The sequence below is a fragment of the Danio aesculapii genome, chromosome 15, assembly GCF_903798145.1.
Source record: "Danio aesculapii chromosome 15, fDanAes4.1, whole genome shotgun sequence".
Taxonomy (NCBI): Eukaryota; Metazoa; Chordata; class Actinopteri; order Cypriniformes; family Danionidae; genus Danio; species Danio aesculapii.
The window spans coordinates 30,639,745-30,711,833 of NC_079449.1; the positions used below are offsets into that span (position 1 = coordinate 30,639,745).

At 36.0% G+C, this 72,089-nt stretch overlaps 2 protein-coding genes across 4 annotated transcripts; both read right to left on the minus strand.

Moving 5' to 3' along the window:
- Positions 1–19,504: 19,504 nt before the first annotated feature.
- On the minus strand, positions 19,505–23,541 carry linc.pou2af1 (lnc RNA pou2af1). 3 transcript variants are annotated; one of them, XM_056474201.1, is made up of 5 exons: positions 23,389–23,541; positions 21,237–21,334; positions 20,906–20,954; positions 20,166–20,392; positions 19,505–20,062 (listed from the first exon to the last, which is right to left on the minus strand). In XM_056474201.1, the coding sequence occupies exons 1-5, from the start codon at positions 23,393–23,395 to the stop codon at positions 19,736–19,738; spliced, it is 708 nt and encodes a 235-aa protein (XP_056330176.1). In that variant the 5' UTR covers positions 23,396–23,541; the 3' UTR covers positions 19,505–19,735. The 3 variants fall into 3 exon arrangements, with proteins under 3 accessions (XP_056330176.1, XP_056330177.1, XP_056330175.1); XM_056474202.1 differs by having other exon boundaries at positions 21,237–21,331; positions 23,389–23,410; XM_056474200.1 differs by lacking the exon at positions 23,389–23,541 and having other exon boundaries at positions 21,237–21,425.
- Positions 23,542–29,874: 6,333 nt separating this feature from the next.
- Positions 29,875–53,585, minus strand: si:ch211-213d14.1 (POU class 2 homeobox associating-factor 2). The gene is made up of 5 exons (XM_056474198.1): positions 53,478–53,585; positions 51,026–51,126; positions 32,606–32,645; positions 32,202–32,503; positions 29,875–30,440 (listed from the first exon to the last, which is right to left on the minus strand). The coding sequence occupies exons 1-5, from the start codon at positions 53,485–53,487 to the stop codon at positions 30,045–30,047; spliced, it is 849 nt and encodes a 282-aa protein (XP_056330173.1). The 5' UTR covers positions 53,488–53,585; the 3' UTR covers positions 29,875–30,044.
- Positions 53,586–72,089: the final 18,504 nt, after the last annotated feature.

Below are 72,089 nucleotides of genomic sequence, written 5' to 3' on the forward strand. Positions count from 1 at the left end.
AGCCTTATAGTGATAACGATGACCGCTGTGCGTATTGTCATATGAAGGGTCATTGTGAAAAAGATTGTCTTGTACTGAAAGGGAAACTGTCACGTGTAAAATCTGAGCAAAAAGCCATCTTGACTGTATCTTCATTTCAGACTCATGAAAATGCTAATGATTAACCTGTTGTGTTGCTGAAGCCAGTGATGATGGTAAGAGCAGCTAATGAAAGTTATTCTCCTTTCATTACAGATGGCTATGTGTCACTGAAGGAAAACGCCTGTAAAAATTCTTTGTGATACAGGTGCATCTGAATCATTTATTTTAGAATCTGTTCTACCTTTTTCACAGGAAACATCAATCGGGAGTAATGTGTTAATACAAGGAATTGGTTTGAATACATTGTCTGTTCCTTTGCATAGGTTGTTTCTTCAATCTGAATTGATGAGTGGGCCAGTGGTGTTAGGAATTCGTCCTTTACCAGTAGAGGGAGTGTCAGTTATTTTGGGGAATAATCTGGCAGGTGATCGTGTATGGCCTGATGTTCCACCACCTCCAGTGGTGACAACCACTCCTGCTTTGGGTGAGACTGATATTTCTACAGATTTTCCTGAGACATTTGTGTCATTTGCATTTACACATGCTATGTGAAAACAAGGGATTGATAAACCAGATTTATTGGAGAGGGAAATTCCTGTGACTTCTAATAAATCTGTTCCAGGTTTTATTGCGGTACCCTCAATTACTCGTCTTGATTGGGAAGTTACTCAGTGTAAAGATGTTTCTCTGAAACCCTTGTTTGATGTGGCTTTGTCCCAGGATGCAGCTGAAAGCTTTAGTGCATGTTGTTTTGTTTATAACAAAGTGCTGCTACGAAAATGGTCTCCGAACAGAGAGGAAGATTTGGGTGGAGCTGTGATACAGGTTGTAGTTCCTGTTTCTTTGCGTGATGCCGTATTAGCAGCTGCTCATGGAGGTATGTCTGGTCATTTGGGTGTAAACAAAACTAACCAACACTTGCTGCAGTATTTCTATTGGCCTCGTATAAAATCTGAAATAAGACGATACATTAAAATATATCAGAAGACCGGGAAACCAAATCAAACTTTGAAACCCGCTCCTTTGTATTCTATACCCATTTTGGAACCAACTTTCCAACATCTGATAGTGGACTGTGTAGGGCCGTTACCACCTTCTAAGTCAGGAAGTAAATATTTGCTAACAGTGATGTCTCAGAGCACTCGATATCCTGCAGCATACCCTTTAAGTTCTATTACAACTAGATCTGTAGTGAAAGCGTTGTCACAGTTTATTTCAATCTTTGGAATTCCGAAAATTGTTCAGAGTGACCAAGGGACAAATTTCACATCAAAAAAATTTTCTGAGGTGTTGCAGCAATTAGGAATACGTCATAAGTCCAGCGCTTATCAGCCTGAGAGCCAAGGTGCTCTAAAACGCTTTCACCGGACACTGAAATCTTTATTAAAAGCCTATTGCACAGGAGATTGGAGAGCTAAAAGGAGATTGGGAGCTGGGTTTGCCATGGTTGCTATTAGCAGCCAGGGAATTTGTTCAAGAAAAAGTTTGCTCAATGTTTTAGGTTTTCGAAGACGTTTGCTGTTGGCTGGGGAACTAGCCAAGGAAAAGCTGGAAAAAGCCTAGAAGAAAATGAAGGGTTGGTTTGACAGGAAGTCGGCTGTTCGTAAGTTTAGTTCAGGAGATCAGGTTTTGGCTTTGCTTACCCTGCCTGAGTCGCCTTTTTGTGCACAATTTTCAGGACCCTATACAGTGTTGCGATCAGTGTCTGATCAAAATTATGTATTGTCTACTCCTGAGTGTAGGAAGCCAACTCGGTTGTGTCATGTGAATCTATTAAAGCTTTATTATAGTAGAAATGGAATTCAGAATAGTAAATCACCAGTGATGTTGGCTGACACGACTTTGAGCTAGTCTGAAACTGATGTTAAAGTTCCAGATGATGCTATTTTACATCCCCGGCTTAACAATTCAGAGTCTTTGAAACATTTACATAAGTTGCTGAAACATCTGCCTAAGAAACATTGCGCTGAACTGATTTCACTGTTACATGCATTTTCTAATCTCTTTTTCAGATCCGCCTACGCGCACTGGTGTAATTGAACATGACATTGATGTAGAGGGATCAAAACCTGTTAGACCGCAATTAAGCCTGATGGCTCACAACGATTTTGTACCGATTATAGGAAGGTAAATGCAATAACCAGACCAGATTCATTTCCTTTACCTAGGATTGAAGATTGTGTTGATCAGGTGGGTTCTGCCTCCTATGTGAGCAAATTTGATTTGCTCAAGGGATAGTGGCAGGTACCACTGACTCCACATGCCCAGGAAATCTTTTCAATTATTACACCTTTTGCCCAATTTTCGTATTCTGTTATGAGTTTTGGTTTGCGAAACGCTCCTGATACATTTTGGCGGATTAATGAACAAGGTGACATCAGGATTGGAAGGGTGCGCTGTTTATCTAGATGACATTGTCATCTATAGTGACACATGGAATCAGCATCTAACTCGCATTCGTGACTTATTTACCTGTCTGACCGCTGCAAATCTCACCGTTAATCTAGCAAAGTGTGAGTTTTGGGGGGCGGGGGGGGGGGGGGGGGGGGGGGGGGGGGGGGTTGATGGGGGTGTTGGATCCGACCTGTTCGAGCAAAGATTTTGGCCATTGATAATTTTCCACCTCCCCAGACAAAGAGAGATTTGATGCGATTTTTAGGTAGGGTAGGGTTTTATCGAAGCTTTTGTTCAAATTTTTCTTCTGTGGTGGCTCCCCTCAGAGATTTGCTGAAGTCAAAAGTAAAATTTGATTGGACCAAAAAGTGTGAAGATGGGTTTGAAAACGTAAAAAGAATGCTAACTTCATCTCCTGTTTTGGCAGCTCCGCGACTGGCTGATCCATTTAAACTTCAGGTGGATGCAAGCCACATCGGGGCTGGTTCGGTTTTGTTACAGGCTGATGAAAATGGTATCGATCGACCTGTTAGCTATTTTTCATGAAAGTTTAACTCGTACCAACTAAATTATTCTATTATCGAGAAAGCTTTAGCATTGATTTGGGCACTTCAACATTTTGAGGTTTACTTGACTTCTGGTATCACGCCAATTGTTATATATACTGATCACAATCCCCTTCCCTTCTTGCATTTTCTACAAAACCCAAATCCACGTCTGATTTGATGGTCTCTCTTCTTACAACCATTAGCTCTCGATATTTGTCACATAAAGGGCGTAGACAACACGTTGGCTGACACCTTGTCTAGGGCCCCTTATGAGTAGTGGTTTGAATGTGTGTTCCTGTTCTTTTAGTTTTAGGATGTTTGGCTTTGCCTTAAATTGCTGCTTCCAGATGCGGGGAGATTGCTGGTGATTGCTTAACATTTTTCTACAATAAAGCGAAGTTTCATTTTTTTATTTGTTTTTGTTTAAATTTATTTGGGGATTTTTTAATTTATTGGGGAAAAAAATTAAGGATAGAGATTGTTCTAATCTCTTTCTTTTAAGGGGAAGGTGTTATGGGTTTGTGATTGGTTCGATCTGTTTCCTGGTTTTTGCTTTCTGATTCTAAATAGGTGACTCGTTATGGTGCAGCAGGTGCGGCTAATCTTCAGGCTTATAAAAGGAGCTTCCAAATTGTGTTTGGAGACTGCTTTGGAGGATTGTTTTTTCCTTTGGCTTACCCACCACTTGTGTTATTTTTTTTTTGTTTATTTGAACTTCACTCCCATGTAATTTGTTGTTTTGAATGTTATGTTAGACATTTAATTTGGTTACTTTGATACCCCTTTGCACATTATTTTTTAATTATTTTTGTCTTTTTGAAACCTTTTAAATATCTTTTTTGCATAATTATATTCAACTTGGTTTGGGTTCCCTTCATTTTGTTTCGTGCTTGAGCCTGCACATAATATCTGTAATTAAACATTTTAAGTTAATTCAGTGAAGAGACCACATTTGGTCAACTCAATTAAGTCATCGATTTATTTATTTTTTTTTCTTCCCATTACTCAAACGAACTGAGGGAATAATTTTCCTCAAATTATTTTAGTAGTCTCAACTTATTAGGGTTTACAATGTGCTTGGTCAGTGGTTGTAATACACTGTAAAAGCTGCTGGGTTCAACACAATCAATTTGTGTTGGGGCAACATGAAGGAATTAAGTTAACTTATTCGTTTTTACAAATTGAAGTGGATTGAACATAAAATAATTAAGTTGTCCTCAAACATTAAGAATTGTGTTTTTTTTAGCTCAGTTTAAGTTTGAACAAACAGCAAATGTCGTTTTTTGTTTGTAAAAATCAAAAACAAGACAGCAGATGAAATAATTTTGGGGTCATGTCCCTCACTGGGCATTAAGAAACCATAAGTGACTAAAACCAAGAAGCTGACACCTGTTCACTTGCTTTTTTATATATATAAACATAACCTTTGTGCACCATTTTTTTTTCTCAGAACACACAGTGCGCACAAGATGCCTTTGGGTGACTTAAGGTGCTGCTGAATTCACCCAACCAGATTCAGGGACATGTCTGCACAAAAAAATGGTAGAGTACAAGGTGTGACTGTCAATGGGAAGCAAAAGTGTGTGCTGGAGGGGGACAATATTTGGCACTTAGCTGTGCAGGATGTGAAAGCCAAGAAACATGTCAAAGTTAAATACCTGCCTCAGATTACACTCTGCATTAAACAATGCAAAGGAGACTCATTACAAAGTTACATGTGCACTGTTTATTGTAAGCAAAAACTGTCACAGCAACAAAAAATGTCATGTTTTCAACTATAAACGGTTTGTAGTTCTTTGAAGATTACTTGATAAACCATTGGCAAACATTTATTTTTGTCTTCATGTGCCAGTTTATTAATCATTTTCAGACACAGTCTTGATATGTCAGCAGGGATCCTGGTGATGGAGTATTATGCCTAAAGTAAAAAAACAGCTCTTCCAAGCTCCTCCTATCAAAGAAGCCGTTACACAATTCACAGATCTCACACTCCTGCTATTTCCTTGGGAAAACCTCAGAAAACCCAACTTTCTGGTTTTAAAGGGTGATGGGTACATTTACAGATGTATTCTTTTATTCTCAGGCCATGAGAAACTCACAAGCACTTTATTATAATGATTGCCTTGAGATATTCTGCTGACTGGCAACTATAAAATGTTTTGTTTAAACTACTTAGTTAAAATGAGTTAAAACAACACAATTCTTAAGTTTTAACTTAACTTAATTCTTTTGTGTTCAATCAACTTAAATTTGTAAAAATGATAAAGTTAATTTAATCAGTTTGTGTTTGGACAACATGAAGAATACGTGTGGAACCCAGCATTTTTTTACAATGTATATTTACTTTAAACGTACAAGCCAAGTTGTCCAATAGAAAATATTTTCTTAAACCACTTTCTATAATAAAGTCACCATAAAATCTAAATTGACAGAATTTATCTTGTTAGTTCACGTTGCTATTTATGAAGTAAACTATTAAAACATGCAAATGTGATGGGCCGTCATTCATGTTGGTCATTAAAACATCTCATGGAAAACAAATTGCAAGTTTTTGGTGAATTAGTGTCTAATTTTTATAAATTTGCATGATTTTGTGTAAATTGTATGATTCTCAGAAAAGTGTGACAATTACAGTTTTTTTTTCAGTCGCTAACAAGCGTTTGTCCAACCAGTTTTCACATTTTCAAAACTCTAAACACAATTAGCACAGCATCTGTCTTTTGTGGCCATACCATTCACACACTTCATGTCATTTTCACCCAATATGAAATCAGTGAACACACTTCCACAATGCTTATATTTTCTTAACAAACAAGCTATACCATCCAACAAAATAATGGATTTTTTTTATTGCATTTACGAATGTTAACATCTCACGATAGCAAAAACAATATTCCAAACCTTGCAGTATGCATATGCAGTATAAAAACCCCTGCTTCTGCAATGATATTAGGTTAAAAACAATAAAAATATTTCTCAGCTGATAATAAACAAACAATTGAAGAATTGACACAGCTGATTTATGTTGGGTAAACTTGGCCAACCACTGATTTCAGTATGGCTTAGACCCAGTGGGAGGGGTTATTTTCTATTACATTTACACTTATACAGTAAAAGGAGGACTTTGAGGAGTGATGTTGGTGAAGCATGTGGCGTAACCCTGAAGATCGCAGAGATTAGAAACATTAGTTTTGTGGCTTTTTTTTAGATCCCCCTTTTTATCTGGACTTTTTCTGTTGTTTATTTGTTCAGAATGCTCTTGTGTGTTTTATGGATATTTTGTTCAGTGTAAACAATATTGTAAAACTTTTTCTGTTATATCCTTCCATGTTTCTACTGTATATCCTGTATTACAGTTTTTCTTAATTGCTAAAACACTAAACTCTATTGTTTGAACCAAATGCTCAGTTACCTGAACCCACTGATTGAATCAATCACCCTTTTAGCAAAACCATAAACACTTTTCAGCTGTTTAGACACAACTTGCCAACACATTTTCATTGTGATGCACCAGTCGTGCAGAACGGTGAGCACAGGTGACAAAAGTCAAACACAATTAAAGCACAGTTGTCACCACTTGAACACAACAACTCAAAACTGATCACATGTGCCTAATAATGTGAGGGAATATATACAGTAAGCCAGTTCAGAGAGCACTGGTTTGTGAGGCCCTACAATGGATAGAAATCTGAGAGAATGAGTTTGTGTGAGAGGAGGTCGAGGTGGTCAGCGAAGACAAAGAACAGTAATATCTGATGAAATCAGAGCTACTGTGATTGACAATGTTCTTGTCCATGGTATTAGAATGAGGGAGGCTGGACAAAGGGTACAACCAAACATCAGTAGATTCACTGCCTAGCATAATCCGAAGATTTAGAGAAGAAAACAGATAATTACCTTTTTTTGACATTATAGTACAGTATGTAAATGTTGACAGCAATTACTGCATGACATACTATAGAGCTGGTAAGTCTCGCTCATCCGTAAAACCCCACTGGACCTCTAGATTGAAAAACCTTCAATGCAAGTGAATGTGAGAAAATAATTATTTTCTCACAATAAAATGAACAATAAACTTTTATTTCTCTGGCTTCATGTCTTGAGCATTTGTGTTTTCTATTTCTCTACGTAGTGTTTAGTGACTGTTCAGTAGTGTTTTTAACTTTGATTGACTCGGGGCATGGTTTGATAACATAGTTCAGTTTTGAGCATAGATGGAACTGTTTTGAGGTGAAAGTTTAGTTTTGCAAAAAGAGTCTGAGGTTTTGTGAATGTAGCTTGAAAATTGGGTTTCGTGTTCACAATTTAGAGAAAATGAGAGCAGCTTTCAAGAAATGTGCCTTAGCAATCGAGAAAAACTAAACAGTAAAAGAAAAAAAAACGTATTTGCTTTTCACTGGAATTCTTTTAAATGTGAACATTACTGTACATGTTGACATACCGTTCCCAACCAAGAAATTTATTGTCAAATTGGTGGATTACATGTTTTGCATGCAAAAACCTGTGAAACTGAAACATGAAAGTCTGCAGTTTTTGTAATGTCAACAATAGCCAGTATTTTGAAGCCTGGTGTACTTTGATTGACTGTATGTACCTTGTGAAGTGAAAACAAGTGTTATTCTTTGACAGAACCATTTCATTTAGAGTCAGATTTCCAGTGTTTTGGAAAAGTTAGTGTGTGCTAAGAAAGATGTGCTCTATTTTGAAATGAAGAGTTAGTATATATTTACCAAAATATATTTTTGAGAGGAAAATTATTCATTTGGCCAATTGTGGTTTGCAGGTGTGAGTCTGTGTTAAGAGTTTAGAAAATGTATCTGAAGTATGGATAAGAGCTACAATACGAATAAGATTGTTCAAACTAGTTTATAATTTGCCAAAATGTAAAATAGTAACTGTAATGAGATTCATTAGGCTATTTCTATTTACTAGGGGCATGTTGCAGATTTAAATATAGCAGAATTTTTATCAAAAACTAATGTACTTTAATCTTGACCACTAAATAACTAATAGCCAGTTTTAAAATATGTGTCAGGAAGGATATCCTTAAAAATAAACATATGCTTGAGTATTTGGCGGTTCATTCTGACGTGGTGACCCCCTTATAAATCAGGGAATAAACTGAAGAAAAGTGAGTGAGAGAGTTTTAAAATATGAAAATTCATGTCTTTGCTCTTTGTTCTAAGCACAGGTGTTGGATAGGTCACATGATACCAGTAATCTTTCAGCACTGACCTTGTCATACACGATATGTGCTGCTGCAATTTATTGTCCATTTGGAAACTTCGTCATTCATGCAGCTGGCTTTAACATAAGGAACCAAATACTACAGCAAAGAACACAAACTTACATTTGAGAGAAATGAAGTGGAAAATAAACACAAACAGGTCTAGACCAATCCAAGTTGGCAAAGAGTCCATGAGAAACATTTAACACCAACTCTTGAGAAATGTATTGGGAGAAAGCTGAGAGGGGCATGAAGCAACTTGCCCTTCATTTCTCTAGGAAGAGTTGAAAAATGATATGACAACGTCAGGACAACACATGTTTTTTTGTCATTTTAACTTTTAATAAGTTAATCAGGATTCAGTTGAATTTCATATGAAGTTTAACATAATATTTTAGTCAGTTTTATTGATGAGATGACTAGTAAAGTTAATATTGATTCAGCTAAAAAAAATAAGCAGCAAGATTGTTTTACAGTGCACAAGTTAAAAACAACTTGCCACATGTTAATTTATTAGTAATTATAAGTTTAACCATCTTATTTACAAACTGCATTTCTATTTCTAATTATGTTGTCATTTATTTGTTATAATGTGTTTCTCGTGTTAACTAAAATTATGTTAAGGAATAGTTGCTGTTTAAGTGAATATGTCTTTTCTTTGCCGATATGCTGAATATATCCCCTCAAAGTAAAATATTCTTATAGCTTTTTATCTTTTTTCCTGTTCGTCTATGTAAGGCTATGACATAATCTGCACTTTATAAAAGTCCTGTAGAAATGAAGACGACTTGACTGTGGACAAAAATCTGCGGATCTTTTCTTGTCCTCTTACTAATGAGAAAGAAATTTACGACAGTGTCATTCAGGAATGAACAATACTGATATGTTAAAGTAGGTGTCTCCTGCCTGATTTATGCTCAATGCATGTTTTTTATGTAAAAGAGGAATTAAAGGAGTCAGTTTTGTCTATGTTATGCAGTGGACTTAAATACGTTTTTTTTTTTTTTTCATTTTATGATTAACATGTTAATTTCTTTCGGTTGTGAATTGCATTATGGGATGTTGATCTCTGCTCTGTCGACATTTGATGATGAAAATTCAACTCAAAAGTTACTTTTAGTGACATTTTAGCAGTTTACAACAATATAACGCATAATAAATATGCGCATGCTCGAGTGACGTCACTGTCACTGTCACCGGACGGTAGCTTCGCTGCGTTTGTTTGGAGTTTAGATTCGCAATTTACATTTTTATCATAAAATACCTCCTCATTCACTAAATATTTATCTCTCCTACTTGGGGTGAACAATCCCTTAACACACTCATACAAACAAATCTACTTTTAAACGTTCTGTCTCTCGAGCATCCGCTTGGTGTTTGTAGCTTTAGCCTGCTAGCACCGCTGGTCAGCTAAAGCTACCAACCTCTTTCACTCACTTATTTTCTCACTTTCTGGCTTTGCTCTTCACCTTGTACAATGTCGCTTGCTTGTCTGTCCTTGAGTGCAGGAGAGGCATCGATGGAGCCGCTGGAGCTGGAAGCGGTGAAGTCCCAGATTCGCTCGCTGGAGACGAAGCGAGAGGGCATCAGGGCTAAGCTCTTAACCCGTACTCGCTCGTCTGAGGTAAGTGTTCGATACAACGACAATCCCCCTGCTTCCTCAACCCTGTGTGCTTCTCTGTCCAGGCCCAGCGCACCGAGGACGTGGTTCGCCCAGGCGTCGTTCACGCCGACTCCCGGCTACCACGGCCCCTGGGTGCAGCCACGTAAGGTGCTTACCAGGTCCTGGGGCAGAACGTCTCCTCCTCCGGTGTTCGAGATCCCCACGGAGAACCGCTTCGCCCCTCTCCGCGAGACGGGTCGCGATGTTGCCATCATTGGCGACTCAATCGTGCGCCACGTCCGCTCCACTTCCTCCAAAGGTAACAAAGTACGCACTTTCTGCTTCCCTGGTGCCCGAGTTAAGAATATTTCTGCACAGATACCTACTATCCTGAGCGCTGCCGAGAGCCTCGGTGCCGTCGTCCTCCTTGTGGGGACGAACGACACCGGGCTCCGGCAGATGGAGATCCTGAAGAAGGACTTCAGGAGCCTGATCGAGACGGTTCGACGCACCTCGCCCGCCACGCAGATCATCGTTTCTGGACCGCTTCCTACCTACCGCTGAGGAAATGAAAGGTTCAGTAGACTTTTTGCTCTGAATGAATGGCTATTAACATGGTGTGAAGAACAGAAATTGCTCTTTGCCAATAACTGGAATCTTTTCTGGGAGCGTCCTAGGCTTTTCCGCGCTGACGGGCTGCACCCCAGTCGAGCTGGAGCTGAACTCCTGTCGGACAACATCTCCAGAATACTTCGCTCTATCTGACTAGTAAGTAAAAATTCACAAAATTCACAATTTAGCCACACAGACCCCTATTCGTCCCACATAAATAACAGTAATGCATAATAGATCAAGAAATAAACGTACTGTGTGCTCCAGAAATAATCTATTAAGAATTAAACCAGAAAAAAACACTAAAAAGTGAAAATACAAATTTCATGAAGCTTGGTCTCCTAAACATCAGGTCACTAGCACATAAAGCATTTATCATAAATGAAATAATAACAGATAACAATCTTAATGCACTCTGTTTCACTGAAACCTGGCTGAAACAAAATGACTATATTAGTTTAAATGAAGCAACTCCTCCAGGATTCTTATATAAACATGAGGCTCGTCAAACTGGTCGTGGTGGTGGAGTCGCGTCAATCTTTAGTGATATTCTTAATGTTAATCAGAGAAACGGACTTATGTTTAGCTCCTTTGAAGTACTAGCGCTTAATGTTGTCCTTCCAAACACTAAGCAAAAACCTATGTTATCTCTCGCTCTAATCACCATATATAGACCCCCAGGACCCTATGTCAATTTTCTAAAAGAGTTTTCTGATTTTATCTCTGACTTACTAGTTAAAACTGATAAAATATTAATTGTAGGAGACTTTAACATCCACATAGATGACGCTAACGACACATTAGGGCTCGCGTTTATGGACTTGCTGGTCTCACTAGGAATAAAGCAAAATGTTATGGGGTCAAGAGCACTCTGAAGCAAGTTTTCATTCAGGATGTCTCTGTACATTGCTGCATTTATCTTTCCCTCTATCCTGACTAGTCTTCCAGTTCCTGCTGCTGAAAAACATCCCCACAGCATGATGCTGCCACCACAATGCTTCACTGTAGGGATGCTATTATCCTGGTGATAAGCGGTGCCTGGTTTTCTCCAAACGTAACGACTGACATTCACTCCAAAGAGTTCAATTTTATTCTTATCATACCAGAGTATGTTCTGAGAGTTCTTCAGATGCCTTTTGGCAAATTTCAGGTGCGGAGTGGCTTCCGTCTAGCCACTCTACCATACAGACATTCCCCAGCCTTATGCCTTAAGACAATCATGTCTCGGAGGTCTACAGACAATTCCTTTGTCTTTATGCCTGGTATGTGCTTTGACATGAACTGTCAACCCTGGGATCTTATATAGACAGGCGTATGCCTTTTCAAATCATGTCCAATCAACTGAATTTACCACAAGTGAACTCCAATTAAGCTGCTGAAACATCTCAAGAATGATCAGTGGAAACAGAATGTACCTGAGCTCGATTTAGAGCTTCACGGCAAAAGCTGTGAATACTTATGTGATTTACGTGATTTTTCAGGTTTTTTATTTTTAATAAATTTGCAACAATTTCAAAAAACTCTTTGTTTTCACATTGTCATTATGGGGAATTGTGTGTAGAAATTTAAGGAAATAAATGAATTTAATCAATTTTGGAAAAAGACTAACATAGAAAAATGGAAAAAAGAGAACCGCTGTGAATACTTTCTGCACTGTATGTTTAGCTTTATTTCTGCAGTAAAAAGGAAACTAAAGTTTGTTAATACACAAAAACAGTAAATGTGGATAAACACATTTCAAATCAAAGTTGGCTAATAAATTTATATTAATGTTTGCCCATATTTAAAGGTGTTGCTTCTCATGATTTGTTAATTTCCTTTGAGCTAATTTCTTAAGCTTCAAAATTTAAGGCAAAGTTTGAAAAGTACTGTGCATGTTTTCATGACAAATACAAAAAAGGTCTTTATGAGAGATTATGTGACACCAGGTTAGAGAGTTACAGGCCTAATATAATTAAATTGAATTAGTTGGCAGAGTTCATTTCTGGCATAAAATTTAAGCATTTGCATGTTTGATCTCTTGACCCAACTCATTGTTTCTGTCAAGAGAACTTTCACTTGAGATTTCGACATCTCTCAGCTTTGGTAGTTATAAAAGGTTTGGCCTAATTTATGTTTTTTTTCCAGAGAAAATACTGATTGCTCAATGTCTACTTAGATGTCATAGGTCTTGAAGTGTACACTTTCATGCTTTATAAACTCTGTCAATGTTACTAAAGACTCCAAAAATGTGACATAGATACATTTTGAGTCCAATGAGATACTTTTGAGTATATGTGAGATTAAAATATGCAAAAAGAACAATTGCTCAATACCTCATACTTTTTTAGACCTTCCTTTCAGTCTGTATTCCTGATTATATTCTCCTGGCACACACAAAAAAAGTGTTCTCTATATTTTTTATTTATTTATTTTTATAGTAAATGTAGCCCTATTATTTACACTCACCGGGCACTTTATTAGGTAGACCTGTCCAACTGCTTGGTAATACAAATTTCTAATTAGCCAATCACATGGCATCATCTTAATGCATTTCAGGATGTAGACATGGTCAAGTCGATCTGCTGCAGCATCAGAATGGGGTTGAAAGGTGATTTATGTGACTTTGAACGTGGCATGGTTGTTGGTGCCAGACGGGCTGGTCTGAGTATTTCATAAACTGCTGATCTACTGGGATTTTCACGCACAACCATCTCTAGGGTTTACAGAGAATGGTCCAAAAAAGAGAAAATGTCCAGTGAGCGGCAGTTCTGTGGGTGCAAATGCCTTGTAGATGTCAGAGGTCAGAGGAGAATGGCCAGACTGGTTCTAGCTGATAGAGCAGAAGAGCATCTCTGAACACACAACACGTCCAACCTTGAGGAGAATGGGCTACAGCAGCAGAAGACCACACCGGGTGTCACTCCTATCAGTTAAGAACAGGAAACTAAGGCTACAATTCGCACAGGCTCACCAAAATTGGACAATGGAAGATTGGACAAACGTTGCCTGGTCTGATGAGTCTCGATTTCTGCTGCGACATTCGGATAGTAGGGTCCGAATTTGATGCCAACAACATGAAAGCATGGATCCATCCTGCCTTGTATCAATGGTTCAGGCTTGTGGTGGTGTATTGGTGTGAGGGATATTTTCTTGGCACACTTTGGGGACCATTAGTACCAATTGAGCATCGTGTCATCACCACAGCCTACCTGAGTATTGTGTATCCATAATCTGATGGCTACTTACAGCAGGATAATGCACCATGTCATACAGCGCCAATCATCTAAGACTGGTTTCTTGAACATGACAATGAGTTCACTGTACTCAAATGGCCTCCACAGTCACCAGATCTCAATCCAATAGAGCACCTTTAAGATGTGGTGGAACGGTGTCATGCATGTCCAGCCAACAAATCAGCAGCAACTGCATGATGCTATGATATGAATATGGACCAAAATCTAAGGGATATTTCCAGTACCATGTTGAATCTGTGCCATGAAGGATTAAGGAAGTTCTAAAGGCAAAAGTGGTTCCAACCCGGTACTAGTAAGGTGTCCCTAATAAAATGGTCGGTGAGTGTATTTCTTAACAGACTTATCAGATCCAAATTGCATTTCCAAAACGAAAAATCTGACTACTACATCAGAACAAAAACTACAACAAATTTTGACACAACTAAAGTTAAATTACAGAGCTAGAAACAGAGATACAGTGATACCTGAAGCATACTGTGAGCATAAAACAGTTTTTAAAATTGTTACTTCAGCGAATTGCAGTTGTAACAGACAAATTTGAGTGTTTATCTTTTTTTAAGGTGCAAAACTGTTGAATTCAAATTCCTAATGTCAGTGCTGAAATATCTTTGGCATCTCTTCCCCCAACTGAGACATCAGTGTGTCTGATAGTGGTGTTATCTGTCATCACTACCGAGTACAATACCTTTTTCTACCTCAGGCCACACTCAGGTTAACCTCTGAGAACATGACTGGCCTATTTAAAACAATTAGTCCTCATCATGTTTCACAGCAGTCCAAATGTTGTTGTGTAAACTAATGAATCAGTGGTATCAGTGATGGTAGTGTCATCAGAAAGGATCAATATGCTACTTAAAAAAACATTTATTCACTGTACTTAGCAGGTCAGTTTGAATATCACTCAAAGGCAAGGTCGAATGTGTTCCCTTCATCCTCTCAATATATATATATATATATATATATATATATATATATATATATATATATATATATATAGGTATGTGGCCCAGGTAAGTGCAAACATAATCTCTAAAAACGGTTTTATATGCTTATTTATAACCACAGGAATTGCCCCTAGATTAACTATACATGGAACTTTCATTAGACATCTGTTTGTTCATTTATTTACAAACATTAACTCATTATGAATAATTTTGTAAAGTATTTATTAATCAAAGTTCAACATTAACTAAAGTCACAGCCAGGCCAGGTTCTTCCCACTCCCAAGCACATAAACCACCCCGCTCCCAGTCACCCTAATCAGCAAGATCTCCTCACCTGTACTCTGATCACTCACGCACCTGCACGTCATCCCCCGTCATCACTTCAAACCCTGCACCCCGCTTTACTCAGTGTCCGACCTCGTCGCATCGTGAAGGACGAACATTAGCGGTCAGTGATATCTTGAATGAATAGTTATAATTACCTGTCTGATCCTGTTTATCTCCGATGTCTGCGTCTCTCCATCTTCCTATAGTGTGATTCCCTCCTGGTTGTGTGTGTGCTGATATTTTCCGTGCTCAGATCCACCAACAGCCTCCGATTGCATTCATCTGGTCCACTGCTCATTCTATGCAAGATAAAGACTTTACCAGTTTGCCATATGTCCTACTGCACCCAACCTGGTCTGAGCTGGGATCGAAGCGACATTTTTTGCATGAGAGTCAGTTGCTCGACCAAGGAGCCTAAAGATCATGACCTCTAGTGTCTGTCGCTAGAGCACCTTTTATGGTCAGAGGAGTGAGATTTACCTGCATAGCACTTCGCTATAGCTGGCCTCCGTTACACTTCCTGTTGTCTTCTTTCAATAAACTGTCATTCACACTCACAGCTCTGGTCTCAGTCCCCCTTCTGTGACAACGCATTATTAAAATCCAAGATTGTGCTTGTTGACATTAGTTAATGCACTGTGAGTTAACGACTTAACATTATTTAACTTGAATAACATTAACTATCATTAACATAGATGAATAAATACTATAATAAATGTATTACTAATTGTTTATGTTAGTAAATACATTAACCGACATTATCTAATGGACCATTATTTTGAAGTGTTACCGTTGTAGAGAGTTTATTCTAGCTAGAAGAAGTGAGTGAATGAAATTCAATGAAATGAAAGATTGCTCCTGAGTTCTGTTGGGGATGAAATATAGGCAAAATTAGAATTATGTTCGACAAAAGGGACAGACAGATGTATTTAAAATTGTATTTTGTGGTTTTAACATATATGAAAACACAGGCAGCAAATAATATCAATCAATCTTCACATAAACATATGAGTTTATTGGCATCCTTTTCCTCTAAAAAAATAAGCAAATGTTTTATTTTCAAGTTTTCAAACCTGTTAATCGCATTCGTAGGCTAACATCTCACAATCAGAGGTGATGCAAGAATGTGCACTGAATCTAACTCACTTACTTAATCACTGGCTTATCCCCTGTTTTGTCAGGGCTCACACACCACAGCCCTTCTCAGTGTTTCTCACCAAGTAATTTGGCAGATGCTATACAGACTGTAATGCTAAACAGATGCTAATTTGACTGTGCTAGCTGTATTGCACAATCCAGCCCTAATGGGCTGACCAATTTAAATTACAGAAATAACAATAAAGGCATTGACAACTTTGCAATGTAATTGACAGGCCCGTGTTCCAATGGATCTTGTTTCCCCCTCACAGTGCATGTGGAAATTGCCCCATTTTAAACTTTTGTTGAGAAAATATCAGTGCACTGTACTTTTTTCTGTTGCATGGCAACCAATGTGTCAACAGTGTTGGTGATAGAGCACATGACCTTGGGCATTTTTTCCATACAAAGTTGACTTTTTTTCAGCTGTAGGTGCACAGAGTCACCGTCAAAAATGTGTGGCCCAGCAGGTGGTTAAAATTCGAGGCATTGCAGGTGAACGAAACACTTTTTAAAAAGGTGCTTCTAACCGCAGAAAAAACATGTTTGTGTGATTGGGTACTAAGGTATGGAAAGATGTATCAGTCTGTGGTGGTTTTGTTATTTTTTGGCAACCCCAAGTTTAATTTTATCATGTTCGTTTGATTATTTGTAATGAAACACACCTATTAATATATGTAAATAACATCCTGTTCAATATCTACAACAAGTCATATTTCTTTCGGCTGTATATGGAGTAGGCTATAATGTAATTACAATTACACAGTAAATAAAATGTCCTCATCAGTTACATATTTGGACACCAATTTCCATTTTATTGTTTTGTGTGTGCGCGTGTGCCTGTATTAAGCAACTTACAGTCTGTGTGAATGTCCTATTTTGCTATCGCACACGGTTATTCTTTAGGTGACAAATAATCTGCAAGTCAATATTTCAATAATATACTTCTGTGAGGTGTCCGTATTTGTGTGTAACTGGAAGACGTCATACTGTTGAATTTATTTGGTTTTGTGAAAAATGAATATGAAAATGTTTAGGCCTTGGTATTACAATAAGTTAAACTTGCCCATAGTTATCAAATTACCATTAACGGGGTTTGGATGGGCGTAATGTTGACCCTTCACTACCTGTTTCTTTAAGTTGGAGATGGAATTATATGTTGCGGATTCCGTTCGATGTACAGCACGCATTATAAAACTATTATTTTTAACATCATGAAAACACTCAATTTTAGGCCAAAATCACGCGGCTGATTTGATCTGATAAACTCACACGTCTTCAGCAATATTGTGTAGTTTTCTTCAAAGGTCATTCTACAGAAATATCAACTTTTGGTTTTGTAATATGTATGAAATTTTATATTTTTTATTTAAACTTAGTCCACATTATTATATTGTATTTTTCACTTATGAAAACACAAATGATCGCTTAGTGAATTTATTTATTTATGGCTTTTTTAATGCGATCATTTATAGATCTCGTAAAGATCAAGTTTTTGAAAGCATACTATGCACATAAGAAATATAACATTTTTACACTTCAGATTTTTTATTTGATAAGCTATACAGAGATTTAAAGATAATCCAACAGATAACACTAATTGATAGAATTTAGAAGTTGTTGTACTGCTAATATACACTGATGTAAGTTACACATTTTGTTATTGTCAGATATTTTTTGCTTAATTTAAAGGTGATGCAGGGGCGTCAAGGTGGCGCAGTGTTCCCTGATGGTTCGAGCCCCGACTGGCACAGTTGGCAATTCTGTGAGAAGTTTGAATGTTCTCCCCATGTTCGCGTGAATTTCCTCCGGGTGCTTCGGTTTCCCCGCAGTATACAAAGACGTGCTATAGTTGAATTGGGTAAGCTAAATTGGCCTTAGTATGTATGTGTGTGAATGCGGGAGTATGTATGTGTGTTTCCCGGTGTTGGGTTGCGGCTGGAAGGGTTTATTAATATAAGGACTAAGCCGAAAATTAATTAATTAATTGATATAGGTGATGCATGCTGGTTGGAGGGCCTACTATAAACCTTTTTTTTTTTGGCCTAGGGCCCTCAACCCCAAAACGCCTCTGCAGAGTTCATGAATGTACGCTGTGAGTACCTTAATCAGGCGCAGGGTCGTCGTAAATGTGTGTAAAGGTTGTACTTTATTTTCAGATGTTGTGCAGAAATGGAGGACCGCCGTTCAACGAAACGAGCTTAACGCCTGGATAAAGGAAGACTTCCTTGTCCCTTGCTCTTCCTAGGGGGTTTCCAAGTTAATGTAGAGCAGGCACAAAACATGAACTGCTGCCAACCTTGGATCATTGTACACACCCATCTGTTTGACTGCAAAACATTCCCTATTTCTGATGTAGTTAATGAATACACTATTGCGTGACTGTTCAATAATTAAATCATGGTATGTTTTTCAAGACACGGGATATTTATTTTGAATAGAAAAAAACATGCATATAAGCACGAAGAAAAACACATATGCAGACTTTTTAATTGAGTTTTTTTTTTTACGTTTATTACTGCTTAAAAAATATGTGATTTAAGTGTTTATTGTTTAAACAGTGCTTATAATGAGATAACTATGTCAGACGATTATTCTTACCCTGTTTACATTTTCATGCATGGCCTTTTAACTTGATATATGCAAATTACGAGATTTTAGTTGTTCATTTAATTTAGCATTTTCCGAGCTGAAGTTAACGGGACATTTTAGTGAAGATACGCTATGATAACGGAATTTTATTGCTCCACAATCGGTAAGTCACTGGTAGCCTATAATCGGTATATAAATCACCTATAGCTATCATTATCGATTAAATTACTTTATCCCAGTGATTTCTGCAATTTAGTCTACCTATTTTTTTTCATAAAAGAAAATTATGGCAGCGATGAAACTTGTTTTCAAATTATTTTTTTTTCAGATATTTGCTGTGTAAGGAGGCAACAAACAGATAAATAGATAACTAACGGTTTGTGAGCAGTGTTTAAAACAACGGTTTGTCCAAAAATAGACATTCTGTCATCATTTACACGCCCATTATTTGTTCCAAACATATTTCTTGTCGTTTCTATTGAGCACAAAATGTATATATGGTAGGACAAACAAAGTGCTATGGAATTAACTAGTGGTAACTGCTGTGAATATAAGTTGATTGGTGATATGTAAAAGCACGCACACACACACACACACACACACACACACACATATATATATATATATATATATATATATATATATATATATATATATATATATATATATATATATATATATATATATATATATATATATATATATATATATATACCGAAACTGCACAATGACATTTGATGCATATATTTTCCTTATTCACCTAATAACATAATCAAACCACGTTAATAAAATACCAGTAACAATTACGAAAAAATATGTTTATTGTACAAAACATAAATGATTAATTTGTAAATTATACTCACACATCTTTTTGCTCTCTGCAATCAACCTTGCTGCTCAAAATCTAAGCTCAATCATGCATTCTATCATTGGTTTTTCTTTGACACAAAAACAAAAATAATACAACAAATGCATTGAAAAATCAATCAATTATGACACTGAATTCTCTCGCAAAGTGCTTGGAAAAATGCATTTTATAAGTAGCACATCTCTGGGTTTAAGATATCCCTCCTGAAATAACTGTCGTCGCTGTATGAAAACAAACAGTCTGAAGAGCCGTAGGGCGCATACTCTGAAGTGGCCATGCCTTCCTGCACATCGGAGCAGTGCGAAAGGCAAAAGCAATGCTGGAGGTTGCAGTGCTGATAGTGGTAGCTTTCTGGAGAGAAACTAGAGCTCAGATCCATCCGTGTTGGGGAGCTGTAGCACGAGGAAGATGAAGAGTGGGACTGAGGGGGAGAATAACTGTTGTAATCGACTGGACTGGGGAGATTGAAGGGGTCTGAGGGTATTCTCGATACCTGAAATAGAATACAAAATCATTAAAAACATGCATTGCATAGTAGGCAACACGACATGGTTTGGAATGCTAAAAATGCTTTTAATTAAAGTAAAAACACATACCAGGCTTGTCCCGTATATGTCCGTATTGGAAGGTAGATATCCATTAGACCACTGCGAAGAAGTGGGGCACACGAAATTACTGTCGCTGAAAGTCTCAGATGGCATCATGTGCATCATCTGTTGATGGTCATAAACATTCTCAATCTGGATGTTGGCATTGTCGGTAAAGGGACGACTTTGAATATAGGGCTCTTGAGCTTGCATTCCAGAGAAGACATCAAGGTGGGCTGTGGGGAAGACAGAAGAAAATGCTGGCTTGAGCACAGGAGAACATTTAAATTAGGCCAGTAAGACTTGAGATGATGTCACGAGACCATCAGCCAACAGCTAAATCACATTTGAATAGTAGTTTATAAAAAAGGAGATCATTGACGGATCTGTTAGGAGCACCTATAGTAGATGTAGGTTTCATTGTTCCTTTTGTTTATTTTGAACTATTAGAGCTGGTGCCTGGCGATGGATGAAAAAGAGTTCTAATTTGGAGTATAGTAAGTTGCATGCAGTCAATCTTTTCATTTGTCTTGTTCTCAGATTTCCTGGTAAAAAAAAATCAAGCTCTTACATGTTAGCAGGGAAAGGGTTTAGCAGTTTTTTGTCTACATTTTCAGGTGCTTGTAAGGTTACTGAAATCTGATGCTTTTGTAAACAGCAATGTGAAATTTCTTGACTGCATGCGACAAATGAAATGATTGAGACTATCAGTGAGCCACTTTATTTGTCAGATATTTTTTTTTACTTACCATTCATGGTCGTAGAGCAGACATCGCGATCAGCCATGGCTTGTGATTTCTATTGGATTGAAAGACAAGCAAGCATTAATCATTCGTTCAGAGGAAAGCAGCAGAAATATTTCGTTATGTTGTAAAAAGCTATTGTGTAGTAACTGAAAATACAAGCATAGGCCTGAGGGGGCGTGGTGCTTTAAAACATCTGGTTGCTGAATAAATTTGATCTTGCCCTTGTGCAAACTTTTTCACTTTACATTGGCTAACATTAACCAGTCAGAAGTGCCTACTTGTATATATTTTTGTATTTTTTGCGTGCATATGTGTATTCAACACCAGTGTTTACCGTTGCGGTTTTCTGTGCCTGCAGGGCTCTGTGCTTCTGCAGTAACTCCTTAACGGTGGTCTTCACACGCACACCCTGGTATACCTTCGGTTTATCTGCTAAAGGGAAAGCAAATGTCATTCACCACTGAAATAGGCACAAATTTTCAATATTTTTTGCAAATTTGCACAATTTATTAATTCTTGTCATTCAGAACATAAGTGTTTGCAAGAAATAAATCCAATGAGATCAGTGTTGATACAGTTATCCATAATTAGGACAATGTTTCTGGCGTTTTTATGATTTTATTATTTTAAATAAAGTTATCTTGATTTTTTTGTCAAGTTTTAATGTTTATTGTGAAACATTTACTATTCATTATTTTTAAGCGGATCGGGTCTATAAATATCAGTTAAACTGATATGAGGGAAAACACTGGTTGCAATGGATGCATATTTTATATTTTTTACTTTTTTTGTCATGGAGTCAGCAAACAATATTTGCATAAAAATAAATGCATTTTTTTTATTTTATGAAATGAACAGGCATGAAAATATTGCATTTCCAAGATTTCTCCTATTTATTATTTTGTACATTATGTCACTCGTTTTGGATAAAAGATAATCTGCAAACAGATAGCTTTATATTTTCCCCATAAACCCTACCTGTGAAAAAAAAAACAAATAAATCATTGCACAATGCTAGAAGTCGATCCCCGTCTTCACAGCTCCATTGATATGAGTGTGCGACCCGGCAGTGAATGGGTTAGTTTTTGCATTACAATGGATAGTAGTGATTTTCGAGAAACATGCTCTCCAGCCATCTTTGCTACGGGACGGCGGGTTTAATTTGGAGTTCGTTTCGTGTAGTTGCGAAATAAAACCTAATTCAAACAGGGGAGAAATAGAATTATTGAGCGTTTCACCCGAGAGCAGAATGCGCAGAAAGTTGGGCCAGAGAGAAGCGAAGTGAAACAATGTAACAGCTGGCGGACCGGGAGAATGAGAAGCTTCCTCTGGAGACGCCGCACATTTCAAAAGTAAGTAAAATACTCTTATAACAACAAAAACAGCAGCTTACAAGCGATCAAAACAATTGCACAGCTAAAGCAATGGTAAAGTGCATGTTTCCATTAGAAAACCAGATCCAGATTTGGTTAAACATAATAATAAGCCAGGTTTGTTTACGAGCGCACTGGCGATAAGCCATCGTTTGTTTCTGTAAATTCCCTAATAAAGGTACGATTTTGCGATTCGCTGTGCAAATGTGAAGTTATTTCTTGATTTATTTAATGGGCAGTCCTCTCTTCTCTTCCTACATGCGCGAAGCCGCGCCTAACATCTTCCCCCAAATTTGCGAAACGCGTAAAAATAGATGAAAAAGTTGTTGTCCTTCTTTTCTAATTTTTTAATTGGTTGTTCGGGCTTGTGAAGACATTCACAGTGGGACGTCTTCCTGATTCGCGTTAATATAGGCTATATAAAAATTCTGTAGGAACATAAGTTGGTTTCAAACAACGCCACGCCATGGCTGAGTTCATGGAGGCAGTTGAGTTTACAGAGAGTAAAAAGTGCGCTGATGTTGATAAGATATCAAAAACGTCCCTTCGGCACTGTTTTGATGGGCTCCGTGAGATAGCTATGCGAGTTAGAATATCCTTATAAATATTCATATACACTGTGCGGAATAATTTGAATTCTGTTTAATAAAATTACGCTCAGCCACCGTTTAATGTCAGTTATTCCGAACGGTAAAGCTCAATTGCACACGGTGGTCGATATCGTACTAAAGTGTAAAAAACGACAGTAAATAAATGTTCATATAAACCCATGTTCAGTTTTGCTCGAGAAAAGGTTCAATAAAAATACAATGAAATACAGAGACTCAAGCTATCAATAAAACATGAGCTTAATCACCATAAATACTGTTCCCACAAACTGCCATATTAATAAAAATGCATGCATATAAAATTGCACTAATTTGTTTAAAATCAATCCTTCACACGTGTTTGCTGTTTTAAAATATTAGTTAGGCTGCATTCTTTGACCAGTAATTTCCATGCAATTCATTTATCAAAGTTTGAATTTTAATTAATATTTTTTTCTCAATGTTTTTCAGATTGCTGAAGACAGAAAACATCTTAAAAGAAAAGAATAAAAGAAAATTGACTTACCAGACATATTGGCCTGAAAAAGAGGAAAACTCTGGAAGAGCTACAGTGAAATACCCCAACGTCAGTTCTTTGCTCTATTATATGGGCAAGAACGAAATATTCACAAAAGTCTCAAAAAGTCTTAACAAAGTAACCTCAAAACACTCTCATGACATACAATTATACAGTATTATAGCTAGGGATATTTTAGTTTGAGTTTTTCTCCCCTCATCCCTACTATTTAAAACCCCAAGAACTCAATGATTTGACAATGATTTGATTGCGCGATACTTTCAATTTGAATATTCAAAGGCTTCGTAAAAAGACTCATTTCTGAGTGAAATTCGCTATTAAAGTGGATATAATAACATCTCTTGTAATAGAATGTTATGTCATTTCACATTTTGACATCAACCAAATATATATTTTTAACATTTTATCATCCTTTTGGACTTGGTGGTTGGAGTCTCCCTTAGAAACACTATTTCAACTTTGCAGTGAGTCTGAAAGCACAAATGAAGTTTTACATGTCATGACACATTGTAAATATCTTCAGTAATAGGTAGTCTTGTGGAAAAAAATAATATTCCCTCTTGTAAATTAGATTTATGCATTATTTTAAGAATTACTGGAGTAGTGGGCGTGGCATATGATAGCAGCCATGTTTGTCACCAGAACAATTGGGACGTTTGTAAAAGTCAAAGTAATGCAATAGTGGAGGCATCTATAAAAATGATAAATATGAAATATGTTCAATTTAATTTACTTATTTAATTGAAAGTGCCAGCCGAGTTGCTGAAAACCAATGCAAGCTATAACGGACATGAAAACCAGCAGTATTCATATTAATATTCATTAATTTCTTGCTCCACTGCATTTTTCTTTTCGTTGAGTTAATAAATAAATTAATTAATATGGCATGTTTATTAGCATCATCACACAGACCGTGAAAAAAAGTCTGAAGTGGGCTGCAGTTTGATGCTGAGTGATGCTGAAGAGACTCTCACATATCCGACTTTGGTCACTATTATTTTTGGAGTAGCTAATGTGAACGAAAAATGCAAAGTGGCAAAAACCTCTTAAAATGCAGAACCATCATAATTATGTTGTTTATTTAGGTGTGTCAGACTATTTGTCACGCATTTAAGACTGAAAGCAGCCGTCAGAAAAGATGCCACGCAGGTGTTCTTTGTCTGGAAAAAGAGGTCGGTAAACAGGTCTGCGCTACATTGAGTACAGTCTAATTTACACATTTTGTTTGCAGGTGAAGAATAATTGTAGATTCGAGCATTAATAAAAGCACGGATGAGTTGTTTAATCGTTTTAAAACATCTTATTTATTGTCAATTCCTCCAAGGGCACGTCTCGTCTTCCTTGCTGAAATTGTTTAGTAAAGTTAATCCGCTGCAAACATATTTGCAGTTTCAAAATGTTATTTTTCTAAACTTTCTCATTTTGTTATTCACTTTGTTGAACAATTCGTTCGTAATCCCAAGAAATTTCTTAAGTAAATCGTTCATATGGGTTGGAGGGGTCAGTTATTGTGAGGAAGTTGAACGTCGCCCTCTTGTGATGAAACTGAGGAAGGTGTTTCACCATGCGAGTCACGCAATGCTTACTCAGATCATTTGCGTATTTGGCAAAACGAAATCTTATTATTAAAGATAAGGTGATCAGTACTGGAATTAAAATTTCTGTTAGTTTAAAAGTATTCCAATAAAATGAGTCATGTTGTGTTTGAACATTAAATAAGTCTTTTGAGCGTTTAGCCTCTCCCTGCACATTATGGCTTGATTTTCGGTTTTATTCTAATATTTTTGTATCTTGGGCAAAGAAAAAAAAAAAAAAAAAAAAAAAACGATATTGTTTCATTATATAGTTTTGTTTTTCCAATAGTTCTGGTCTGATAATCTTTTTTTTCAATGGTCCTGGTCTGATTTATTTACTATTTATTTAGTTTATTTCTCTCTCACACAAACACATGAACACACAAATATGGACAAACCAAACCACTTAACCACTTACAATTATAGACTGTATAATTGTTTTTGTCTGTTCATATTTTACTCAAATCTATGTTGAAATAATAGTCAACAATTTTTAGACTGAAATTTATTTATTTACTATGACCTTTTATGTGAAGCTGCTTTGACACAATCTACATTGTAAAAGCGCTATACAAATAAAGGTGAATTTAATTGAATTGAAATAAAGATCTCCTTTGAACGTGCAAATGTCAAAAAAGGTGTGCAATGTTTCAGCATTATTCAGCGTAACAGATCATGTAAAAGTGAAATGCTTATATTCTAAAACATTCTAAAATATGTTGTATTGATTCAACTCAAATTTGGGTAAAATCTGAAGTAACCAAAAAACCAAGTTCAGAATCGAAATTAAAGTTATAAACTTTGGGTTGCACTATGATCTTTAGTGAGTATTTGTTTTAGCCTATCATTGTTTTCTTAGGGAATAATAACATTGAGTGTAAAGACAAGAAAGCAAATAAAACACCACTTAAAAATTCTCAGCTTCTTTGATACACGATTGATCCCATGTTTGAGTAAAACACAATTCTTCTAAAATTGCATTGTAAATGTTATTTAGAGTATAAAATGACACCTGGTCAAAGTTATGAAAGACAACACAATACTAATATTTTAACTTTAACTTAACAGAGGAGTTAAGAAATCAGGATTTGTTGGAAAAAAACCCTGAATTTCAGCCAACAAATTTGATTTATTTATCATTTTATTTATTATTTATTTTGACCAACAGTCATTTTCAGGAAAATGCAACAGCATTTTTCCATAGCTGTATACACTGCTGATGTTGATATTGTATTGATAAATGATAGCCCTTTACTTAGTAATTTATGGCAGAATCTGTTTCCAACATCTTTAAAAAATGCTGATATTGTATTGTGAAGCTATATAATAATAATACTTGCATTTTAAGTTGTCTACCATCCATATTTTTTGTTATGTTTTCATAAGACACAAGTTGGCACATCAAATGCAAAACAGGGAAAGTCACTGTGCTGTTGAGTAACAAAAACACTTTTTTGTAAGTCTAGTTTATTCAGTTTTTAGACATTTAACAACAGGATTTTGAATGTGTCACAAGAAGAGAAACAAGACTAACTAGATAATACACATCTACAATAAATATAGTAACAATGTAAAAAACTGCTATACAGATTCAAGGTCTGCTAACACAAAGAACAATAACTATAAACAACAATAGTACAGTCCAGTAATTTTTTTTAAAAGTGTGCAACAGTTTGATCACTGTTGCTTTAAATACTCACACTTTTAAAAGCAAAATCGATCCATCTGTTTTGGAAACAAATTGTTCTTAAAATGATTCCAACAATAGTGTGTTTGGTTATCATTAGTGTTGTGATGTGGACTCTGCTATTCTGTGATACAACCTCTTTTTTTTCACTATAACATAGCTACAATCCTGTTGTGGACAGTCTTTTATACTGAGTATTACCCTAATTATCCTGCTTAGACAATATAACTTGTGCTTACGAAAAATAAACCAAGATACAATTATAATAGAGGATACAAATTTAACATTAAACTGAAGATAGTGTTATTTGTTCCCCAATATTAAAGGGATAGTCGACCCCAAAATTTTTATTTAGTCACTATTTACTCACCCTCACGTGCTTCAAATCCAGAGTTTCTTTCTCGTTTTTGAATGCAAAAAAAGATATTTTGAAGAATGTTGGAAACTGGTTGCCATTTATTTCTATAGTAATTTTTTTGGTTTCCAACATTCTTCAAAAAAATATTTTGTGTAAAAAATAGATGGTATATGCATAGATAAAGTAAATTATAATATCGTTCTTGTCTAGATAATAGATAATAAATTAAGCTGGAAATCTCATATTAACCATAAACTTTCTAGAAGGATCTCTGTATTGAATAAGGCAACACATATTCTGGATCACAAATCACTTCATATATGTTATAGTGCAGTAATATTACAATATTTAAATTACTGCTCAGATGTTTATATTATTATAGTTATCTATGCAAAAATTGACAATCCATATAGTAAAATCAAAGAAATAAAAATCTATTGATTTGCTTCATTTTTTAAACAGCAAAAATAATGTATAACGCAAAAAAATAATTGACCTCTTGTTAATATTTAAAAATGGTTTATATATTGAGAAGAGAGATATCATTTTAGGAGCGAGTGTAACGTTACACATCCTTATGTTTGTAGAACAACATTAAGCATTCTTTTGTAGTTCACGTGTAAGGAGTGAAAATGTGGAACAGACTAGGTCTAGACCAGAGATGCCCAAACTAGGGCCAGCGGGCCAAAGTTGGCCCATGGTAACCTTTGAATTGAACAGCCATCCCATTTGAGAAGAGAGGGAGAATGATGGGAATGGTTTAGAGATTGTCATTTCAAATTTAATGTAAACATTTATTTGTTTGTTGTACTGTTAAGCTACAAAAAGCTAATTGAAATTAAATGTTTCAATTCAAATGATGTCATTTAATCAGATTTAGTTCAAAATGTACATACTGTCACTCAACAGATAGATTACTTTGTTGAGCAAATCAAGGCAAAGACTGAATACACTGCTTGACTAGTGTATTCAGCATTGAACTTCTGTGTTATTATAAATGTGATTGTTTTTATTGTAATAATTTATGGTTTAAATATGTTATACTGTATTAGTTAATATGATTCAAAGTAATGTTTTCTAATTATTTGTAAATTTTCTGAAATAAATTAGGAAATCACTCATGGCATCATTAATGTAAAATAGTTTGATATATTTTTCTTCAGCCCACAGCTATCAATGATATTTGGTTTTTGGCTCTTCATACGAAAAAGTTTGGGCACCCCTGGTCTAGACTCTAGAGCTCAAGCAATGTGCAAGTGTGACCCAGTGCAAAAATTAAAAATGAAACAAACAGTATAAACATGGTTTTCAGAATGTACAGTGCTCAGCATATAAAAGTACACCCCTCACAAATCTCTCTTTTAAATTCATATTTTTAACAGGAAGCTGTGCAATACTATATTTGTGCATATACATTAGATTAGCCAGTACTGAAGCCAAATCTGGAGCTTAGCTAACAAAATAATGGTTCAAAAACTAGTACACCCAAATTTATATGTTATAGAAAAATATTAAAAACAAATAAAAAAAAAAAGAGGAAAAATCTAAAGAAGCAAAGAAATTGAAAGATTTAGTTGAAATTTTGTAGGTTGTATTTTTATGTTTTATTTTTTGCAATATTTTGCATGAATTTAATTGTATTATCTTTCTATTACTAAATGTTTAGTGGCTAAAATATAATTCTAATAAATATATCTGTTTAATAAATCTGTTTTGTTCAAATGCACCAAAATACATTGCCTATATTCACTGAGAAATGGATAAAAATATTCATTTTCAAAGTGGGGTGTACTCAGTTATGCACTGTGTATAATATTATACCACTAATATATAATAATAAGTAAAATAATTTTAATAATAAGTATCATACTTAATAGTAATTATAAAATAAAATCATTTCAGGTAGCTGGCAAGATATTGTACATTTTTCATTTTCATTTTAGTTGAGGATGAAGTATTAAATAAAAATAGTTTTTTTAATTTTTATGTAATAATAATAATAATAAAAATTATTATTTTTTATATTTACTTTACAAATAAAATGTAATTTAATAAATTTATAGAATAATAATAATAATTTATTTTTATATTTATTTTACAAGCATTTATTTTATTTATTACATTTCAACAAAAGCTATATTACAGATATAGTAAAATAACACTGGAGTTTCAACAGACTACATTCATTTAATTACGTGATTATACTATAAAATATTTAAAATATCAAACTAAAATTTACTGGAATTAAACATAAATAATATACTTACGTAATATTATTCGTATATTATTATTTAAAATATAATAAAATATAAAATCAATTAAAACAAAATAGGAAAAATCAAGAGAAACAAAAAAAAAAGAAAAATTTAGTTGAAATTTTGTAGGTTGTAATTGTTTTTTCAATATTTTGCTTAAATTGTATTATCTTTCAATTTCTAAATGTTTGATGGCTAAATATTTTTAATAAATATATCTGTTTAATGAATCTGTTTTGTTTAAATGCACCAAAATACATCGCCTATATTTACCGTGAAATGGATAAAAATATTCCATTTTCACAATGGGGTGTACTCAGTTATGCTGAGCACTGTATATGGAAGAAGAACAGATTTGATTGGTGTCCCAACAACTTATTTACTTTAGTAAAACATGCATAAAAAGAGTATATTAGGGTAAGAATGAGATGGAGTTAATCTGATGACTATTGTTATAGATTATTACTTATACTTTATGTAGAGCTGGTGGAAGTGGTAGAGTTAAATTAAAAACTAATTAAAATGGCATTATATTGCTTTGTTTTTTAATATAATTGTATTCTTTTAAATATTTTTTTTAATAAAGTCTAAATAGGAACAACTGGAGGGTGAGTAAATGATAGCAGGATTTTTATTTTTAGGAATACTAATCCCTTTAAGCCTTAGCTCGGTTAAGTAAAACTAACAATTTGGTGCCTTTTCAGAGCTAATGGTCTTACTTGTGTATGGAAGAGATGTTGATCTACTTTATATCCTCACAGCTGAATATCTCAGAATGCCCTCCTGACCTCATACTGTGGCCATGTGCTGCCCGTGTCCTCTTTGCCCCATACCAGGCTGTCGCTCAGGGCTGAAGAGGTGTTTTCAGTGTCTTCAGAGGGCAGAACTGGCACAAGTTTGCTTGCAGGCTCAGTCATGAATGAAGAAGAAGCAAAACTGGTGGAAGGCGATTGAAATGAAGAGTGATAACTGACTTCATCCAGTGTGTGTAGAGAGTAGGATTGTGAGGACGTCATGCTGGACCCTCGGGACGACGAGCGGAACTGTGTTGGGCTGGTGGATTCAGGGTTCACCAGAGAACTGGGTGTAGACAGAGGTAATGGAGCAAGAGCATCTCCACACAAACCCTCCACCACTTCTGTTCCTGCGGTTTCCCATGAGTCCCTCTGCACATGACAGAAACATTATGGATCATTAGTACGATTTATAACTTTACTACTTCTAAAGCTAAGATCTTTTAAAGCCAGATGATTAAAGGTCGTGGAGAATAACACACAACTTACAATTGTTATGCAAAAAAGTGAAAATACTTTAAAAAGTATATAAATGGATAATAAAAACATAAGATTTGAAACAGCTTTCAAACTTGCCGGTTTTCAGGGAAATAATATATATTTACAAATGATCTGTTAACCTTAATTATTTGTTTAACATATGTATATTCTCACATTTTTTACATATTTATATCCTCACATATTTTATTTATATCCTCACATATTTTATTTATATCCTCACATATTTAACATATTTATATCCTTTAAAATATTTATATCCTCCTCAAATTTTCTGTTAAACATATTTAAAAGGACCTGTTAAATTTCAATTGAGGTATTTTATGTTCATTTGTCACTCAAAATTTTTGTCACATAAAATCCTCAGAGTACATTGTACTCAGTTCAGAGAGCATTTGGTCCCTCTTTAAATAAGGGCAAACAGGTGGGCAATAAGTAAAGCTGGTGTTTGTGGAGTTGCTTAATGATCCTCTGCTGCAACACAATCTCATGGTAATTCGTAACTTTTTGATTTAGTGGCTAATTCGTATCAATTTAGACTAGTTCGTACAATATAGTACGATTTGATCATCACCCAATGATGGTTGGGTTTAGGGGGTATATATACACACACACATACACACACACACACATATATATATATATATATATATATATATATATATATATATATATATATATATATATATATACACAACAAAATGTTTCAGCATTGATATCACAATGTGTTAATATGCAGTAGTCACGTCACAGGATGTGCAATGTGGAGTCAAGATTATAGTTGACCAGGTACAACAGTTCAGAACACATGAGAATTTTGGAGTCATTTCATGTAAACCATAATAAAGTGAAAGTTTATCAATTGCTTGTGTTTGTAGGCCTTTAAACATTTTAAGGAAGTTAGAAGCATTTGGGCACAAGGAATAATTATTTTTGTAGCTTTAACAATGATTAACTGTATTTAATTACTAACACAATGAAGAATATGCATTTTTTATTGTCCATTTGATGATTTTATTTCTGTACCTGTACACTGTTAGACTACCTCATTAGCATATTTACTCTGATTTATTTATCTCTTCTTGTAATTTCTTCATTATATTTATGCACTCTCCTACAAAATCACCCCAAACAAGCTCAAATGATTAATTTAGGTATCTAGGAAAAAAACACAATATAAATTGCAGAAAATTTAGCAATGTACTTTTTTCCCAATAGTGCAGCCCTAATATATAAATATTTTTCTAAAATGTTGTAATACTAAAGTGAAAATATATTAATTTGAACTTTGTAATATATATATATATATATATATATATATATATATATATATATATATATAATTATTCTACATCCCTAATTCTACCCAATACAAATACAATACAATACCACTTTTCTAATTATTATTAAGCCGCTAGTTAGTAGTTTATTGAGCTTATGGCCTTAGTTAATGATTTGTTAATAGTGTGAATTGCACATTAAAATTAAGTGTGACCTGAAACATATAAACGCATCTTTATTACATAGATAAAAATTCATGAACACTCTATTTCAATTACTGATTCATATGGACAGACATTGACTACAATTTACATGAGATTTGAGATACTGAGATCTTCTCTCACTCCATCTTACCAGTAAGTAATGTGAAGGGTCACTTGAGTAAGAAGGCAGCAGAGAGGACAATGCAGAGGGTGAGAAGATTGTGCTTCCTCCACTGGAGAAAGGAGTGCTGCGATAATCTCCAAAAGACTCAGGATAGTAGCTGTCTATGAGAGATGAATAACCAGACATGCATCCACTATCACATGAGAGAGATTTTCCAGTAAGTGAAGAGGGGTAAACGTCCGCAGAAAACGCTTTTGTTGAGGAGCAGAACTCTGTGTCCGAAATGAAAGGTCTTCTCATGCCGTAGTAACTCGGGAGCATGTGAGAACCTGAAGAGACCAAAGCCATTTGGATTATTACATGAAAATAACTGAAATCTAAAAATAATATTGCACATTCCAGAAATAAATACACTTAGATTGTAAACTCACCAGTCATTTGAACAAAAGGATTTGGAGGAGATGAAACACCCTAAAAAGAAAAAGATCAGCATAACATCATTAGTTTGCCATTAATCATCAGTTTTCTGTGATCATTTAGTTTATTTGACTAATGCAATCCTGTCTTAATGGCACACGACAGGCTAACACACAAAATATTTGCATACATCAAATGACCTGCCAACAAATTTCAAGAGTAAAGAGTTTTTCAGCATTTAAAAAAAACAACCTAATTCAATGACTAGCAGATATTAAAAGCACACTCTTTAAAATATCTGATATATTATCACATTCCCTCAAAAATGATTCTGGCTGCTTGTTCAAACTACTTAAAATGAGCTGAAACAACACAATGGAGATTTTTTTAAGGGGGAATTTAATTGTTTTATGTTCAATCCACTTATATTTGTTGCACGATTGATAATTTGTGTTGGATTAACATAAATGAATTGTGTGGAACCCTGCATTGTTTACAGTGTTCTCTTCCAACTAGGCATGGGCTGGTATAAGATTTTGACGGCGTGGTAACCTTGGATAAAAATATCCAGTATCACGGAATTGTGATTACTGCTCTAAAATAAGTTATTTTTCTGTCGGGGTAAAAAACACATTTTTTTTCCCCTTTGAACACAATATATTTTATTTTGTGAAAGATTTAAAATATTTTGTAGCAGTAAACATGTCAGGCTAAATAGTTCAAATGAATCACTGACTTCTGCTGTCTTCATTAGTTTCATAAACACTGATTTCTTTAAAATGGCATCTTTGGATATCTTTTCTGCTGGAGATACTGTTGTCCTAAAAAAACAAAAACAAAAAAATAAATAAATAAATAAATCTTAGACATACCTTAGGAACGGTATTACAGAAAATTTTGGTGGTTTTAAAACCTTGACTTATCCAAACCACGGTATACCTTAAAAACGATTATCGTCCCATGCCTACTTCCAACCAAGCTTCACACGACTAGAGGATGAGAGTAAAGTTATTGAAGTTAATATTTATTGTCTACAATAAATGTTCTAATTGTTTTTATCCTTAACTGCATTCAAGTTTTGCCAATCTTTATAACTTTTTTGTGCCTTTAGTGACCTGGAGCAATGTATGGCTGCACAATATTGGAAAATATCGATATTACGATATACAGTTGAAGTCAGAATTATTAGCCCCCCTGAATTATTTCCCCCCCAGTTTATTTTCCCCCCGTTTTCTGTTTAACAGAGAGAAGATTTTTTTCAGCACATTTCTAAACATAATAGTTATAGTAACTCATTTCTAATAACTGATTTATTTTATCTTTGCCATGATGACAGTACATAATATTTAACAAGATATTTTTCAAGACACTTCTATACAGCTTAAAGTGACTTTTAAAGTCTTAAGTAGGTTAATTAGGTTAACCAGGCAGGTTAGGGTAATTAGGCAAGTTATTGTATAATGATGGTTTGTTCTGTGAAATATAGAAAAAAAATTAGCATAAAGGGGCTAATAATTTTGTCTAGAAGAACAAATATTATCAGACATACTATGAAAATCTTATTGCTCTGTTAAACCATCTTTTGGGAGATATAAAAAAGAGAAAAAAAATCAAAGCAAAGGGGGGCTAATAATTCTATACTATATATATATATATATAGATTATTTTTTGCAATATATGTTATACGATATGAATACAATTTCACCATATGACTTGAATAGTGTTTTTTTGTTTGTTTTGGAATTAATTAAATAATGTAGATTGATTGGGATGATCTAGTCTTTTTTATTCAGTGATGCTGAAACAATAACTTGTGCAGCCCTAATTTGCATGTAAAACATGGCTGGATTTATAATTGCTGCAATAACTCTTACACATTAATAACAGTTACAAAAGAATGCATAAAGAATATGTATTTTATCAACTTCTTTAACTTAAGATCTTTCATTTAAGCAGACTGATTTACCATATTGCCATTGCATTCAGAAACTATATTCTCAAAATGTCAATTTCACAAGCTAACAGCTTATTCACCCCATCCAACAAGTTTTAGTGACAGTCATATTTGAGTGATTGCTCTGCAGTAAAAGTCAGTCTAGCCATTTCAACTTCTGCTGAAGATATACTTTTGTTTCTTTTGTGCCTGTGGTAATTACGTGTGAAACATCACTCATCTTAGTGTATGAGCCACTGCCACCTTGAGGAATAAAGGTGAATGGCATCTATTGAGTTACACTGGACAAAATATACGTTAATTATTACATACTAGCGACCCAATACTCTTTGTACAAAAAAAATTACAATAAGTCATACTACCATGAAGTATGTGTTTGCTACCTTAACTTATTAAAAGACTAAAAGAAGTTAACTATGTTTCAGCTTAATTTTTTCAAGTTATACAACATTCATCTTGATATTTTACGTCAGCTTAATGTAAATAATGAACAAAAATGTTTAGGGCAGTAACTTGTTTCACATGCTGTGTAATGAATAATGGTTTAACTGTTAATGATGAGCAAGCTGACAATATCAATGTTAACATTTTAAAAACCTGTTCAAAAACAAAACATTCACTTTGTAATGATGCTATAATTTCAGTTCAAAACAAAATATCCATAAATATTTTTTTTAAATATATAAGATATGATATACTTCAACAGGCAAGAGTGACATTGTTCCAACTATAAGCATGAGTGTGATCACAAATCTGATACAAATTTTATTCAACAGCTCAACAAACAAAAAGTTGTTTTAGAGCAAGTAACGTTATTGTCATGAATGCTGTGCTGGAAGAATCAAAGGAATTGTCTGAAAAGTTAAAGTAACTCTGATTTAATAAACTTTTTTTATGGGAACACTGACAATAAATAACATTGGTAAAGAAGAGACTGGACAAAGTACTTGGAAAAACAAGAATTTACATACACTGACTGTTCCAACTAAATGGAAAAAAGGCGAAACTACCAACTAAGGCAGGAAAAAGGAACAAAGGTCAAATGGGTCAAACTAGAAAAAACCAAAACACTTAGTCCAAAAAAAAGCTTAAGTCAGGATCACTTTCATCAAATATATATTGATATGTTAAGCATGCTGTCATATGGACAAAGCTGAGAGAAAAGCGTAACTCAACCCCTTATATGGGGTAACAGGTCCAGAAATCATACATAATTACAATAAAGTTTGAATGAATGAAGAGGCTGAGTATCATGTATTTGGGCTGAATACCTCAAACAGATATCAGAAGAGCTAGGAGAAGTTGGAGATGGAGAAGAAAGTTTGGAAATGGCATTCAGCCAAGCAGATGTATGATTTAAATAGATCACAGTGATAGATGTCATCATTGGATTGGTACACGTCACAAACTGCTGTCCTGATCTTTAGTCTGATGCAAGCTTGACTGACCCGTGAAGCCTAACTAACGCATTGCTTAGAGCCAGTATTGACTGTATTTGTTCTATTATGCAAATTAACATATTCATACAAATCGTTTGTGAAAATTAATCTTTTCTGAATTTATCGGTTTTTGAACAGAACATTTGAATCAACAGTTGAATGATGCATTCATAAACACGGTAGCTGCATCCCAATTCGCATGCCATCTGTCCTAAATAGGAAAAAAACATTATCTATGTAGTATGTTGGAAAAGAATATGAAAGTTTTCCTGATGATCTACTATTTCTGGTAGGAATTTAAAGTGTAAATCATCTGTTCTCTAACCACTAATATTACCGACAAATACAATGCATGTTGGATATTAATTTGATTACAACTACAAACGCAGGTAAAAAGTGTAAACAACTAAAACATCACCAGCTATCAGAGGCTTTGGTAAATGGGTTTAAATTATTAGGAAGTAAAATTAAGCCTCCTGGAAAATATTAAACTCACATTTTAATATATTATATTTAATCTGCAAAAACAATGTGAACCTTTATAAAAAGACACATTTGACATTAACTTCTAAATGTATAAATATGCAAAGACCTGAGGAGATTTCTCAGCATGAAAGATTTGCGAATAGCAGATTAAATATGTAACACTTTACAATACATGATACAGTTAATGTTAATTAATTAATGTTAATTAGTGCATTTATTAACAAATATAAACTTCTGAATCTCCAATAAGTTAGGTAATTTATTATGAAAAAAATGTGCATGTGTCGAGATGATTAGCAGGACACGTAACTAAGCAACATTACGGCCAGTTAATGAAGAAGTAGTACGTCCCAATGTTTGTATACTTTTCTGTTACACTCAAAAGTACGTCTTCCAAAAAAAAATTCACATTTAAACAATAAAACAATACAATGTTTAGAAACTAAGACTGATAGAATTCTGCAGTGGATGCCATCTTTAGTCAGACATAAAAGTTAATCTGGCGCACAAATCTCTTCGGTGGCTGAGAGAGCTTAACGTGCTGCAAATGAAAAAAAAACACGTGCAATTACAAAAACGCCAAAAAATTGAGAAAAGATGTTCATCAGTTTGACAGCACACATGCTGCATTGTCACACAACGCAAACAATTAATAAAACGCGCTGCATTTTCACACAACGCAAACAATTAATAAAACGCACTGCATTTTCACACAACGCAAACAATTAATAAAACGCACTGCATTTTCAAACAACGCAAACAATTAATAAAGCGCACAGCATTTTCACACATTGCAAACAATTAATAAAACGCACTGCATTTTCAAACAACGCAAACAATTAATAAAACGCACTGCATTTTCAAACAACGCAAACAATTAATAAAACGCACTGCATTTTCAAACAACGCAAACAATTAATAAAACGCACTGCATTTTCAAACAACGCAAACAATTAATAAAACGTGCTGAATTTTCACACAACGCAAACAATTAATAAAACGCACTGCATTTTCAAACAACGCAAACAATTAATAAAACGCACTGCATTTTCACACAACGCAAACAATTAATAAAACGTGCAGCATTTTCAAACAACGCAAACAATTAATGAAACGCGCTGCATTTTCACACAACGCAAACAATTAATAAAACGCACTGCATTTTCAAACAACACAAACAATTAATAAAACGCACTGCCTTTTCACACATTGCAAACAATTAATAAAACGCACTGCATTTTCAAACAACGCAAACAATTAATAAAACGTGCTGAATTTTCACACAACGCAAACAATTAATAAAACGCACTGCATTTTCACACAACACAAACAATTAATAAAACGTGCTGCATTTTCACACAACGCAAACAATTAATAAAACGCACTGCATTTTCACACAACACAAACAATTAATAAAACGCACTGCATTTTCACACAACGCAAACAATTAATAAAACGCACTGCATTTTCAAACAACACAAACAATTAATAAAACGCACTGCCTTTTCACACATTGCAAACAATTAATAAAACGCACTGCATTTTCAAACAACGCAAACAATTAATAAAACGTGCTGAATTTTCACACAACGCAAACAATTAATAAAACGCACTGCATTTTCAAACAACGCAAACAATTAATAAAACGTGCTGCATTTTCACACAACGCAAACAATTAATGAAACGTGCAGCATTTTCAAACAACGCAAACAATTAATAAAACGCGCTGCATTTCACACAACGCAAACAATTAATAAAATGCACTGCATTTTCACACAATGCAAACAATCAAGAAAACGCACTGCATTTTCAAACAACGCAAACAATGAATAAAACGTGCTGATTTTTCACACAACGCAAACAATCAAGAAAACGCACTGCATTTTCAAACAACGCAAATAATTAATAAAACTCGCTGCATTTTCACACAACGCAAACAATTAATAAAACGCGCTGCATTTTCACACAACGCAAACAATTAATAAAACGCGCTGCATTTTCACACAACGCAAACAATTAATAAAACGCGCTGCATTTTCACACAACGCAAACAATTAATAAAACGCACTGCATTTTCACACAACGCAAACAATCAAGAAAACGCACTGCATTTTCAAACAACGCAAATAATTAATAAAACACGCTGCATTTTCACACAACGCAAACAATTAATAAAACGCGCTGCATTTTCACATAACACAAACAATTAATAAAACGCGCTGCATTTTCACACAACGCAAACAATTAATAAAACGCACTGCATTTTCACACAACGCAAACAATTAATAAAACGCACTGCATTTTCAAACAACGCAAACAATTAATAAAACGCACTGCATTTTCAAACAACGCAAACAATTAATAAAACGTGCTGAATTTTCACACAACGCAAACAATTAATAAAACGCACTGCATTTTCAAACAACGCAAACAATTAATAAAACGCACTGCCTTTTCACACATTGCAAACAATTAATAAAACGCACTGCATTTTCAAACAACGCAAACAATTAATAAAACGTGCTGAATTTTCACACAACGCAAACAATTAATAAAACGTGCAGCATTTTCAAACAACGCAAACAATTAATAAAACGCGCTGCATTTCACACAACGCAAACAATTAATAAAACGCACTGCATTTTCACACAATGCAAACAATCAAGAAAACGCACTGCATTTTCAAACTCCGCAAACAATGAATAAAACGTGCTGATTTTTCACACAACGCAAACAATCAAGAAAACGCACTGCATTTTCAAACAACGCAAATAATTAATAAAACACGCTGCATTTTCACACAACGCAAACAATTAATAAAACGCGCTGCATTTTCACATAACACAAACAATTAATAAAACGCGCTGCATTTTCACACAACGCAAACAATTAATAAAACGCACTGCATTTTCACACAACGCAAACAATTATTAAAACGCACTGCATTTTCAAACAACGCAAACAATTAATAAAACGCACTGCATTTTCAAACAACGCAAACAATTAATAAAACCCACTGCATTTTCAAACAACGCAAACAATTAATAAAACGTGCTGAATTTTCACACAACGCAAACAATTAATAAAACGCACTGCATTTTCAAACAACGCAAACAATTAATAAAACGCACTGCATTTTCAAACAACGCAAACAATTAATAAAACGCACTGCATTTTCACACAACGCAAACAATTAATAAAACGCACTGCATTTTCAAACAACGCAAACAATTAATAAAACGCACTGCCTTTTCACACATTGCAAACAATTAATAAAACGCACTGCATTTTCAAACAACGCAAACAATTAATAAAACGTGCTGAATTCACACAACGCAAACAATTAATAAAACGCATTGCATTTTCACACAACGCAAACAATTAATAAAACGCACTGCATTTTCAAACAACGCAAACAATTAATAAAACGCACTGCATTTTCACACAACGCAAAGAATTAATAAAACGTGCAGCATTTTCACACAACGCAAACAATCAAGAAAACGCACTGCATTTTCAAACAACGCAAACAATTAATAAAACGTGCTGAATTTTCACACAACGCAAACAATTAATAAAACGCACTGCCTTTTCACACATTGCAAACAATTAATAAAACGCACTGCATTTTCAAACAACGCAAACAATTAATAAAACGTGCTGAATTTTCACACAATGCAAACAATCAAGAAAACGCACTGCATTTTCAAACAACGCAAACAATGAATAAAACGTGCTGAATTTTCACACAACGCAAACAATTAATAAAACGTGCTGAATTTTCACACAACGCAAACAATTAATAAAACGCACTGCATTTTAACACAACGCAAACAATCAAGAAAACACACTGCATTTTCAAACAACGCAAACAATTAATAAAACGCACTGCATTTTTACACAACGCAAACAATTAATAAAACGCACTGCATTTTCAAACAACGCAAACAATTAATAAAACGCACTGCATTTTCACACAACGCAAAGAATTAATAAAACGTGCAGCATTTTCACACAACGCAAACAATCAAGAAAACGCACTGCATTTTCAAACAACGCAAAGAATTAATAAAACGTGCAGCATTTTCACACAACGCAAACAATTAATAAAACGCACTGCATTTTCAAACAACGCAAACAATTAATAAAACGCACTGCATTTTCACACAACGCAAACAATTATTAAAACGTGCAGCATTTTCACACAACGCAAACAATCAAGAAAACGCACTGCTTTTTCACACAACGCAAATAAATAATAAAACGCACTGCATTTTCAAACAACGCAAACAATTAATAAAACGCACTGAATTTTCACACAACGCAAACAATTAATAAAACGTGCAGCATTTTCACACAACGCAAACGATTAATAAAACGTGCAGCATTTTCACACAACGCAAACAATTAATAAAACGCACAGCATTTTTACACAACGCAAACAATTATTAAAACGCACTGAATTTTCACACAACGCAAACAAATAATAAAACGTGCAGTATTTTCACACAACGCAAACAATAATAAAACGTGCAGCTTTTTCAAACAACGCAAACAATTAATAAAACGTGCAGCATTTTCACACAACGCAAACAATTAATAAAATGTGCAGCATTTTCACACAACGCAAACAATTAATAAAACGTGCAGCATTTTCACACAACGCAAACAATTAATAAAACGTGCAGCATTTTCACACAACGCAAACAATTAATAAAACGTGCAGCATTTTCACACTACACAAACAATTAATAAAACACACTGCATTTTCACACAACGCAAACAATTAATAAAACGCACTGCATTTTCAAACAACGCAAACAATTAATAAAACGCACTGCATTTTCACACAACGCAAACAATTAATAAAACGTGCAGCATTTTCACACAACGCAAACAATTAATAAAACGTGCAGCACTTTCACACAACACAAACAATTAATAAAACGCACTGCATTTTCACACAACGCAAACAATTAATAAAACGCACTGCATTTTGACACAATGCAAACAATTAATAAAACGCACTGCATTTTCACACAACGCAAACAATTAATAAAATGCACTGCATTTTCACACAACGCAAACAATTAATAAAACGCACTGCATTTTCAAACAACGCAAACAATTAATAAAACGTGCTGCATTTTCACACAACGGAAACAATTAATAAAACACACTGCATTTTCACACAACGCAAACATTTAATAAAACGTGCAGCATTTTCACACAACGCAAACAATTAATAAAATGTGCAGCATTTTCACACAACGCAAACAATTAATAAAACGCACTGCATTTTTACACAACGCAAACAATTAATAAAACGCACTGCATTTTCACACAACGCAAACAATTAATAAAACATGCAGCATTTTCACACAACGCAAACAATTAATAAAACGTGCAGCATTTTCAAACAACGCAAACAATTAATAAAACGCACTGCATTTTTACACAACGCAAACAATTAATAAAACGCTTTGCATTTTCAAACAACGCAAACAATTAATAAAACGCACTGCATTTTCACACAACGCAAAGAATTAATAAAACGTGCAGCATTTTCACACAACGCAAACAATCAAGAAAACGCACTGCATTTTCAAACAACGCAAAGAATTAATAAAACGCACTGCATTTTCACACAACGCAAACAATTAATAAAACATGCAGCATTTTCACACAACGCAAACAATTAATAAAACGCGCATCATTTTCACACAACGCAAACAATTAATAAAACGCACTGCATTTTCACACAACGCAAACAATTATTAAAACGCACTGCATTTTCACACAACGCAAACAATTAATAAAAAGCACTGCATTTTCACACAACACAAACAATTAATAAAACGTGCAGCATTTTCACACAACGCAAACAAATAATAAAACATGCAGCATTTTCACACAACGCAAACAATTAATAAAACATGCAGCATTTTCACACAACGCAAACAATTAATAAAACGTGCAGCATTCTCACACAACGCAAACAATTAATAAAACATGCAGCATTTTCACACAACGCAAACAATTAATAAAACGCGCAGCATTTTCACACAACGCAAACAATTAATAAAACGCACTGCATTTTCACACAACGCAAACAATTATTAAAACGCACTGCATTTTCACACAACGCAAACAATTAATAAAACGCACTGCATTTTCACATAACACAAACAATTAATTAAACGCACTGCATTTTCACACAACGCAAACAATTAATAAAACGCACTGCATTTTCACACAACGCAAACAATTAATTAAACATGCAGCATTTTCACACAACGCAAACAATTAATAAAACGCACTGCATTTTTACACAACGCAAACAATTAATAAATCGCACTGCATTTTCACACAACGCAAACAATTAATAAAACGTGCAGCATTTTCACACAACGCAAAAATTAATAAAATGTGCAGCATTTTCACACAACGCAAACAATTAATAAAACGTGCAGCATTTTCACACAACGCAAACAATTAATAAAACGCACAGCATTTTCACACAACGCAAACAATTAATAAAACGTGCAGCATTTTCACACAACGCAAACAATTATTAAAACGCACTGCATTTTCAAACAACGCAAACAATTAATAAAACGCACTGCATTTTCACCCAATGCAAACAATTAATAAAACGCACTGCATTTTAACACAACGCAAACAATTAATAAAACGCACAGCATTTTCACACAACGCAAACAATTAATAAAACGTGCAGCATTTTCAAACATTGCAAACAATTAATAAAACCCACTGCATTTTCACACAATGCAAACAATTAAATGCGCTGCTTTTTTTAAAACAACGCAAACGATTAATAAAACATGCTGCATTTTCACACAACGCAAGTATTTTATGAAAACACTCTGCATTTTTTCACAACACAATGGAAATGTTTTAAGGAGACCCCAAAACATGACGGGCCCGGCTATTTAGATTATGGTTATTTAGGCTAATAAATACTCAAAACACGGGAATTATTATATTAAAATAAACAAACAAAAAACTAACCTTTCAAAGATCACCTACAAGTTTACTAAGCAATAGTCACAGCACAACGGTGTCAGTCACATTTTTGGGTCCCCTTGAAACATTTCCGTTGTGTTCCAAGCTATTTGCGTTGTGAGAATTTGCAGCACATGTGCTGTCAAAAGGATGAAGATTTTTTCTTAAGTTGCTAGTGTTTTTTGCAATTGCGTGTGTTTCCTTGGATTGCAGCACATTAAGCTCTCTCGGCCACCATAATTCTCAAGCTATAGAGCATAAATCGGTTGTACACTCATCATTGCGATGCATTGGTGGTTAAATTGAATGCACTTCATAAATAAGTTCCAACACCACTACAAATGTCTACTCCCTGATGGTTTTAGGGTCATACTTATGCAACCAGCAACACTCAGCAAAATGGTCTAATTTTCTTTGTCAAATATAAAAATCACAAAATACAAACCGTTGTGCTTTTGTAAATATTGCACACCCCTGGTTGAGTTTCACTAATTACAAAAACAACAGTGGGAGCTAGAGATTTGTAGAAATACAAGTTTTTGTTACTGAATGGTCTGTAGCTGCTTGTGAGGCAATATAGACGGACACAGGCTTTCTTTGGTTTGCATATTACAAGCATAAAAGAGCTGATATCAAGGCAGCACTGGCTGGCGGGCAAGCAAATTTTGAGGCTAGCATTTGAATGTCATTTGCTCGTCCCAAGACTTCCCTATGTGAACAACCTACGCCTCAGTGCCTCTTTGAAGGCATGGTATGAAAATCAGGCTGTTGAAGAGCTCCAAGGCTGTGGCACTGCACCTGATTCAGCCTCAAGATAAACCAAGCCAGAGTGGGTGGATGTGAGGGGGTTGGTGCTTTTACGGGTAGAGAGGTTCGTCATTTAGCCCGTAAAGCAATGAATCTGCTCTACTCTACAGGCAGTAAAATAAACCCCCAATATGGTGCCGAAAAACAAAAACCAAAAGCGACTTACAGTGTAAGTATGCTTTTAAAATGCTGCCTAGATGAGCATTTGTTTAGGTCAAGTTGTTAGAAACACTGACATTTAACAACAGATGCAAAATTTGTGAGATTCCCAGCTGTTGTTTATTTTTCTGGATCATTGAACATGTCATTTACTTTCTGAATTTATTTAAAAATAGTTATGATTCGGTGTTGCTCATTTATTTGTTATTGTGAATCTAGCCACTGATCAGTCAACACAACAAAAATGCTGAAAGTACATTTAAATTAGGAATGCGCCGATATTGTTTTCTGGGTCGATATCGATAACCAATAACTTAAGATTTGGAAGCCGATAACCGATATTTTAGACAATAAATATAAATATTTTAAAATGTTATATTTTTATACAGCGAACAACTGATTTTATTTTAAAAACTTCATTAAAGTTTAAACTGATCTTATGAATTGAATAGCCTATTCAGTTTCAAAAAGTGATTATATAGACCTACATTCATGATGCCAAAAATAATTTTGCTTCGCATATCTTATTATCAAGCAACTTGATTGATGCATAGAAATAATACAAACAACCAAACAAGTTGTTAAGCATGTGTGCGTCGCTGCTATTATGTTTACACGTTTAATATTTTTCCTGAGCCGATTTAAACCAAATTACAAAATGACAATCTATCAAACGTATCGACAATGTTAAGGAGCATGGATACTTGAAGAATTATTAGTGCACAGCAATACCACCGAAAGAAAGGAGAGACTTTAAAGGAATAAACAATTTGAGGTAACTCCGTTATAGTGCACTGGACAAGTCTGAACAAGTTTGACCCACATATGCACGAGGCAGACAGTTCTGTACGATTACATAATGTATCAGCTTAAAGACATCGACCTAATTGTGACATTGGACAGATAACGATAACATTACAACTAGCATTTATCAGCCGATATTGATATGGCCACCGATATATCGTACACCCCTAATTTAAATAAAAATTAAGATAGAATTAAAATTTTAAATAGAAAAAAGATTATTGATTTAAAAATGTATTATATATCATTTGTAGTAGATAATGCTAGTAATATATTATACGTTTTATAGTTTATATATTGCAATTCAGTAAAAAGTCAAAAAATTAACTGATCGGGTATTAAATAATATTATGAGTAGGCAGCACGGTGGATCAGTGGTTAGCACTGTCACCTCACAACAAAAAGGTCACTGGTTCAAGTCCCGGCGATGCCAGTAGGCATTTCTGAGTTGAGTTTGCATCCCCGTGTTTGCATGGGTTTCCTCCGGGTGCTCCAGTTTCTCTCACAAGTCCAAAAACATGCGGTATACAGTAGGTGAATTGGGTAAGCTTAATTGTCCATAGTGTTTGAGTGTTTCCCAGTGATGGGTTGCAGCTGGAAGACATCCGCTGTGTAAAACATAAGCTGGTTAAGTTAGCGGTTCACTCTGCTGTGGCGACCCCAGGTTAATAAAGGGACTAAGCCGAAATGACAATGAATGAATGAATGAATTATTAATGGACGGCCCAGGGGAACAGTGGGTCACTGGGTCAAGTCCCGGGGATGCCAGTTGACATTTCTGTGTGAAGTTTGACTGTTCTCCCTATGTTTGCATGGGTTTCCTCCGGGTGCTCCGGTTTCTCCCACAGTCCAAAGACATGGGGTATAGGTGAATTAGGTAAAACAAAACAGTGAGTATGCTTACATGGACACCAATAATTCGATTTTAATGCGATTAAGACAAATACTCTGATTAAGAGTCTATCATGTAAACAGCAATTTTTGATTAACTTAATCTGATTAAGGTCATAATCGAACTAAAGAGAAATCGAATTAAGACATGTGGAGTGTGCCGATTTTGAATTGCGCAATATTGAAGTGCATTACAGACATGTAAACACCTTAAATTGAACTATTACCGTCATGTAGGACTTTTTGCAACAGGATAGTTCACACACACTCACACATGCACACGGCTGTTTGACACTCTCTGCACCTACCTAGTCACAAACACCTGCATCTTGAAATTTGGAGTTTTTTTTTCTTCCATTCAGCAGTATGAACTTCCGTTAAAACAACACTCTTTCAGCGGTTCATAATTGCATCCATTATCTCGTTTGTCATGCATGCATGAAATGTTCCCGAATGAAAGTGAAAGTGCCCAACTGCAGTTAAAGTCAACAAACTAAAAATGAAACAACCGAAATTACATGAAACTCCAGCCTGATCTTATGAGGAAACGTAAGTATTCTACGTTTTGTCAGTTTAATGGCTAGTTCAGTCATATGAAAATGTACGATTTTAAAAGGAGGCGTGGCACCTAAATCCACCCCTAACCCCAACTGTCATTGGGTGATGAGCAAATCCTACTAAATTGTACGAATTAGATCGTACGAATTCATACAAATTAGCCACTTAATCAAAAAGTTACGAATTGTCATGAGATTGCGTTGGAAACTCCAGAGGAAATGTGGTTAGCGTGGTGACACGATGACATTAATCAAATTATGTGCTACATATGTAAAACTGGATCATGAAAGGAAGATTCAAAAAGCAACTTATGTAAACACCTTAATCATATTATTGTCTTAATAAGATTAGGGGCAAATAATTTGATTACTGATGTTCATGTAGTCAGTGCTTGTAGTGTATGAGTGTGTGTATGAATGAGTGTGTATGGGTGTTTCCCAGTACTGCGCTGCAGCTGGAAGAGCATCCGCTGCGTAAAACATATGCCGGAATAGTTGGCGGTTTATTCCACTGTAGTGACCTCTGATAAGAGACCAAGCCGAAGGAAAATGAATGAATATTATTAGTAATAAAAGTCCACTGTAATAATGATATGTAAAAAAAATCTTAGAACATTCTGTAATTTTAGTGTTGGTTCAGGGTTTGGTGAATCCTGTGCCAAGTTGAAGAGCGGAGGGGCGGAGGTGGATGAATCTATGTGCCAAGTTGCAGAGCGAGTGGGGTAGGCTGGGGGTGGTTGGTGATCTGTGCACAAAACTTAAGAACTTGTGGGGAGGGGGGGGGGGGGGGGGGATTGCATGCGTGAACAGAGGCTCAAGCACCCACATCTGCATGTCCCTGCAATCCATTACTTTTTAGACATTGTTTTTATATAGTTATTTGTTTGTTTAAATTTTAGTGTGTATCTGGTCAATGATCAGGTAACACAACTTTACTACTTAATGTCTAAATTGAATTTTTTTGTCATGAAAGACCAGCCTAATACCCGAAAAATACTTAAAACAATATGTAAAACAAATATCTATTCACATTCTCTAAAAATCCCCTCTCGCTATGAAAGGCTTCTTATTCTCTTATCATTGCCACTTTTATTACTTAAACCTTTTTCAAGTCCAAAGATTATATAAGATTAGTATTGTCCTATTGTTCATTTGGAAGGCCTGGAAAGTGTCTGTATTGTTTTGGTCCTGTGTTTGGACATGATTTGTGTGGTCAACGTTTGCTGGAGACTGCAGATGGCTCTTCAAGCTGAAAGAAAAGGCCACAGATAGAGCATTAAGCTGATTTTTGCTGAGCGTGGCCTGGACATGCTCTGATTCTCCTGTTCAAGCCTCCCCCAGCTCCACCATTGTAGGATGTGTTTGGTTTCAGCCGTGTCCCTGTGGGATCACAATGATTGACACCTACATGCACTGCTTTTTATTGTGTTCCCTAAACATACAGTAGTTACTTTTCAGCTGTTGTGTAACATACAAAAGATTAATTGCCAGTCACAGCTCAAAGAACCAAAAATACATCACGCATGGAAATCTGAAGTCACAACTGTCACGAAACTTTAATACAGGGGAATGGCATTGAATTACTTCTGTTCTTTGGAGTTGTTTGTTTTTTTATTATTGGAATATTTATGCAGGGAAAAATAAGAGTAAATCCTACATTTACCTATTTAAAACACAAAATAAAATTGTTAAGTTTAATATACACTACTGGTCAGAAGTTTGGGGTCAGTAGGATTTTTAAATGTTTAAAATAAGCTTATCCTGCTCACCAAGACTGCATTTAATTAATAAAAAATACAGTACAAATTGTAAATTTTTAAAATGTTACTGCACAATAAAATAACTGTTCAAAAGTAATTTATGATTTAATTTAATCATTTAGGTCACACTTTATTTTGATGGTCCGTTTGTTGAATTAAGTTACATTGCATCTACATGTCAAATAATTCTCAAAAGATTAGAAGTAGACTGTCAGTTTGGGGTTAGGGTTGGTGTTAGGGTTAGTGTAAGTTGACATGTACTTGCAAAGTTTCCTATAGTCAGTTAAATGTCTGTTGAAGGAGCAGTATCAACAGATATTAAGCAGACAGCCTACTAATACTCAAATGGACCATCAAAATAAAGTGTTACCATAATTTATTCCAGTGATTTTAAAGATGAATTTTCCGCTTCATTACTTCAGTCTTCAGAGTCACATGATCCTTCAAAAATCACAAATATTAATTATTATTGTTATTATTATTATTAATGGTAATTGTAAAAAAGGCAAAAGCAAATGACTGGAGTAATAATTTAATTTGAAAATACATACAATAAGTAATACATAAAAATTACAAAAATAAGTGACCGATAGTGTATACATTAAAATTCTGTCATCATTTACACAGCCTTGTTCAAAATATATGAGGTTTTTGTTTGTTTGTTTGTTTGTTTGTTTGAAAAATGCTGGTAGCTGGCACCTATCGACTTTCACAGCATCTTTTTTCCTTGTATGGAAACAGTGGAGGGGCAGAAACCTATAAAATATCTTCTTTGGTGTTCGAAAGTTTTAAAACCACATGCGGGAAAGTAAATGATGAGGTAATTTTAATATTTGGGTGAACTATCCCTTTAAGAGACCGCTCGAAAATTCTCAGTTTCTCTGGATTTCTTAGATATGGCTTTAATTCAAATATTATTATTTGTTTTATTCTAGAAATTTGTTGTATTCTATAAATTCTATAAATGACATTTCCTCCAAATGTAATGAAAATAATGTCCTAATAAATATATTATGATTTAATTTATTATAATTTTAAATAAAAAAAAAAAATCTAGATATTCTTTCAAAAGTTAAAGTAATGCTACTATGTTGTCTGAAAACTATACAGTATGTCTGAAAACATGGCATATTTGTTATTTTTATGCAATAAAAATGCTATGCTGTAAACATTTTTATTTTAAATTTGGAAAAAAGTGTCAAATCTGTAAATCATAAATCTAGAGAAACTAAAACATTCAAAAGTGATCTCTAGTTGTATATAATTTATCATTTTTAATGCATGTATATTATTTGATAGTATGTAAATTAAATAAAAAAAATGCCAGTTTGATTCAACCCAATGGGGTATAAGCACACAGACTTTTAATTTCAGCCAGCCTCAGGGCTTCCAGTTAATTTTCATCACATACAAAATCGCCGCATTTAAGATCTAATTTCCTTAAAAAAAAAGCAATCTTCACTGCCTGGCTGATATACAATTTAAAGTGGGTATCAGACCAAACAAGAAACACTGTATTAAATTATACTTTTCTGTGTCATGTCTTTAAAATATGTAAATTATTTTACTCTGCTTTTTTCAATGGAGTTTCTGCCATAGCCTTATGCTAATGACAGCGCCTGCATTTAAACAGTCTTTTATTACGCCTTAACAACCAAATTAATGCTTAAGTCTATTTAAGTGAAGATATTTGAATTACATTACAACATCGATGCTGTAAAAGAAACCTTATGAAAATGAAAATCATCACAAAGTTCATAATTGGCAGAAAAACACTAGCTGTGCATATAGCCCATTATGGGTCAAATATGGACAAACCCAACCATTAGACATATTTTTATTACATTTTTAACCCAAAGATTGGGTTGTAATATGTTATACTTTAATACAAATTTTGGAGTGAAATTAAGTATATATATTTTTTTGATCCAGTAATACTGTTAGTTTGTACAGTGATGAGACAGAATCCATTACGCTACTTATTCAAACAAAAAGTGAGTTGAGTGAGGCATTGAGATGGAAAAAAGCCTTCTCTCTTGTGTAGCCAGATGTCTGCAGGCCTGATTTGTGCTTGTCTAGAGTGACAACAGGCGACTTGTCTGTGGTCTGCAGGACGAACAAAACAGTAGAGCAGGTGTGCGAGTGTTTGACTTTGCATAGCCATATTACAGCGGCAAAAGGATGATTTACTCTCAAACCTCAGGAGCTCACGATCATCAGCGCTGTTGCTATTGTTCACCGCTTATGTGCAGGTATTCAGTAACGGGCTTTGCTTCATCCCACCCGTGTGAGAAAAGGACAAGACTCCCTCCCAGCGCTTGTATCGCAGTCCACGGGTTCATCATTAGAATGAAAATAGATAAGCCAATGAGCAAATAAAGTGGCAGGGCACAGAATATACCAACTGTTTTAAACTGTCTGTTTGCATATACTGTATGAAAGACGCACAGAGTGGCAGCGTGAATGGACTGAAAGGAAGCATTGTGAATGGCAGGGTGGGGTGTATTTCAGTTGACTGTATTGACCAGGTAAGATTAAGCGATGGACTTACGGTGTAGCGCGGGCCGCTCGTCTGACGTGACCTCTTTTCTGCCAGGAGATCTTTTACAGTGTGCTTCACCCGGACGCCCTGATACACTCTTTTCGAGCATTCTGCAAATAAATTAAAGTAAAAACTGTGAGATTTGAGCAAGGAAAATGCATGCATTGTGTACAATATCAATACAACACCATTAAAAACAGTGTGCTTAAAAATTCAAATTAAATACGCAATCACACATGAAATTTTTTTGCATTAATAAATAAATCAAATCTAAAATACAGCATGCTTGGAGTAAGACTGCTAATGCTATTCAGACAGAAGCTCTGGAAAACACTTTATTTTAATGGTCTGATTATAGAAATTCTCTTGACTACAAGTAAATTTGCATGATATGCATGACATTTTCTGCGATATATATTGCGATATAAATACAATTAGAAAGAATTGGAAAGAATTCATTCATTTAAAGTGATTATAATGATTTTATAGGGGAGTACAACTGGCTAAAATAGAAGAAACAATAATTAAAAGAATAGATCAATACAATAGTGCAAATAAAAGTGAAATAAGCTAAGTTTTTATGGTTTTCTGTGGAGTCTAACAGTATCCAGGTACTGAAATTCAGTTATTAAATTTCATTATAATAATTATTTAATAAATATTAATTATTTATTAAATATTATTGAATAGTATTTATTAAATTCATTTATTCATTTTCTTTTTGGCTTAGTCCCTTTATTAATTAGGGGTTGCCACAGCGGAATAAACCACCATCTTATCCGGCATATGTTTTACGCAGCGGATGCTCTTCCAGCAACAACCCCACACTGGAAAACACCCATACACTCTCACATGCACATTCATACACTACAGCCTATTTAGCTTATTCAATTCACCTATACCGCAAGTCTTTGGACCGTGGGGGAAACCGGAGCACCTGGAGGAAACCCACGAGAACACCGGGAGAACATGCAAACTCCACACAGAAATGCCAACTGACCCAGCCGGGAATCGAGCCAGCGACCTTTTTGAGGTGACGCCACTGTGACGCCCTAATTAAATACTTTTTTTTTTTTAATATTAATAATTTATTAAATATCATTTATTAAATAAAAAATGTAAAGTCTTCACTGAATTATTGGAATAATGTATTTTTTATCACTGTATTATCATTGTATTTAACATTTAATTTTTGATATAATTATACAAACTTTATCATTTCTAAATGGTTTAAACTAAAATCTTACACAAGCCTTAAAACATATATCCAAATAAAATCTTTCAGTTTATTAGTGTAAACACTGCAATAACTCCACAAATCTCATGTGTCCTAAACTGCGATGTTTGCTCATTATAATTCCAATAATGCAGCAGATTCACACATTGTGACTGATATCGATGCTAAAACGACATAGTGTGCAGCCCTAATGCAAATTCATCTTTCATGCCTAATATCTGGCAACACTTTTTTCCTGTAAACATTATGTTGACTACTTTGCTAGTACAGATCAACTACCAGTTGAAGTATTAGAAGACTCGCCTGCTTAATATCTGTTTAGTGCCCCTTTATACATTCTGTTGAGCTACACGTTAACTCATTTTGCTAAAGTATTAGTAATTTGACTGCTCAGTATTCTTGAATTCATCTGGATGGTGCTCTTTAAACATCACGAGTATAACTACATGTCATCTAGCAGTCATTAGTGCTAGCAGTCTGTATTATCAATAACAACTACACTACAAAAATGTGTATTATTACATTACAAATACACAATTTCTCATTTTCAGCTTAATTTATGAGCAGGTACAGTATCTCTAGTCAGTTTTATGGCGTCCATTTATAACTGGCATGGAAATTATCTTTGGTTTTGGTCAATGCAAATTGGTCAGTTTACAAACACTAACTCTGTGCAGTTTAAACTTCACGAGGGGCCAATTATCACTTTATGTTTATCCCAAATCTGCTAATGTGACAAAAAATGACCTCATAGTTACTGGGTAAAGATGCACGCAGGGCAAAAAACGAGTTTTGTTACTCTGAAATTAAAGTTATTTCCAGATAATTCCTGGGAAGCACAGATCCTGGTCAACAGAACAGTGTATTTGCAATTTAAAATGTCCGTGATAGGAAATTGCATGCAAAAATCAGTGTAGTGTTATGTAAAAGACCCCAGCTTCATGAATGAAGTTGAGGAGATCTGAATTTCTGCTGCTGTTTATACACATCAAAGATTATCTGATATTGCACATTTGTCCACTTTCTGCTGTAGGAAGTGCAAAGTACACTGTGCCATGTCTATCAAGGTGATTTCTTGTAATCAAGTAAATGGACCGGTTAACATCAGAGTTAAATATTACATGATGTGGTTCAATCATTCCAAGATGAATAATCTAGGCGTACAAATTAAACAGCACTGCAAAATGTTTTCAAACTCCAATAACAGGTAAAAGTACACCTTACCAGTTTCCATGATGCAGATACCTCAGATATAAGTAGAAGGAAATGGACTCAGCTATATCTATCCAAGAGAAGCCAATGTGTCTATACCCAAACTCCAGCTGAACTTGACCATTATACCAAAGACATGAAATCCAGCTCCGCTTTAGTGAACTATACTATAGATGCTGATCAGAAGTCAGCTTTTGAAATGACCCTAACACATTTGTTTGCATGCAAATAATTGCCAGGACGTTTTTCAAGCATTTGCATCAACCTTCTAGATTAGCGAAGAGAAAGCACGAACAACACGCCATCGTCATCGCAAATGTCAAGTCTAACCATTGCAGGTCATTTGGTGTTTTTATTTTATTGGAACACAAGGTGTGATCCGCACCAGAATTTCACTTATTTTCATTGTAAAACTAGCTTAATCTACCGAGGATAGCTTCATGTTTATTATAAGGATAGTTTGATAGCTTTAGATATGGTGTGTATTGAGGGAAAAATGTGGACCAAAAATGATAACTCACCACTGTGAGTTTGGGACAGTCTTAAGTGTCAAAATGGTCTGAAGTTTGAATTGTTTGGGGTTAGTTGTTTAACTGGTTTTCGGTTTAGGGGTTGTTAGGACTGTGTGACTGCCAAAACAAGAATAGAGTTTTTGCCCTTTCTGTAAGTGACTCAGAAAGTTCAAAACAAATATTAGTGTTTTCCTCCTTCATATACTGTAAGTGATTCATCACTCACTCACAACTTCCTGCATGCCAGTTTCATCCATTTGGATGTCTTTCCACTGCACATAATATCTTCTTGCACTAAGTGAGCCACTTATCATGCATCTAAAATGGAAATGTCATCAAAAACGCATCATAAAATATTTGGTTAACTATAAATATAAAGTAAGGTGGTTTCTCTTTTGTCAGATTAACGCTTCAATCAATTATTGCAATTTCATGACAAAATGGTTGTTTGCATCACTCATATTACACACCTTATTAAAAGTAAACTGATACGTTTGATAAGTATTTTTGTCTATAAGCTAAGGTAAACATACATTAGCACAAATTCAAATGTGATTTTACTTTCATGAATAGTTATATGATGTTAATATTTATTACATTGTTTGAACTATAAAAAAATTATATTTATAAAGATAAAAAATATTGACCCAAAATTATTAAATTATTTACCCAAACATATAACCCAAACCTAGTAAAAGTTTTTTTTTTTCTGTGCAATAAATAACTAAATAAATATTGAACTACAGTTTACTAAAGATATTAGGTAATTACATAAATAATTCTAAAAAGTTTTTATAAGTATTTATTTTCAAAACGTACAATTTGTTTATTATTTTTACAGTGTTTTTTAATTAACATGCACTTTATTATTAAAAAATATATTAAAAGTTTATCAAACAACTAAACAATTAAAAACTGGATATATCTAGGCATAGCTGAATAATAAGAGTTGATGATATAAAATTGACATAACGTGAGCATACCCCATGCTACCTTTGATTCGCTAGAGAACTTTTTGGTAATATTACAACAATTACTATTTTTCCGTTTATCTAAGCTTAAAATAAACATACTTTAAGTGTGGGAATCTTATTTTGAAAATGCAAGAGGCAGGGATTCTAAAGCCTGACATGCTTAGCCACATCTTTACATTGATTTCTATATATTGCTAAGCAACACACACAGATGGACGCTTAGTGACTGATGTGTGATGGGTTTTTCTATTTTACTTAGCGGTGAATTTATTTTTCATTTATTCAGCACCACAATGAAGAGGCAGAATTTTTGTTTAGCTTTATCTTTTGCTAATTAATCATGTATATTGTGAAATTTGCAGTGCATGGTTTTAATGAAGCAACAAACACATGTAATATAGCTGAAGTGTTTAGTGCATGTTTAAGAATTGTGTCTTGTCACTCAGCTCTTACTGTTATTTTTCTGGAGTGAAAAAAAACACCAATAAACTTTAAAAACCCATCTGTTTATGTAGATGTTGGTATTATTCCTGCCTCGGCTTTCATATATGTTAAGGCTAAATACATCCCTTTTTGTTAAATTAGCCTATAATCATCATCGCACGTCATAATTTTGCACAGTATAATGCGATCCTGAATTAACATGTTGATCCTGGAACAATTTTTGTTGGAAAAAGCAATCCATACCTCTTCCCTATGCAAATCCAACCATAACTGTAAATTATTCCCAAAATCAAAGGGGAATAATAGTTGAATAACAGTCACGTAGAAGTGCATAAACCGAACCGTACGCCTAAACTTAAACAGTAAACATTTCCTTTAATTCTGATTGGCTGATTGGAATGTTGTTCCAGGATCGACATAGATGTTAATCCAGGAACATGTCCTACTTGGAGAAATCAGGTTGGTGATATTTATTTCATCCACCACACAACTCAGGTGCAAAACTCTGATACATTCAAATATACATTAAAAAGTAATTTCTTAAAGTAATTTAAAGCTGAATTTTCAGAATCATTATTCAAGGCTACAGAAATCATTCTAGTGCTTTTATTTCTTTTCAATATTTCATTTTATTTGGGAGGTGGAATACAGCACTCTCAATTTAGAAAATGGGAAGGTGTACAGTTACTATACATCATGAGTTTTTTTGTGAGGAGGTACTAATAATAAATACTTCCACAAATATGTGCTCAAATATTATAAAGCCACATGACTTTTTATGATTGAATCAATGACCGGGTAAATACTTTCTTATTTTACTCAAAATACAAAATATTTTTTTTTGATGGACTAATTAATAGTCCATCAATAGTCCATCAATAGTCCATTAACTAATGAATAATTAACAAGCATCAATATGTGAACATGCTTGAAATTATGTCAAGTTATGCCGATTTATAAAAAGAGTAAAAAAATAAAGGTAGTGTTTGACTAACAATACATTACTTTATTTTTGACTTGATATTAAATATAGAAACATGCAAATCAGTCAGACTGAACACATTTCCAGAGAAAGGCAGCAGGTCAATTGTTATTGCAAAATGGGACAGATATGATCTTTATTGTAAGGAGATTAAAATTAGCAGGGAGAGAATTTTGGTCAATATTGCTAAAGGATATTTTTTTGACATGAATCATTATGCCTGTGCTCTACACAAAATACAGCAAATTATCTTCAAAGAAACTTCTTTAACAACCATGCTGTTCAGAAATACGTTTAACATTAATATGCAATTTTAGCATTTATAAAAGTAATGATATTTTCTTGAACATCAAGCCAGCATATTACAGTATAATGATTTTGAATTATCACGTGACACTGACCGTGACTTTAAGACTGGAGCAAATAACCAAAATAAATAATATTTAAAAAGAATAATATAACATAATATATATTATTAAAACATATTAAATAATATCATTGTTTTGCTGTATTTTGGATAAAAAAAAAGTGCAGTCAAGGTGAGTTGAAAATACTTTTTTTGAAACATTACAAACTATAACCATTCACTGTTTAAGCACGTCTCAAATCAAAAAGCAAAACAAGAGCAAAACAAACACCACTATCAATTTCAAGTTTTCAAAATATAAAAAAGTGAGCAGTTGCTGTCATTCCTTTAAAAAACAACAAATCTGTCAATGTGCACTACATTTTACTATGTAAATACTGTAAGACACGAACCCCATAACCAACTTCTGTGATTAAATACGGTCCTCTAGTGGACAATATTTGAAACTACATTTCAAAATATTCTTCATTTTACACTCATGAATGTCAAGGGATGATTGTGTATTGTTTATAAACTTGAAATAAATGAATAAAAATCGATTTATTAAATTTAATAACTTCTAAATGATTATAAACAGCTAAATAATGATTATTGAGTTTTTAAAGTGAATATTCATTTTTAAAAACCTTTCATTAAAACATTTAATTTATTACATTGAATATTTAATAACTAATTAAATCAAACTGAATATATATAAGTGATATTTACTGGGTTCATTTTCAAGTTTATTATCTAAAAACAGACCTCATCTTTTTATTTTTATTTTATATATATTTATGTTATTCCTGGGCGACATGGTGGCTTAGTGGTTACCACTGTCTCCTCACAGCAAGAAGGACGCTGATTCAATGGGCCAGTTGGCTTTTCTGTGTGGAGTTTGCGTGTTCTCCCCATGTTCAAGTGGGTTTCCTCCGGGTGCTCCGGTTTCCCCCACAGTCCAAAGACATGCTTTACAGAACAACAAGTGAATTGAATAAACTAAATTGGCCATAGTGCATGTGTGTGGAAATCAATGGCATCCGCTGTGTAAAACATATGATAGATAAGCTGGCGGTTCATTCCGCTGTGGCGACCCCCAATGAATAAAGGGACTAAGCAAAAGGAAAATGAATGAATGAATGTTATTCCTTTAAACTCCTGCAAGTAGGTGCAATTGCGTCAGAAATCATTCAGTTATTCAGACATTTAGAACCAAATGACCAACAAAGATTTTTTATATTTTTTACTGGCTTCACAAGAGCTTAGAGTTACAAAGAAGCTTAGAGTTCTAAAGAAAATAAAAGTTTAACAATATCAGAATTGGGATTTTTTTCTGGGTCCAGATGATAGTTAAACTTATGATTCTGATGAACTCCTAAGCACTCTTACTTTTTTCTTGGTCTACAGGGAACTTCCTACTTGTTCTGTTTGACAAAATATTCCACAGACTATAAAATTATTTCAGTGGTAAGAGTTCAGCTCCATAAAGCCATCTTGCATCTGTTGGCATCAATCAGATTCAGTCCTTATTCATCTGACACTGGGTGTGAACAGATCATAAATCTCCTCACTAATTAATATCAAAGACATCAAATAATTTATTTTGTATGTTGTTGAAACAAAAAACATGTTTAATGCATACCAAAATCATATCTATCAAATGTTATCAGCTTGAAGCGGAATCACATTAAGGAGTACAACAGGGCTCTGTTCTCAGACAGCTGTTTTACAGTTTGGTTACCCCTGTTATGCCAACAACACATTCACAAAACTGATTTATTAATTACACCTTCAGAGGGAACACTGATGAAATCAGCCCAGGACTGACTCTCAGTAAACTCTAAATTATTTTCTGTGACAAAAGTTAAGATCTGCAAGAAGCCTCCACCTGAGGCAGAAGCAGCAGAAGAGCCATTGCATCTGATGAAATATATAAAATAGCAAAAGGTATAGGAAAGCAGTTTTTTTTTTCTTATTGACACTTTTTTCTTTTTCATTTATTTAGAAAAAAATACAATTCATTAAATAAATTGTGATTTATCATTCTAGGGAGGCTGAAATAGTCCCTCCAAAAGGGTCTACAGCTGGCCCTGTGCTGAACTAAATGTGTTTGATGTATTGAACTTGTTTCACAATAACAAAACCTGATGATTTTATCATTGCATGTCTACACCTGTAAAGCTGGTTTGATACAATCTTTATAAGTTATATAAAATAAATTTGTATTGACCAGAATATTTGATCAAAATAACAGAGTAATGGCAGAAATATTGTAAATTTATATAAATATATTGATGGAAATTTAATGAAGCTAAATTTTCAGTAAAATCATCACTCAAGTCTTCATTGTCACAAATCTTTCTGACTTACTAGTCTACCATGCTGCTTGAACATTTGGGGACCTATTGTTTTGTTGTTGTAAAACACAAATAAATTAAACGGTGAATGAAATTCTATGTCTTATTCTAGCGGTGAAGAACAATTTTTGAAGTGTTTGTTGATAAAATGTTAAAATACGCTCACTCACTCTTGATATGTCGAAAACACTCACCACATTCAGTTGCGGAGTAGCCTAACGCTAATTACGTAGCTCACGTACTGAATGTTAATTTCATTTGTTTAACATTTCAATGGTAAAGCAGTTATTATATAATTAAACGTTGTGTTATTTATCTTACCTCAACAACTGACCATAGACTGTAAAAGCAACTAACACTTCGTGATGTGCCCTTGTGGGTGTTTGTTTCTTTGAAACTTAAGCCCCGCCTACTTTAAATAAATCGGTCATATGACTCATTTTGACATCGACAGGCGCTGCAGTTGTATATAATTGCATTTTAGTTATTAATATAAATAATACATTCGTTTTTCGGATGAAAATTTGAAAACATTTTCTTTCAGAATCTATTGATAAATATTCAAATGAACAGGGTTTATTTGAAATATAAATATATTATTTTAGCCAGTCTTTTGAAAAGTGGTATGCCCTGGTTAAAATAGTATATAATGTTTAATTAAAATAGCTTAGCTTTAACATCCCTTAAATAATTTACTTAAAAAAATCTTACACATATTTAGATTAAAAATAGATAATGTAAATATTCTAAAACTGTTTTCTTTTTTGCTTTGTGAGAGTAAGGTCAATTTAGTTAATGTTAGTAGTATTAACTAACATGAACTAAGATTAAACTACTTGCACATGATTTATTAACAAGAACTAACAATACGACAGTGAACAATGTTAGTTATTTTTATTAGCTAACTTTAGCAAAGATGAACAATTACTGCAATAAATGTATTTGTTGTTTGTTCATGCTAGAAAATACAATAAATAACTATAACTAACCTTCCTGTAAAACGTTACAGACCTCTTTTAGAAACATAAGGCCCATTTAAGGGCATATCTTACGGAAACACACATATACAAACTCTCACATGCATTTATCTATAAAAGGAGATACACTCTCTCCTCTTAACAGTCTCATCTCATTATGGATCAAGTTTGTGGTTATGCATCCTACTGCAAAGTCTGTTTGATCTCTGTAGATTGCATGGAAGTGATCTTGAATCATGTATTTGCTCTGTCACCCTGAGCAGTGGCTTGTCTTATCACAGGAACATTCTCTTGGCTCACTCGGAGGAATTTTCCAGCACTCCAACAGAAAGAGCCCTGCAGTAACACAGCCTTCAGGGTGCATTTGAATTAAAACAATAGTTATATTAGGTCTGATTTGCTCTCACGAGTAGGCTCAATGTACCATGGCTCGGGATTTCCATTAATGAATGAGCAAAAGAGGTTGTTGTGACATAAAAAAAAGTATGCGTACACAAGGTAAGCACAAGCAAGTGAAATATATAACACTGTTCAAGTGGTTTTCAGATAGTGTGAGGAAAATCTTGCACGCTGTATTGTACCTTTAATGTTGATGCCATGTTGGGACAAATAATACTAATAAGGAAATATTTTCTGGTTAAATTCTTGATAGTATCTTCCTTTTTTACGTATTCAGAAGTGATCGGGAATTATTGATCGACAATATGATAATAACAAAACACTAATATAATAACAAAAAATAATCTGCCAATCGGTTAAGCAAAATATTCTTATGTCGGAAGGAAAAACAAGATTATTTTGCTTACCCCATTAGCAGAATATATATCTTGTTTTGAAGAAAAAATCACTTACTTTTGGCGTATTATTTCTTAAAAGTCAATATTTTAGAAAATGCATCTTGGTTTAAGATTTTTATATATTTGGACTAGAAAAAAGACCAAAAAATCAAAGTAAGAAAAGCCTTCTTTGCATTGAATCAAAATTCAAGCTCTGTGTATACTGTAAATGCAGTGACGTGTCTGTTTAACATGATACAACAAAATTTCCACTTTGAAAACATCTGTTTCAACTAGTTTACCTCATGTAACATATTTCCAGGGCTGATTTACAGAAGCCTAAAGTAAGTCACAGTAGGATCATGTCTTTCCTTTGGATTAAGACCAGTGCTGGAGTCCTGCATAGTGCTTGACCAGTCTTAAACTGTTGTCCACGACCCTACATCAGACTTAGCTTGTGATATTCATTCTAGGGGAAAATATTTTGTTTTCCAAGGAAAGGAAACTATATAATTTCCTGTGGCACAGTCCATCCTGCTTTAAGGGAACATAAAGTTTTATAGCGGGCATTAAAAAACTGTAACTTTTGCTTGTAAATACCAGTTCCAGTCCTTGATTAAAACAAGCCCTTAAATGAAACTACATATATAAAATAATAATTGTTACAACAGTGCATTTTTAGTTAGAGTTAAGCAGTGGTGGTGTAAAGTAACAAATTACAAATACTCAAACTACTGTAATTAGTTATTCTCAGGAATCATAATTTACTAAGTAGTTTTAAAAATGTGTACTTTTACTCTCCCTTAAGTATATTTTTAGTGCTGTATTGGTACTTTTACTCCACTACTTTCCTTCAACTTAATTTTTTCTTGTCTATGGTGAATAAAAAATGTATTCCTGTGATTTCTGTCTAATCAAATCGCTCCCCAGCCAGCAAAATTCATGTGGCTCAAATCCGGCCCACACCAGACATTTACATCCGGCCCACATACTGCATGGAATGATGGCACTTGGATGATCCGCTCCTGTTTGCCAGATCTGGGCCACAATTAAGCCATAGTAATATCAAATATCAGCCAAAATTCATCCAAATGAACCAGAACTGACCCTATTCTGGGCCACAATTTGCTTTTATTCTGGCCAGATCTGGCCTTCACCATACACTTGCTGGATGTAGCAAAGTACACAAATCCCAGCATGCATTGCAGTATGAATACATTATATAGCTTATTGATGCTACAGTTTTAATTTTTGCTTTTGATTCTGCTGTTTATATTGACGTTGTTGATTTTGTCACTTTTAGTATTCTGTTTGTGATGTGTTGCTCATTTTGTTAATTGTCACTGTTGTTGAGGTTCATACGTTGATTATTGATGTCTCTGTGAGCAGAAGTTGAACCATAGATTTTTTTAGTTTATAAACCTTCATAATTCTGTGGCATGTGCAAGCATGTTATTACGTTACTTCTAATAATGGATCAGTGTCAGATATTATTTCATCACAGGTTGTGCCTCATTTATTTTATAGTTTTTTTTTTTACTTGGCTTGTTACCTGTAATGAATAAACTTTTCAAGCAAAGTTCTTAAAAGTTACAGCTGCCCAAATGAAAATTTATATTAAGAGGTTCAGGGCTATGAGCCCAACTAAAGCAAACACTTTTTCCCATGATGGTGACTTTAGTCTATGTGGTCCACATATGTTTTAAGATAACTGGGCCACATTTGGCATATCTTCTCTGGGCCGCTTTAGGCTCACAGCCACATTAGCCAGAGCTAACTGTGTCAAATATTTGCCAAAAGTGGCCCACATTTGTTTAGGGATAACTGTGCCAGATTTGGCATTTCTTCTCTGGGTCGCTTTAGGCTCACAGCCACATTAGCCAGAGCTAACTGTGCCAAATATTTGCCACAGTGGCCCACATATGTCTTAAGATAACTGGGCCACATTAGCACTTACACGTGTGAGCCACTTTAGGTTTAAACCCAGATTACCCTTAAATGACTATGCCATATTTTTGCCAACTGGCCCACATTTGTCCTCCATCATTTGGGCTAAATTTATCATTTTTCACATGGGCCACATTAAGCTCACATTCAGGTTACATTTTGCCATGAGTCCCAAACCTTTACCTTAAATGGCCCATATATGAATTTGAATCTTTGGCCCCCCCCCTCTGCCATTGTACAGGTGGGCCACTTCAGGCTCACATTCATTTTGTCTGGCCCAAATGAATACCATCAGTGCTGCATAACTGCCTAAAGTAGGCCACATTCATATGCTATCTGGGTCATAGAAGTAAACAGGTAAATTGCATCATAATGAACTACCTCAAGACATGGGTGATTTGTAATTGTAGCAAACTGTTTTTAAGCATTAAAAGTGTCCAAGAAGATGTCCAAAATCTTTACACGCATTTACCCAGAGACTATTTAGATGCATGTCACTGATGTACAAATGACAGATGTTTTCCGTATGAAGACCGAAATGGCTTTAAACATCCAGCAGGCACAAAATGTCAACAAGACGAACAAGATTGAAGTTGTACCCCAATGTCATGATGAAGTTGCATTTTGTTTGGAAATGAAAATCGGGTTGACTTCAGAACTCAACGTCAAGCTGACGTGAATGTCCAACATAAAATCAACCAAATATCAACGTCTAATGAAGTTACAGCTTGACATTGTGTGGATGTCAACACTATGACGTCTATCAGAAGTTGGATTTTGGTGGCCATACCTGATGGATAAATGTCAGTATTTGATGTCAATATGATGTTGGTTTAAGATGTTGGCTTGACGTTGGATTTTGGTCACTTTCTAACTCAACATAAAATCAACCAAATATCAATGTCATTTGATGATGTTATTGGATGTAAAAACAATGTTGTCCTTAGACGCTGGCTAGATGTTGAATGTTGAACTAAATGCACTACAGAATGTTACGTTTCCACACATGCACAAATTACATGTAAATGCATCAGCTTTTTACAGCTTAATACTCAATATCCACTACTCTTGAGTACTTTTGAAAGGTCTTTTTACTCATGCTTAATATTTAATATTAACAACAGATGTTTTTACTCGCAATACATTTTTAGGCAAGTAATTGTACTTTTACTTAAGTATGATTTTTCAGTAATATTTCCACCACTGGAGTTAACATACTTTTCAATTAAAATTCAATGTACAAGACATCCACTCAAAATATGACGTTTGTTGTTTGTTCAAATAATTTATTTAAAATGAGTTGGAATTAACACAATTGTTTAATTTTTTTTGGGGGGACAACATAATTTTTATTTTATGTTGAAACAACTTAAATTTGTAAAAAAAAATAATAATAACTTAATTCCTTTATGTTGTCCACAAACAAAATCTATTGTGTTTATTACAGTGTATATAACAGTTTTTGGATGCAGAAAAAAAACACCCAAACTTTGCTTTAAATTGAATTATCTGAATTGTCAATCTGTGTAAGCCTCAAACCTCTAGCTGTCTGACTACAATATTAATCTCTTCTTTGATCAAAACCCATCACACATCAAGCATATCTATTATTCATTTTCCTTTTCTTTTTGTTTTGATTGAACCAACAGAAGTCTGTTTTTAAGAATACTCTGTACCTTATAAATGATGGATGTGAGCTGCCTGGTTTTCTTTGTTTTTTTTTCTCAGTACGCAATTGTTTGTAGTCTTCAGAGATGATGTGCGTATGCTCTGCACGTGTTGGATTAAATAATGGCTACTGGAAAATGTCACAGGTGTCAAAGGGGTTTTTACTGGTATCAGGTCAGGTTGGTTTTTCCATTGCTCATTATTGGTGCAGTGGAATAAATCTGCTAGAAAGAGTGGAAAACACATTGGTACCACATTTAAGTTCATTTCGTCATTGCATTTTGCTAGGAGAATTCATTACAGTACATTTACCAAATTACCATGAGGGGTGACACTTTTGCTGCCTTTTGCTGCTGCTGATTAAATATTTAAATATGATAGACTCTGGAGCACAAATCTAGTCTGAAGTTGCATGGGTGTATTTCTAGAAATAACCAATAATACATTGCCTTCCACCACATCCCAAATGTACTCTATTGAATTGAAATCTAGTGACTGTGAAGGCCATTTGAGTACAGTGAACTCATTGTCATGTTCAAGAAACCAGTCTGAGATAATTCACGCTATATGACATGCCGCGTTATCCTGCTGGAAGTAGGCATCAGAAGATGGGTTCACTGTGGTCATAAAGGGATGGATATGGTCAGGAACAATACTCAGATATGCTGTGGCCTGGACACGATGTACTTATGGGCCCAAAGTAAATATCCCCCACACCATTACACCACCACCACCAGCCTGAACCATTGATACAAGGCAAGATGGATCCATGCTTTCATAAAGTTGACACCAAATTCTGACTCTACCATCCAAATGTTGCAGCAGAAATCGAGACTCATAAGACCAGGCAACATTTTTTAATCTTCTATTGTACAGTTTTGGCGAGCCTGTGCGTATTGCCTCAGTTTCCTGTTCTTAGCTGACAGGAGCGGCAACCAGTGTGATCTTCTGCTGATGTAGCCCATCCGCCTCAAGGTTGGACGAGTTGTACGTTCAGAGATGCTCTTCTGCATACCTCAGTTGTAATGAGTGGTTACTGTTGCCTTTCTATCATCTCGAACCAGTCTGGCCATTCTCATCTGAACTTAATTTTCAATTAGTTATATGAGAAGTTTATCTTTAAAGGCAATTTTCTCATTATTTAGGTTTTTTGAACCCTCAAAATGTGGAACTGCACACATTTTTGCGAATGTTTTAGAACTTCCAATTCAGCTACCTACGGGAGAAATGACTGGTAATAATAAACTGCAGAAAATGGTCAAACTGCTTGCTATACAATACAGTGTGTTTATGATACATAGAAATCAATGGAAGTAAATGACACAGGAAGTCTCGAGCCAAAACGATTCCAATGGCTGCACCCTGTTGTACCTGAAGAATAAGGTCAATGCAGAAAATATCTGTATCTCTGCCAAATACTGTCATATCCTAAAAAACATAAATCAATGGAACACTTATTAATGATGTACAAATCTCAGTATCCCAAACATTAACCTTGATGATTAGTTTTGTGGTTCAGGGTCACATATAAACAGTGGCAGAGAGAGCTTAACAACTGAAGAAACGCGCAGCATTTAGTCACAACACTTGCTAATATCCACATAACACAATGGAAATGTTTCAGGGAGACCCAAAAACATGACAGACCCTGCTGAGATAAGGATGTGTTATTATGCTGTTGTCATGATCAGGCATTCAATGCAGACGATCCATTGGGGTCCGCGTGGACTCGATTGCAGGGTGGACTTCTCATCACACCGGCTGACATAATAACACTTCCATATCTCAACAGGGCCTGTCATGTTTTCTGGGTCCATTTGAAATATTTCATTGTGTTACGTGGATATTTGCAAGTGTTGTGACCAATTGCTGCGCGTTCTTCAGTTGTTTGTGTTGTGACCAAATTGCTGCTCGTTTGCTGGTGTTTTTTGTAATAAAATGTGCTTTCTTAAATTGCAGCACGTTAAGCTCTCTCGGCCACCGTACATATATGGAATTTAAATTTTAGTGTATAGAGTTTAGGTGCCAGATATGAGAAAGATCTACAGTTGATTTTCATATTCTGGGAATAATCAATTGTCCAGAATTATTGAGCATAGTGGACGTGGGGGGGCTGTAATACACCAGAAACTCTCTCAAATTATGCGATGATGGGAAGCACATTTCCAATGATGCGATGTGTAATACATTTCAAATAGTATCAAACTACTAAGATGTCAACAAAAGTCACTTTTAAAACTGCAGAGTAACATGGAGTCACTAATGACCTGCAACGTTCTTCAAAATATCTTATTTTGTCTTCCTGAGAAGAAAGTAACTCATGTTGCTTTGAACAAACGACTACAGAATTATCAGTTTTTGGGGGGTGAACTATCCCTTTAAAACACACATTTCCAATTAGAGCTGTTAAACCAAAGGTATGCTACAGTTTTATGTCTTTATTTCATTAGTGTGTTATTCACACGGCACCAAGAAAACACATCTTTCATTGCCAAAGCAAATACTTGTCGAACACATTTTAGCAATTCACCCTCAAATAGGTTGAAATGTTTCAAATGCAATCGTATTGTCTTTGTTATCAGTCTCTTACCATGTTTCATTGAGATAAACATTGACCAATATATCTGTTTTGTACTTAGTCAAAAAGTGGAACTAAGCCCGAGGTTACCTTATGGTATTAGTTGTTTAAATAGGACACAGTTGTCAAAATACAATGGGGTGAAAAAGAAAAGAAAAAAAAAAACAGTGTGAATCAACACACAAAATCTGTAACTACTCATGAGAAAATAAATACCAGGACAAAAGTCAAGAATTAAAAACTGGTCAAAGCCTGACCTTTCAGTATCAGGTTACCTGGTCAAATTAGGACTGGAATAGTAGACAGTGTGGTCTAGCTAGTGGAAACAATCTGCAATTTACTGCACTGTAAACCCCAATAGTCTAATTTATCAAATGAAATGAGTGTAGTTAACTCAAGATTTACTGGAAGTTAATTCTACTCATTTGAAAAGAAACTAATTGAAGTTAATGAAGTGATCATTAATGAAGTGATTAAGTGTTGATTGAGCATTAATAATGTACACATGATGCTTACTAATAATCTCATTACTTCAACTTAAATGAAGTAAGTTCCCCTTCATATGGGAGTTTGTATAAACAGACTTTTGGGAGTGCTTTAGACGACCAATCACTTCTGAAGATAAGAAAACGGGCCAATGAAATGCCAATTGAATTGGCGGAGCTTAGCTCCACAGCTGAAACTGATGAGCCAATTAGGGCTATATCAGTCGGCTGCTGGAGCCAGCTCATCAGAATTGTTGCTTCAGACCCGATCTGAGACTGAAGAACCCTTCTGCTGAGCTGACTTCCAACGCTGAAGGAAGCATTACCTTCACCAGTGCAGGGGAAGACGTTTAAGCGACGGTCGAGCTGGGTTTCCCATCCCCTTGGCGTTTCGCTGGTGATCTAAAAGAGCAGTTTCTACAAAGAGCATAATTCCCTAAGAAAGCACACGGTCGTGTAGCGCGTCGTGTCGACCGTGCATTTCTGGATGCGGTGGTTTCCTCACCCCGGATAACAGGCACGAGTACTGCATCACATGCTTGGGGGTCCAACATGTTGGTGCGGTGCTCACGGACAGTTCTTGCCCGCATTGCGATGGCTTGACTGTTGCGCAACTGAGGTCACGGCAAGCTCTTTTATTAGGACAAGTCACCCCTGCTGCTCCCCGCCAAGCGGTTAGCACTCGGGCAGGCCTGAGGGTTACAGTGGGGGCTATTCCGTCGCCTTCGGGCCAGCGGACCCCTCGCTCCTCATCAGTGCTCTCTGTTTCTGCTTCGAGTGTGAGCGCTGGTCCATCCTTCGGGTTGGCCACGCTTTCATTTGATGACACCGGGGACGTGATGTCCATCGCTGCATCGGAGGGCGGGTTGACATGCTTCGATGAAGATCCGGACCCCCTACCACCCTCCGGGGTTGTCAGGGTGGTTTCGGATCTGGAATAGGACATGTTAGCCGTGTTATCCCGGGCTCTTTCGGCTGTGGGACTGGAGATGGCTTGTCCCCCAGAACCGAGGTTAGACGGGTGCTACGTGGGGGCGAAGAAGGCGAAGCCTTCTAGACCCCCCGTCCCTTTCTTCCCAGGGGTACACAGAGAGCCCACGCAGGCATGGAGGGCACCTTTTTCTGCCCGGTCCTTGTGCACTCCCGCTCTCGCCTCCCTCGATGACGGAGCGGCCAGGGGATATGAGGCGATTCCCCAGGTGGAGCGTGCTCTGTCCGCAGAGCTGCTCCACTCGGAGAGATTCGCCCACACTCCCTTCCAAAGCGTGCAGGTTATCTGAGGCTCTCACGGCCAGAGCCTACACTGCTGCGGGCCAGGCCGCCTCCGCTCTGCACGCTATGGCCACCTATCAACGCTACCAAGCCGAGAAGCTGGCCAAGATGCAGGAGGGCGGTTCTCCCCCAGGCTTGCTGCATGAGCTCCGCACGGCAACTGATTATGCTCTCATGACTATTAAATCGGCTGCTCGTGCCCTGGGGAAGACGATGGCCACATTAGTGGTCCAGGAATGCCACCCCTGGCTGAGCTTGGCGATAAGAGAGACGTTGACAAAGCTTGCTTTCTTAACGCTCCCATATCCCAGGCTGGCCTTTTCGGCGACACCGTCGGGGAGTTCACCCAGGAATTCTCCGCGGTGAAAAGCAGTCCAAGGCGAGGGGTGAGATCATCTATCAGCGGTCTCGATAAACTGCTCCTCCCGCTGCCCCTTCCGCTGCGGCTGCTCCTCGCCGAGGGCGTCCACCCGCGGCTTCATCTACTCCGCTTTCGCTGCCCGCTCCGGCCAGGCGGCAATGCCGAGCCTCCCGCGGGACTGCAACGCCCCCACCCCAGGGCGCCGCTAAGTCCAATAAACGGACCGCGAAGCGTTCCTGGGACGGGCCATTCGGAGAAGAGGGGACCTGCTCTTTCCTTGGTGGGGGGCCGAGGTTTATTACATCAGTCCACAACGACTTTAAACTCCTCGCTGCCGGCCCCTGGGCTGGCGGCAACCAAATTTCCAAAAGAGCAGTTTCCTCTCTCTCCGGATGCGCGAGCCCGAGTACTGCCAGTCTGGGACGCTCAGCCTTACAGCTCGCAGCACCGGGACCCTTCGCCTCAGGCCCTCAGAGTGCAGCAGGACAGACTCCTTTCTCTCACTCTGGCCTCACTGCGGGATCCAGGGAGGGGGGGTAGGAGAAATTCTCTTATTTTCAGCTCTTTCCCGGGACGCATCCCAAGCTGCCCCTCCGCTGGCACGTCAGTGATCGCTCCGATGGTGCCATTAGCATGCGCTCTGTCAGCCTGGTTAGCGCTGTCCAGCGCATCGCGGTGGCTCTACGGACGGTCAGACTCAGCTATGCGATTCAGTTCGCTATTCGCCCTCCCAAGTTCAAAATGCTTACGCAGAAACGCTTGCTTTAGAGCATCCGTCTACAAGATTGGTCTGCAGCCATAGACCTGAAGGACGCGTATTTTCATGTCTCTATTCTTCCACGCCACCGCCCTTTTCTCCGGTTTGCGTTCGAAGGATGAGCGTGGCAGTACAAAGTCCTCCCCTTTGGGCTCTCTCTGTATCCGCGGGTTTTCACCAAGCTCGCGGAGGGTGCTCTGCGCCACTGCGGCTTGCGGGCATTCGCACACTCAACTATCTCGATGACTGGCTCATTCTAGCCTCCTCTCGCGATCAGTTGATTATGCACAGAGTCAAAGTGCTTCGGCACCTCGACCAGTTGGGGTTTCAGGTCAACCGAGAGAAGAGCAAACTTTGGAACGAGCTTTACAGGAAAATAGTGGTCCCACTGAAATGTTTTCAGAGGCTCCTGGGGCATATGGCATCTGCAGCCGCGGTCACGCCGCTCGGTTTGCTTCATATGAGACCACTTCAGCGTTGGCTTCGCAATCGAGTCCCCAGACGGGCATGGCGCGCGGGTACGCACCGGGTGAACATCACTCTGCTGTGTCTCCGCACCCTCAGCCCCTGGACAGATCTGGCTTTTCTACAGGCCGGAGTGCCCCTAGGGCTAGTATCCAGGCATGTTGTCGTAATGACACATGCCTCCAGCACGGGCTGAGGGGCCGTGTGCAACGAGCATGCAGCCGCGGGTTCGTGGTCCGGACCCCGCCTGCATTGGCATATCAACTGCCTGGAGCTGTTGGCAGTGTATCTGGCTCTCCCCCGCTTTTTTCCGGTGCTGGAGCAGAAACACATGCTGGTCAGGACGGACAGCATGGCGGCGGTGGCTTATTTCAACCATATGGAGGGTATGCGCTCTCGCCGCATGTCTCAGCTTGCTCGCCGTCTGCTCCTTTGGAGTCACATGCGGCTGAAATCACTGCGTGCCATTCACATTCCGGGCGAGCTCAACCATGCAGCCGATGCGCTCTCACGGCAGCTAGTGTACCGAGGAGAGTGGAGACTCCACCCCGAATCGGTCCAGCTGATATGGGTGCGCTTTGGGGAAGCCCAGATCGATCTGTTGCTTCCACCAAGAATGCACATTGCCAGCTGTTTTATTCCCTGACCGAGGCCCCCCTCGGCACGGATGCACTGGCTCACAGCTGCAAATATGCGTTTCCCTCAGTGAGCCTAATCGCACAAACTTTGTGCAAAGTCAGGGAGTACGAGGAGCAGGTCTTGTTTGTTGCGCCCCTCTAGCCCAACCAGACCTGGGTTTCGAAGCTCACACTCCTCGCGGCGGCCCCTCCTTGGCACATTCCCCTAAGGGAGGACCTCCTCTCTCAGGGACGGGGCACCATCTGGCACCCACGCCCAGATCTCTGGAACCTCCACGTGTGGTCCATAGATGGAGTGCGGAGGACTTAGGTGACTTACCGCCCGCGGTACTTAACACCATCACTCAGGCTAGAGCACCCTCTACGAGGCATGCCGACGCCCTGAAGTGATTGTGTTATCCTTCCTTCACAATAAGCTGGAGCGTAGGCTGTCACCCTCCACACTGAAGGTTTACGTGGCTGTGATCTCCGCTCATCATGACGCGGTGGATGGCAATACGCTCGGGAAGCATGATCTAATCATCCGATTCCTCAGAGGCGCGCAGCGATTAAATCCATCCCACCCCCCTCTCATGCCCTCTTGGGATCTCTCTTTAGTCCTGGTAGGTCTGCAGAGAGATCCGTTTAGCCACTCGATTCGGTATCTCTGTCATTAATGACAGCTCTGCTGATCGCATTGGCGCCATTCAAGAGAGTTGGGGATCTGGAGGCATTTTCGGTCAGCGAATCGTGCCTTGAATTCGGGCTGGGTTACTCTCACGTTGACCTGAGACCCCAACCTGGCTATGTGCCCAAGGTTCCTGCCACCCCATTTTAGAGATCAGGTGGTGAACCTGTAAGCGCTGCCTGCGGAGGAGGCAGGCTCAGCCCACTAACTGCTTAACTGCTTTGTCCCGTTCGCGCTTTGCGCCTTTACGTGGAACGAACGCAAAATGTAAGATCATGTGAACAGCTCTTTATCTGTTACGGTGGTCGGCAGAAGGGAAGTGCCGTATCAAAACAGAGGTTGGCCCACTGGTTAGTTGATGCCATTGCCCTCGCTTATCTATGCCAGGGCGAGCCGCGCCCCCCTAACGTGAGAGCGC

Excerpts from the sequence above, each read along its gene's own strand:
- linc.pou2af1 (XM_056474200.1), bottom strand. The coding sequence starts at position 21,356 with ATGACATTTGCTTTCCCTTTAGCAGATAAACCGAAGGTATACCAGGGT. Across the intron at positions 20,393-20,905 it reads CTGCTCTACGACCATGAATG|CCCACCTTGATGTCTTCTCT; the intron begins GTAAGTAAAAAA and ends TCTTCCCCACAG. Across the intron at positions 20,063-20,165 it reads ACATATACGGGACAAGCCTG|GTATCGAGAATACCCTCAGA; the intron begins GTATGTGTTTTT and ends ATTCTATTTCAG.
- si:ch211-213d14.1 (XM_056474198.1), bottom strand. Across the intron at positions 32,504-32,605 it reads TCCTTTTGTTCAAATGACTG|GTTCTCACATGCTCCCGAGT; the intron begins GTGAGTTTACAA and ends TGGTCTCTTCAG. Across the intron at positions 30,441-32,201 it reads ACCCTTCACATTACTTACTG|AGGGACTCATGGGAAACCGC; the intron begins GTAAGATGGAGT and ends TGTCATGTGCAG.